This window comes from Tamandua tetradactyla, chromosome 9, assembly GCF_023851605.1.
Source record: "Tamandua tetradactyla isolate mTamTet1 chromosome 9, mTamTet1.pri, whole genome shotgun sequence".
Classification (NCBI taxonomy): domain Eukaryota; kingdom Metazoa; phylum Chordata; class Mammalia; order Pilosa; family Myrmecophagidae; genus Tamandua; species Tamandua tetradactyla.
The window spans coordinates 13,951,474-14,021,762 of record NC_135335.1 but is presented as its reverse complement, the minus strand read 5'-3'; the positions used below and the strand labels follow the sequence as shown (position 1 = coordinate 14,021,762).

The 70,289-nt window shown below is 51.6% G+C and overlaps 2 protein-coding genes across 13 annotated transcripts; one reads left to right on the top strand and one right to left on the bottom strand.

The window, feature by feature from the left end:
- The first annotated feature begins 13,891 nt into the window (after positions 1-13,891).
- On the top strand, positions 13,892-37,166 carry CD5 (CD5 molecule). The gene is made up of 10 exons (XM_077116077.1): positions 13,892-14,031; positions 26,239-26,277; positions 28,451-28,765; positions 29,208-29,270; positions 29,560-29,889; positions 31,834-32,118; positions 33,184-33,309; positions 34,014-34,067; positions 35,140-35,259; positions 35,803-37,166. The coding sequence occupies exons 1-10, from the start codon at positions 13,980-13,982 to the stop codon at positions 35,889-35,891; spliced, it is 1,473 nt and encodes a 490-aa protein (XP_076972192.1). The 5' UTR covers positions 13,892-13,979; the 3' UTR covers positions 35,892-37,166.
- Positions 37,167-38,567: 1,401 nt separating this feature from the next.
- Positions 38,568-67,007, bottom strand: VPS37C (VPS37C subunit of ESCRT-I). Of its 12 annotated transcripts, none has more exons than XM_077116066.1 (7): positions 57,166-58,750; positions 56,753-56,788; positions 55,911-56,041; positions 47,869-47,967; positions 44,674-44,845; positions 43,883-43,965; positions 38,568-43,113 (listed from the first exon to the last, which is right to left on the bottom strand). In XM_077116066.1, the coding sequence occupies exons 1-7, from the start codon at positions 57,305-57,307 to the stop codon at positions 42,421-42,423; spliced, it is 1,356 nt and encodes a 451-aa protein (XP_076972181.1). In that variant the 5' UTR covers positions 57,308-58,750; the 3' UTR covers positions 38,568-42,420. The 12 variants fall into 12 exon arrangements, with proteins under 12 accessions (XP_076972181.1, XP_076972182.1, XP_076972188.1 ...); XM_077116067.1 differs by having other exon boundaries at positions 57,110-57,320; XM_077116073.1 differs by lacking the exons at positions 55,911-56,041; positions 57,166-58,750 and adding an exon at positions 60,421-60,760.
- Positions 67,008-70,289: the final 3,282 nt, after the last annotated feature.

The window sequence follows — 70,289 nt, the reverse complement described above, 5'->3', positions numbered from 1 at the left end:
CTTCTGACTAGGCGTTCAGCAGGGCCTTGGGGAGGAAGGCTCCCTCGGGATTATAAAGTTGAGGACCTCTGGCTTTCCTGGGCAACACCATTGTCAGAGTGGGGAAGCAGGAAGGGAACTATGAGGAGAAAAGGAAATGGAGGGAGATGGGGCAGGCCGCACCTCAATGCAGAGCGGGAACCAGGATGGAGGGCTTCCTGGAGGAGGAAGCCTTGGGCCAGGGCCTACTGGAAGCTGAGAGTGAGGACAGAACCGGCTCTGGTTTCTTTCTGCTCCCCACCCTTCCTCCACTCCTCCCCACACGCCACTCAGTGCACCCCTGGATTCATGGCAGAACCCCAGCCCCCCCACACACAAGGCCCGGAGAAGAGGCTCCCCTCCAGCTGCCCCCACTTGTTTCTTCCTATTGAAACGGAGCTCGAAGGATATTAAGGAATGATGATAAAAAAAAGAAAGAAAGGAAGAAAGAAAGACACAGACGGGCTCAGGGGGTCTGAAGCTTGAGTTTACTTCAGACTTCAGACAATTTTATTCTTAACCAGATCCTAGTTATATACCACAGGATGTCAATAGATATGCAGGCATTTCCTGAGGGAGCAAGATTCTTATCTCACAGTGTTCTTCATACTTAACATAACCATTTGGGGTAAACATTCTCTTCCTCCCAGACTGCTCTACATAACAATCGCCACAGTTTACTGCCGCCATCCTGAGGCCAGCTGCTCCCAACAAATTCTGTAGGTCTTGCTTTAAACCCTTGGCTCCTACACCCACCGACTGCAGGCGCGTAGTAAAGAGAGCTCTTACTTCACGAGCACAGGTCACATGGCAAGCCTGGGTCCAGGCACTTCCGGCAGCTGGAGCCTGCTTCGCACAGTCACAAATAGTTTCCCTTCTGGATAATTGGGAAGGGGGGTGCCGCCTTTCTCCAAGACCCTGCACTTTTCCGACCTCAGCAGCTGTCTCGAGAAGAACTTCCAGGGGGAAGGTGGAGAGTTTTAGGCTAATGCGAGCTACAAAAGGCGTGCTCTGAGCCAGGCGATGTGCTAAGAGCGTCCCCTCCTTTGTTTCATTTCATCCACGGGACGATCCCACGGGGCAGATTCGGTTATTATGATTCCCATTTTACAGAGGCGGTTACTGGCCTGATGAGCAACAGAACTTTCCAGATAATAAAAACCAGATGCCCATTCTAACCCCCTGGTCCAGAAAGAGTGTCCAGGGCCCTCTGCTGACCCTCTTCTCCTGCCTCCCCACCCAGGACCCCTCCTGCAGTGGGTGGGAGCCAGAAGGGTCTAGCCGAGCCTGGTCCTTCCTGCCGGGGGTCTGGGGAAAAGTCCCCTCCACAAGGCGGGGCCCCCATATCCCCGGGTTTTAGGCCCCAAGTCCTCCAGGGAGGGCAGGTCATAGCAGAAGGTCTCTCCCATTTGGAGGATTTCTGATATCCTCACAAGCAGTGGGGACAGCCAAGTCAATAGGCTGAGTCCTCAATTTTGGGGTTCGTCCCTATGAAACTTATTCCTGCAAAGGACAGGCTAAGCCTACTTATATTTAGGCCTAAGAGTCACCCCCAGAGAATCTCTTTTGTTGCTCAGATGTGGCCTCTCTCTCTAAGCCGACTCAGCAGGTGAACTCACTGCCCTCCCCTCACCGTGGGACATAACTCCCAGGGGTGTAAATCTCCCTGGCAGCGTGGGACAGGACTCCCAGGATGAGCCAGGACTCGGCATCAAGGGATTGAGAAACCCTTCCTGACCAAAAGGGGGAAGAGAGAAATGAGATAAAATATAGTTTTAGTGGCTGAGACCTTTCAAACAGAGTCGAGAGGCTATCCTGGAGGTTATTATTATGCATTATAGAGATATCCCCTTTTCAGACTATGGTGTAGTAGATTGGCTGGAGGGAAGTACCTGAAACTGTAGAGCTGTGTTCCAGTAGCCTTGATTCTTGAAGATGATTGTATAATGATCTAAATTTTACCATGTGACTGTGTGATTGTGAAAACCTTGTGTCTGATGCTCCTTTTATCCATGGCATGGGCAGATGAGTTAAAAAAAGAAAAAGATATATGAATAAAAAATAAACAAATAATAGGGGGAACAAAAGGTAAAATAAATTGGGTAAATGGAAATACTAGTGGCCCATGAGAGGGCAGGGTAAGGGGTAAGGTATGTATGAGCTTTTTCTTTTCTCTTTTTATTTCTTTTTCTGGAGTGATGCAAATGTCCTAAAAATGATCATGGTGATGAATACACAACTATGTGATGATATTGTGAGCCATTCATTGTGCATCATGTATGGAATTGTATGTGTGTGAAGATTTATCTATAAAGATATATATATATATATTTTTTAAAAAGGCCTGTCCAAATGGACAGGGCCCAGTGTAGCCGGGGCATTCACCTGGGCTGAGAGCAAGAAGCCCTGATCCCGGCCCGTTCCACCTCTGTTGCTGAGTGACCATGTGATTTGCAAATGAAATAAAGTAAAGCTCAAAGGAAGGTAGCACTGGGACAAGGACTCAGCTGGGACTTAGTAGCAGGAGGCTCAGATCCTGGTTTTCTGTTTCTTTTTCACCATGCGGGTATCGGGGGTCACTTCCCTTGACCTCAGTGTCCCGCTCACAGCCTGGGGACAGTCACCCACTGACCTGATCAGGCCATTGGGGGCACAAGGGAGATGTTTCTGGGGACAGGGCTGTGTGCAAAGTTGCAGGGAAGGCATTCGGATGGTCCAAAGCACCCGTCACCCAGACCACCTCAAGGCCCCTCTGCAGATAGGAACGCTCTTCTCTCTGTGATTTTGGGTTTCTACGCTTCCAAGCCCTCCTCAGCCTTGTCCCTTGAGAGAAAGTCCTGCTTATTCTGTGATGCACAGATATCTGTGGGTGGCGGCAGAGCTTTAAGGTTAAAAACCGCAATCCCTGCATGATCCAAATGTCCATCATGGTAGAATGAGCAAATAAATTATAGGGTAGTCATGCAGTGGAATACTATACAGCAATGAAAAAGAGCAAACCAGTGCTCCAATAACAAGGAGGAATGTCCCAAGCACCGTACTGAATGGGAAAAGCAAAATACGAAAAAAGTGCAAAATGTGATGACATGGAAAATTCGAGAACAGGCAAACCAACTCTCTGATGACAGACGTCAGCATGCTGGAGCTCTGCAGTGAGAGGGGGTGAGCGGCAGGAAGGCAGCACAAGAGGGGAGCCTCTGGGTGCTCTCAGAGTCTGTTTCCTGCTGGTTATACGAGCATGTTCTTCTATGCGTATCTTATATTCAAGATAAAAGTATTTTTTTAACTTCAGCATCTGGGTTCAAGTCCCGTCTCTACCACTGTGTGTTGTGTGATCTCAGGCAAATGAAATTCTCTGGACCTCTGCTCTCTCCTCTGTAAAATAGGGATCACGCTAATGTCTGCTTCAAGTGGTCCCAGATGTCAACTATTTCTCCTCCACCTCCACAGAGCCGACCTTATCCCAGTGCCAGATGCATCACTATTCCCTTAATATTTTCCCCTTAGATCAACTCATGGGTTTTATTACCTAAAAATGCTCTAGAAATGGAAACTTCATATCACTCTAAATCACGGATTTGGGGTGCTTGCGATCTATTTCCTAGTTCATTAAATGTAAATGAAAACAAATACTTAAAGATTAAAATAAAAATGCTCATTTTTAAAATAAAACATCTTCCTTATCAGAAGCGGTGGGCACACCCACTCTGGAATCTCAAGACAATGTAGGTACTTAGAGCCTCTAGCACTGGGCAGCAATTAGCAAATGGTGACCATCCCGTCACCCATATTGACACTGTCACTGTCAACATCACCATCATCATCGTGTACAGAGCCAATAAGAGCTTGCTTCCAGGCCCTCCCACAAGGTCATCCCGATATGACCGTGTCCTTGGCAGAGTTTAAAGAATCAGGAACGTGGAGCTCATTCTGAAGCGCTTGGGTTGCACACCCACCCAGCAAACCAGAGCTCTCTCCCTCCAGATGCTCCTGGGGACCTGCTTTCTACCCCCCAGGCCAAGGCTGACCACACCTGGGCCAATCTCTCATCTCTCAGGACCTCAGTTTGCTCATCTCTTTAACCCAGCAGCCGGTCTCGGCTCTTGGAATCTCCCATCAGGGAGCCCAGAAGAGGCCACGAGACTGTTAGAGAAATAGAAAGCCTCGTAGGAGAGTCCGGGACGCTCGGCCAATCACCAAATTGCATCTAATTGATATCTGAACACGTCCCCTTGGGTGTGCCTGGGCTTCACAATCCCTGAGCCACTGACGGTCACCCAGTGACCTAATATCCGTGCAGAAAATATAAAAACACTGAGCCTCAAAGGGCTTATAAATCTATTTGGGTGGGCCCTTCAGTCCAACTGGCAAGCAGATACCCGAGATCGAAGTTGGGCTAGAAGTCGCCAACTCAACTTCTCAGAAGAGATTTTGGTCTTCAAAATGGTCATAACCTTTGATTCAAATAATTCTACTTAAAGGAAATAAGGCTACGAAAAAAAGAAAGGCTTGTAGAAAAATATCTATCACAGGGTTATTTTTCATAGCAAAATTTAAAAAAAAAAAGAGAGAAACCAAGAACATCAACCAGTTGTAGCCCCCTCCCCATAATGTCAACACCCCTTTTCTACATGAAGTGAGAATGGTCATTGCCCAAATATCCCTAAAGACTGGGAAAAGGATCAAGGAGAAAAGGAGTTATAATAGAGAAGATAGGATTTAAAATCAGTATGACTACTGAATCATTATATTGATTTTTCTTTTTAGTCTCCAGTGTCTTGGAGTAGCTAGAAGGAAACCTGAAACTGTGGAATTGTAACCTACATTGACATTTGTAACCTACATCGTTAACATGTACCTTGAAATGTACCACTTTTTTTTATATATCTTTCACAATAAAAATGTTTTTTAAAAAACATCTCTCAATGGCTGAGAGATTCCGAACAGAGTCTCGAGGTTATCCTGGAGGTTATTCTTATGCATTAAGTAGATATCACCTTGTTAGTCAAGATGTAAGGGAGAGGCTGGAGGGAACTGCCTGAAAATGTAGAGCTGTGTTCCAGTAGCCATGTTTCTTGATGATGATTGTATAATGATATAGCTTTCACAATGTGACTGTGTGATTGTGAAAACCTTGTGTCTGATGCTCCTTTTATCTTCCTTGTCAAAAGATGAGTAGAACATATGGAATAAAAATAAATAATAGGGGGAACAACTGTTGAAATAAATTCAGTTTGAAATGCTAGTGATCAATGAAAGGGAGGGGTAAGGGGTATGGTGTATATATATATTTTTTTCTGTTTTCTTTTTATTTCTTTTTCTGGATTGATGCAAATGTTCCAAGAAATGATCATGATGATGAATATGTAACTATGTGATGATATTGTGAATTACTGATTATATATGTAGAACGGAATGATCAAAATAGGAATGTTTGCATTTAATTGGTGCTTTTTTTGTATTTAAAAAATGAAATTTTAAAAAAACCCTTAAAAAAAAGAGAGAGAGAGAGAGAAAGTAAACAACACAAATATCCAGGAAAAGAGATTTAAGACAAACATGAGGATTTTTTTTTTAAAGATATAGAATGTTAATGTAGAGAAAAGATATAAAAGTAATAATAATAGTAAAAAAACAAACAAACAAACAAAAAAACCTATAGCTCAGATGCAGCTTCATTCAGTGTTTTAACATGATTACTTTACAATTAGGTATTATTGTGCTGTCCATTTTTGAGAACATGAGGATTTTTATACATTAGCTCTTACAGAGTCATTTAAAACCACGTTAAATAAGTTCATGACACAGGGAGATACGCAGGATGTATTTTTAAGAGAAAAGGCGGGTTACAAAACCAAACAGAAGATACTTATTTTGAAACAAGGCATAATTATTATAAGTATAAATGACAAATAGTATAAAAACATATACCCTAATAACCACCCAGTAGTTATCCTGGGTGGTAGAATTATTGGTGGTTTGATTTTTTTTTTAATGCTTCACTGCATTTGCTGATTTTCTTCAGAAGCACATGAATTGTTATCAAGGAAAATCATATTATAAAAATGTTATGTGCCATATATATGATAAAAAATATATGGGATTTTTTGTTTTATAAAAGATTTTTTCTACAGGTCCCTTTTATATTGTTTTCTGGTTTATATCATAATGTACGACCTTTGAAAAAAAATGAAACAATATAGAAACACAAAAATAAAAACAAAGGCCCTACGTAACCTTCTCTCTACCATCTCCCCGAATGTCAACCCCCAGAAATATCTCTCACCATTAATTTTGTGTGTGGTTCTTTTTTCTTTCAATGTTACTAATATTTTTAATTAATTCGTTTGCAACAAGAAACCTCTCATTATTATTTTTTATGAACATTCTGCAAAACCTTCCTTGAACATGCAAACATTTTATCTAACTATTCAATTCATACATACTTTTATTTTATTTTTGAAAATAAGATCACAGCATGCAAATTGCTTTGTATTTAGTTTTTTTTTGCTTAATAACACATCCTGGCCATCTTTCTGTGCCCATCTGTTTCCATCTACCCATTGCCTCACGGCTGTGAAGTATTCTTGGGTATAATTGGGTTGCAACTTATTTACCCTTTGCCCTGTCTTTCCATTTTCTCATGAGTATTGATTGCCTAAGACCTCTTCTTGCTAACTGCCTTGCGTCCTTGCGAATATAGGAGAGCCCTCTAAAAGCAGCTTCGCGGGTAGGCTTTAAAAATATGCAGCGTGGCTTTTCCCATCTTGTCCTGCAGAAAACCTGTATTTTTTTCAGGTTCTGGGAAAGAGTGTTCTTTAAATCAGATTCCAAGGTTCCACTCGCAGATCAAGTTCAAGCGAAAAGTCAAGTCACTCATTCATTTATTCATGAACAAGCTCCTTATAAAGGCAGGAAAGTGTCGGGAAACCTTCCCACAAATGCCAAAGGGTCTTAGAAGTGGGTCTCTAACGGGCCGGACAGGCGTCGGGCTCTAAAGCCCTCCTGCGCCAACCACCTGCCACCTGCCCGCCTAGGGCTTCCTTTCCACAGGTGTGTGGACACCTGCAAGCCGGGCCCTGCCCGGTGGACGCACAGCCCCCCCTCGCTTTCTACCATAGCACAAGGAAAGCTCTGAAGGGTGGAGAGGGGAGCTGTGCTGGGGGAAGGAGTACCCAAGGCCAGAGGGCCTGGGGGTCAATCCCCAAGGCACTGCTCTTCATAGTACCCGTTGGGAAATGCCCCTCATCTCTCTGATCCTCAGTTATATAAATGACCTTAGTCAACACCCATCCTAAATTATCTAATAGAACACTTCTGCTCCCAGGGTCTAAGAAATCCAATCTCTCCTATAGGAAAGAAAAGGGGAGTGGAGAGTCTCTGGGGTGTCCGGCTGGGGACAGGCGATTCTCACCCCTTCCCCGCCATAGGGAGGCCTGAAGCAGGGGAGGTGGCGGTGGGGAGGTAAAGGGGCGCTCAGCCTTCTAAAGGGGCTTCTGCGCGTCCTAAATGCACACAGCCAGACAGACCAGCCCCATCCTCAAGGGGAGCCCCTAGGGGTTACAAGTCCTTCGTGCCCGTTACCATAGAAATTTCCAGAAGACCAGGGATGCAGGGATTGGTTCCTACCCCCATTTTACAGAAGAAGATCCTGAGTCCCAAAGGGAAAGTGACTGCCTGAGACCACCCAGTGGGAATACATAGGAACATCTGGACCCAACTCCTATATTCCCCACCCCAAAACCAATCATCGCAACAACACAACAGCTGTGTTTCCGTGAGCCAGGACTCACGCTTGCACCAATAATTCTGCTGCAACTTCAAGCACTTTTTACGAATGAGTCTACGTAGCTTGCATGAGTAATTGACTGACAGTTTCGCCACAGGAATTTGACCCCAGGGTTGTCTGATGGCAAAATTGCTTCAGCCTTCCAGACTGCTCCTGGGAGGGGCTGGGCAGGTGCCCTGGGGGTGGGGGAGTGGCTGACCTGTCCCCTGCAGACCAGACAAGCCGTGACAGACAGCCCCACCCCTGCTCGGGACTCAGGAAGAGTGCACAGACTGTGACACCAGACAGTGCCAGCGTCACCGTCCTCTACCCTTCCTCAGCAACCTCTCACGCAACAGTCAAACCCTCCAAGGTCCCAGAACAGAGAAATCCCCCACCTCTAACCCGAAACCGTGCAGCCCACCACCTCATTCCTAGAACAAGAGAGAGCTGGTTTGGGGGGGTCATCCAACCCGGTCATTTTACAGATGAGTAAACTGAGGCCCAGGGCCTGGAGGCTGCTCGGGGGTCATCGGGCGGGACTGTCTGTTTGCAGGTGCTGCCCCCTCCCCCGCCACCAGCCGGCCAGTGCCCCTCCCCCTCAGCTGTGCCTGCTGCTTCGCTGCTCCATCCTTTCCGGCCCCTGGGTCACTCTTTTTCTCCCTTCCACCCCCCAGCAACGATCTGGTTGGGTGGGAGTGAAGATGGAGAGGGGGATGCACTTTCCCAGCCAGGGATGGGGAGAGGGGTCCATTCCTGCTCCCTGGAATGGGATCCCCTCTCCCCGGGTTACAAAGTACAGGTTTTCGAGGATTCAGATCTCTGAGTCATTCAACAAACATGCTCATGCAGGGTTCTTGCCGGCTTCTCAGAGCAGAGGCACCACCGAGCCATCCCACAGTCTTTGGAAACCATCCCACAGATTCGTTCTTTCATTCGTCCAACCCGCAAGAGGCATCAGGTTCATCTCTGGCCTCCTTCCTCTCCTCCCACCACCTCTCCTTCCTGCCCACCCCCACCCCGAGGAGCCCCTGTGGACCCCATGATTGGCAAAGAGACGAATCCTACGGGCGCTGGGGAGTCATCAAACCCAGAGGGGCAGAGGCAGCTCTGGACTGACCGACGGACAGACGCCCCACTCCCACCCTGCCCCACGGTTACCTGGAGCCCATCCAGGGCCAGCATGGACAGACAGACGCCTCTCCCGAGCCCGGGCGGAGGAGGTACTGGCACCCAGCCGGCCCCAGGGGGGCTCACTCCCCGCCTCCACCCTGCTAGGCTGCATGGAAAACCCAGCCGGGGTTCAGCTGACTTCCTCTTGTGTCATGGAAAGTGCTAGTGATAAAGACAGGAAAGTCCCACCAGGGGTCTGGGGTCCGAGGGAGGGACGAGGAGGGCGGAGGCCTGGATGCTGCGGTAACAGAGGGTGCGGGGTGGCAGGGAGGGGGGCCGGGAGGTAGAGGGCAGCGACCGGGGAGGGGTGGAGGTGGCTTAGCAGATCCCATCCCCATGGGGTTGGTGGCAGGTGCCAAGACCAAGGTCAGGGAAGCCGCAAGCAAGGACACCATCAATCCTCTGTGCTCCAGAACAAAACCAAATTAACAAACAGCAAAGGAACAGAAACCATGCCCTTGCCTGTCATGAAGACGCGAGGCCAAATAAAATGCCCTCATTTGGGGGGGGGGGGTGTTGTTTGCTTTCTTGTCTTTTGGGTGGTCTGGTGGATGGGGCAAGGAGTGTGGAGGGACAGGGAAGTGGATGGAAATCTCAGTTCGGGCCACATCTGCTCCTGGGACCAAGTGCGTTGTCTTCTGAGCCTCAGTTTCCTCATCTGTGAAATGGAAAGCTCCGCCCACTTGGCCATGATGGTTTGGAAAGATTGAGGGAGGTAGTTCCCCCCCCTGGTTTGGGGTGGGTGCCGATAAAACTTTCCCCTCCAGGGCTGCGATCATATAAACTGAGTGTGTAACAAGATTAAGGGGGCCCCTATCACTGACACAGCTTGGATGTGAGATCAACGCTTTCGAAACAGCCCATCATCAGGAGAAAAAGCCATGGGGTGCAAGCAGAGCGGGGCCGGATCCACCTGGCACCATCTCTGTGTCCTCGATGCTTGGTGTGGGGCAGATATTTGTCGAGTGAATAAATGAATGAACAAATGAATGAATGAAAAGGCAGAATTTTCCGAGCCATGGGCCAAGGAAGGATGGAATGTGAGGTCAGGGGCCAGGGATGGCTCCTGGGGAGGGCTGGTTGAGAGCCTCCCTGCTCCCCAGAAATGCTGGGGTTCCTGCCGAGGAGATGGATATGCCCCCCCCCCCAACCACAGCTCCTCTGGAAATCCCCATTTCTTTCTTCCTTCCTTCCTTTTTTTTTTGAAAATAGAACCCTTTATTAAAACAACAAAGCATAACAATCGTTGCTACTCATGAAATATTGTTTATAAAAAAATAATCTCTAAATAGATATCATCTTGTTATTCAAGATGGAAGGGAGAGGCTGGAGGAAAACTGCCTGAAAATGTAGAGCTGGGTTCCAGTAGCCACGTGTCTTGAAGCTGATTGTATAATGATAAAGCTTTCACAGTGTGACTGTGTGATTGTGAAAACCTTGTGTCTGATGCTCCTTTTATCTACCTTGTCAACAGACGAGTAGAACACATGGAATAAAAATAAATAATGGGGGAACAAATGTTAAAATAAATTTAGTTGGAAATGCTAGTGGTCAATGAAAGGGAGGGGTATGGTATGTATACATTTTTTTTCTGTTTTCATTTTATTTCGTTTTCTGAATTGATGCAAATGTTCCAAGAAATGATCATGATGATGAATATGCAACTATGTGATGATATTGTGAATTACTGGTTATATACATAGAAAGGAACGATCAAAATAGGAATGGTTGCGTTTGTTTGGTATTTCAAAGAAATTTAATTTAATTTAATTAAAAAAATAATAATAATCTCAACACTAATGGCCGTGGGTGAGGGAGTTCAACTCTCTGAGCCCGTTTGTTTCTCCATTTGGAAATGGGCAGGGGGAGGGCATCACGGGCTCATCGTGGGCAGGGGGCCACGGGTGCTAGGAGATGCCTCCAGGGGCCCACGGAGCAGGCAATGTGTGAGTGGCTGTTGTGTCATCATCGCACTCGTTTTCCTGTCCCTCTCTCCCCCCCTCTGATTATGTCGGGGGGGGGGCAAGTCTCTAATTCTTATCAATCTCACTCTGCAGCAGAGGAGGCGCCCCTCCCCCCTAGACCCCAGCTCAGAGCCTGCGGTGACCCCAGCATGCAGTCCCCTCCCCAGAAAATCTATTTTTCCCAGTTGCTTTCTGTTTCTGGTGCAGATACATGCCATTCACTGCTGGTGGCGATCAAAAAAAGTTCCCTTCTTAAACACATTTACGTTCAAAAAGTGAATCCGGGGGTGCACGGAGGGTTCAGTGGTAGGATGGTCGGCTTCCATGAGGGAGACCCGGGTTCGATTCCCGGACCATGCACCCCCCCAAAAAATAAATAAGAGAGTGTTCAAAGGAAAACACTTGGTGAACAAAATGCAAAATATAGCAAATAATAGTAGTAATGATGATGATGGCAAAGAAACACTGCTTCTAACAGAGCTCTTGTGTAGTTCTGTGATTCTAAAGCAAATGTACTTTCCTAACCTGCAACAAATAGCTAACTCACTCATCTCTCCCTCTTTTCTCTATAGCTCATATTTTAAAACAAACAAAGAAAGAGACAAAAGACGAAAACTAATAACAATTCAAAGAGGGGTTTTAGCCATTGTCTCCAAAGCTGTCCCTTGAGCCATTTCCTAAGCATCAGCGGGGAATCCTTACTTTTAAATCTGTGGCCTCTGTTTCAATGTCTGCCACGAAGTACCTCCGGCCCTCACCTCTGCAGAAACTGGAAGCCTGAGACTGGGCAGCCGCTGGGTGTTGCTGGGTGGCTGCTGGGTGGTCTCACGACCCCCGTCCAGGCCTGAGGGACCTCCAGGCAGATCCCACAGTAGGGATAAGGAGGGGCTGAGTGGCACACCAAGAGCCCTGCAGCTGCCATCGCATCCTGGGACTTTTATGTCCCTTGGGGCCGGCCGGATTTTTAAGACGCCTCAAGGAGCCTGAGTCTGGGCCCCCTCCCCCACTGGCCCATCCCAGGACACAGAAGATGTGGGGGTGGGGGGCACCTCGTCCAGCTCCAGCCCCAGGGAGGCTGGAGCCCTTCACCTGGCCGGGGCCTTCCCATCTGCTCCACATAACCCTGGAGACCCTGCCTCCCATCAACAGGACGAGTTCATCCCAGCCCCTCCAGGAGAGCATCGACACGGGGACCACACTCACACACACACATTGGCACGGAGGATCACACTCACACACACACATGTGTGAATAACACATTCACACCCACATCGACACGAGGATCACACTCACACACACACATTGACACGGAGGTCACACACTCATGCACATCGGCACGGAGATCACACATTCACACCCACATCGACACGAGGATCACACTCACACACACACATTGGCATGGAGGTCACACACTCACATGCACATCGGCACTGAGATCACACATTCACACCCACATCGACACGAGGATCACACTCACACACACACGTTGACACGGAGGTCACACGCTCACATGCACATCGGCACGGAGATCACACATTCACACCCACATCGACACGAGGATCACACTCACACACACACATTGACATGGGGATCACACACACATACATCGACATGGAGGTCATGGACTCATAGGCACATAAGCACAGAGATCACACACTCACACATCGACACGGGGATCACACTCACACATACATCGACACAGAGGTCACACACATTGACACAGAGGTCATGCACTCACACGCACATCGACATGGAGATCACACTCACACACACACATTGACACGGGGATCACACACACACATGACACAGAGGTCACACACATACACATCGACATGAGGATCACACACACATTGACACGGAGGTCATGCACTCACACGCACATCGACATGGGGATTAAACACTCACACCCACATCGGCATGGGGATCACACACTCACACACACACAGACACGGGGATCATAAACACACACACATCGACGGGATCACACACTTATATTGACATGGGATCACACACTCACACACACATCAATAGGAGATCACAAATTCAGATATCGATAGGGGATCACACATTCACCCACACATTGACACAGGGATCACACACACACACATCAACACGGGGATAACACACTCACACATACATCGACATGGGGATCACACTCACACACATTGACACAGAGATCACATACACACACACACAAATCAACATGGAGTTCACGCACACACAAAAATCAGTATGGAGCTCACACACTCACACTAAATCAGCATGGAGCTCACACACACACCAGCACAGGGATCACACACATACAAATCAGCATGGAGTTCACACACACACAAAAATCAGTAGGGAGCTCACACACACAAATCAGCATGGACTGACACTCACACACACACTAATCAGCATGGAGATCACACACACACAAACACACACCAATGCACGTCCAACATTCTTGGAGAATCCATCTCCTGAGCTCCCTGGAAAAACGTGGGGGTCACCTCAAAACTTCCAACCCCTTCCGCCATCAAGTGAGCTGGGCGGTTTCGTTTTGGTTTCTCATCACTGAGTCTGCAGCAAGGACTGACATTGCCCCACCCCACTCTCACTTCCCCCGCCCCCACCCCCAGAACAGCTCGGAGCCCTCTGGGTGGGACCCCTGCCTGCTTTGGGGACCCCTCCTCTCCCCTCAGGCCTTCTCAGCAGGTGCCAGGCCTCCTCCTCCTCCTCCTCTTCCCAAACCCAGCTCAGGGCTTCACCCTCCCAGCCTTGTCCCAGGGTCCCCATCCCTAGTCCCTGTGGCCGGGACGTCAGGGTGCCTCGGGCAGGAAACTGGCAGCAGCCAGGCGCCGCCGCTCGAACCGGGGCAGGTGGTTTTGCCAGGAGGAAGTCGACAGTTCAGTTTCAAACACGGGTGACGCAGGCCCCACACTGCCTGCTCCCCTGTCCCACCCCTGCTTGCCTGCCCGCCCCACCCCCGCCCTCCCCCGAGAGCGGGACACAGGGCCAGCCGCCCTCTCCCACGGGTCTGAGCTGCTGAGCCACGGCAGGAGGAGGCCGCGCCCATGGGGAACCAGCTGCCGCCACTGGCCACCCGGTACCTGCTGGGGATGCTGGGTGAGTACCCCTTTGGGGGCGCCGGCCAGGGTGCCTGGGCTCAGGGCACCAGGCTGGAGACCTCAGCTCTCCCTCTGTCTGACTCTCGAATATGCCATCCTGCTCGCCCAGCCCCAGGGCTGTCTCCACCCTGCCTGTCCCATCCCAGGAGCTGCCCAGCCCCGCTTCCGCCCAGAAATGAAGTGGTGCAGGCCCCATCCCCTGTGGGCTCGGCTCTGCAGGGTCTCTAACTGGGAAGGCAGCTGTGCACATGTTAAGGACCAGCCCTGGGTGGGCCTGGGAGGGGGCCCCAGGCTGTCAGGCAGGTGTCCGAGCACACACGGCATCTTCTGTCATTTCCCCACCCCATCCCCACCCTGGGGCGCTGGAGAAGGGGCTCTGGGACCCCACCCCTCAGCAATGCCCCGTGGCCTCTGGAGAAACTGGGTGGGGATAAGGCTAAGGGCAGGGTGAGTCTGGGGCATCCTGTGTGATTACGAGGCGATGGTGGGGCATCCCCAAGAACTTGGGGCGCTGGCTGAGGCCCAGGCCCCGCGCTCTTCGCCCAGCCAGCTGGGAGCTCAACTAGGACCCCGAGTTCCTCCTGGCATCAAATTCCCCATTTATCCAGGGCAGAGCTGCCTGAGATCTGGCTGCTTCCCCGAGGTCTGGACAGTGCGGCAGGGCCAGAGAGGTGCTGGGCTGCAGGGTGAGAGTAGGGGGGAGCAGGAGGAGTCAGTGGCGTCCCCAGTTTGGGGGTAAAAGGGCTGCGGGGCACACTGCCCGCCCTAGAGGGGAGCCTCAGTCCTGACGAGAGAGGCCGGGTGTGAAAGCATGAGTGTGCATGAGTGTGCACTGTCCTGGATGGGACATGGCCCCCGAATGCAAGCTTACCTCTCCCATGCCTGGGGCAAGCATGTTCCCGTGTTCTGATGTGTAACCGCAGAGGTTGGGGGCCGGGCCCCCTGGCTGGCTCTCACTACCCCGCAAAGTACCTGCTATGGCCTCGTTGGCCCTGGGGTTCCCTGGGCTTGGCAGGAGACTTTGATCTCCGGATGGGACCATCCCAGCAGCCCGTGGGCCTGGCTGGCCGTGTGTGTGTGTGCACACGTGTGTGTGTGTGTGTGAATGGGTGTGAATTGCTAAGATTCCAGCTTCCCAGGGGGTCGCAGCTTACAAAATACTTCTAAAGCCATTTCTGTCTCTCATCTTCACAATCCCCCCACCCCATGAAGTAGTGGTTCCGTTGCCCCCATTTCACAGAGGGGGAAACCGAGGCACAGCAACGTCTAGAGGGAGCTCCCTGGCAGAGCAGTGGGCGAGCAGCAAACCAGCCCAGCACATGCCCCCCCTGATCGCCTGGGGCCTCCTCCCGGACCCACCCAAGGGTGGTCCTTGACATGTGCACAGCTGCCTTCCCAGCTCGAGGCACAGCTGCCTTCCCAGTTAGAGACCCTAGCTAGTCTAGCTAAGAGAAAGGACATGCCATAGTCACTCCCGCATGGAAAATGGCCACAGGATAGTCACCACCAGCAGACATGCAGCACCCCAGGGCCAGGGGTGCCAAGGGCTGCAGCTGGGGCTCAGGATACAGACAGCACTGGCACCCCTCAAGCCACTTCCAAGAAGACGCACCTTGCGGCTGGGTCTCTGGGGGCACTGCAGCCTCCAGCGCAGCTTTGGGCCCCCTGAGATATAGCAAAGCCTTCAGGGAGATAGAGACAGGCTGGGTCTTCCTAGAGCTGCCCCCTCTGCAGCTGTCTTTAGGCCCCTCTTCTCGCCCTCGAGGGGTGTGAGGTAGGGAGGTTCCTCTGCCTGCTGCTTGTGCCTGGCCCCTGAGACTCCTGAAGCCAGCACTGGAGCATGGAAGGTCATGGGTTCTGCAGGGAGAACCCCGGCTCTGCCGCATTCCAGTTGGGTGACCCTGGACGCGTTCTGCCTCGGTTTCCTCATCTGTAAAATGGAAATAAAATAGTACCAGTTTCATAGAAGTTTATAAAGATCAAATGCATCGACACATGTAGAGCTTTTAGCACGACTTCTGGCACCTAATATAGTAAGTGTTCGTTATAATGATTGTTATTACGTTAGTATTTTATGATTTCTACTATTAATGTATTTATTATCATTAAAACCTGGGCCAGCAAGAAAGAAGGCCACCCGTTGCTCTCTTCCCCCAGTCCTCGTGCACAAGGCGAGCCACTCGCTCATTTATTCATCTACAAATATTTATTGTCTACGGCCTGCCCAGCTCTGTGCAAAGCACGGGGAAAAGAAGTCTCTGCCCAGTGGGTCTGACAGACTAACAGAGGAGACCCTTACAGAACACAAGTGAAGGAGAGCCTTACAGAACACAAGTGAACGAGCCCCTAAAATATTTGCAGGCGTTGAAATGTTGAGATGAGTGCAAGGAGTGAAACGGCTGAGATGAAATGACTGTGGGCGCCAGGAGGACAGTCCTGAGACTGGGCAAGCAGGAAGGGCTGCTCGGAGGCGGGGCCCTTCCTCTGAGCCCCGGATGCTGGAAGGAGCCAGCCAGGCAGAGAAAAGAGGGAAGAGGGAACAAATAGCAAAGGCAGTGAGGCAGGTCAGGCCAAGAGGAACTGGGGAGCTATAGCAGGGCAGGGGAGCGAGCAGGCCACAGAGGGACCTGGAGATGGAGGGACTGGCCCTGTCCCTTGGCTGGCTCCAGGGTTCCCCTGCAGCAGTCAGCCCCTGCTTCTAGGGAGGGACTTCAACTTGACCTGCCAAAATTGAGCATTGCCTCTGTGTGCGTGTGCGTGCATATGTTGCGTGAGTCAGCTGTGTGCACACGCATGTGCATGTGTGTATGCGGTCTCGGTGTGTGCACGTGCATGCAACTCCATGTGTACGGACGGCCCTGTGTGGGGGGTGGGAGGGGGGCCTGGGTGTGACTCCTACTCAGCTGCTCACAAGTGACAAGATTTGGGGCTGGTCACCTTGCCTTTTAGAGTCTCAGCCTTCTCGTCTACAAAATGGGGACAACAGCAGCTCCCACCTCAGTGGACGATTGCAAAGATCAAATCTCATTCATTCATTCATTCAGACAGCGAATATTTCTTGAGCAGCCGTCTTGTAGCGGGCACTAGCGCTGGGGACACAGCAGTGAATAAATCAGCCCAAATTCCCACCCTGGTGGGTCTGGGGAGTGATGGGGAAAGACAGACCAAGGGAGGGCACAGATACCCCAAGGTCTCGAGGTGGGGGGTGCCGAGATCGAAGAGGCAGGGTCATCAGGGATTGGGGGCACTGCAGGCAAGGGTGTTGCAATGTGACCTGGAGAGGGATCAGTGGGACTCACGAGATAGTCAGATCTGAGCAAATCCTTAAAGCTCGTCGTGGGGAGCTGGGGAGGCATAGCCCAGGCTGGCCGGGAGGGAGCTGGCCATGGAAGCCTGGAAAAGGATGTGGCCAGAGTCCGAGCAGAGGACAAAGCCGGCAGTTCTCAAGCCACAGACTCTCCGCTGGAAGCCCCGGGCTAAATGCGTTTGGGAATGCAGAATTTTCCAGATCCTAAAAAGGTCGTATTGCGGACGGGGAGGGGGTGGTGGTGCGTGCGTTCATAAAGCCCCCAGAGAGGTCAGATGAGGCCCCCCAATCACTGCCCACTTCCCCATTTCTGCAGTGAAATGCATTCTCAGAGGGACCTTCCAGCCAAATGCATTCAGAAAGACTTCTGGTTTTTGGTTTTTTGCATTGCAGATAAGGACAGTGAACCCGTACCACTTCCTCTATAATTGCCATTGCCCATACCATCATCATTGTTATATGTCCCTTGGGGGCTTGACTCACAGTCCCCACAGGGACCCCAGGACTCTTCTCCCAGGCGGCAGCCTGGTGATTGTGGTGGTGGGTGAAGGTGACCAGGGGCCTTTGCTCCTTAGCCTCAGTTTCCCCCATCTGTACTGCAGGGTGAGGAGGCTCTGGGGTCTCCGCACCAGATAAACTCCAATGGGGCCCTGCCAGACACTGGGCATGGGGTTTCTGTTCTGACTCTGCTACCAGCAAAGCTGTGTGACATTGGGCAAGTCACTCAGCCTCTCTGAACCTCAGTTTCTTCATTTGAAAATGGGGGCAAACAGAGTCCCCTCTTCATTGGACTGCTGAGTGGAAAGAATGAGTGCCTGGCCATGAAAGAGCTTGGTGATATGGGAGCTCTGGCCTAAGAGGAGGGCAGTGAAATTCACAGTGAAATTCACGCAAACTCAGTTAGATGTGCCAGGCCATTGGGGATTCCCTGGCTCTTTGGAGCAGACCTGGGGTGAGTGAGATTAGAGGCAAGACCCTGCTTTCCGAGAGGCAGCCCATTCCCAGGCCTCTCCTAGCTTGAGCCTAGGGCGATTCCCTGTGAGTTTTGCACAGAAAATGGCTTCTAACATTAAACCCACTCCTTCACCCCCACCCCCACCCCCATTCTACCCAAGAAACAGAATTTTGGCCCTAAAGGGTCTTTTCTTTGCTTGACGCCCTGATAGAGCAAGTTAACTGCGGGTCCACCCGACAACTGTTGTTTCAGAAAAGAGGATTTCTGCTTTAATCTTTGTTATTTCTCTTCTACCTGCTTTGGGGCTAGTTTGCTGTTCTTTCTCTATTTCCTCCAGGGGAGCAGTTAAGTCCTCGATTTTTGTCCCCCCCCCCCTTTTTTTTATTATAGGTATTTAGGGCAATACATTGCTCTCTCAGCACTGCCTCTGCCGCAGCCCATAACTTCTGATATGTCGTATTCTCATTTGCATTCGTCTCCAGATATTTCCTTATTTCTCTAGCAATTTCTTCTTTGTCCCACTGATCGTCTCAGAGCATGTTATTTAATCTCCATCTATTTGTGGAAGTTCTGGTTCTTTGGTGGTTATTGATTTCCAGCTTCATTCCACTGTGATCAGAGAAAGTGCTTTGAATAATTTCAACCTTTTTAAATTTATAAAGTCCTGTTTGGTGCCCCAGTGTACGAGCTATCCCGGAGAATGGTTCATGAGCACTAGAGAAGAATGTATATCCTGGGGTTTTGGGGTGTAATGACCTATACATGTCTGTTAGGTCTAATCCATTTATCAAATTGTTGAAGTTTTGTATATCCTTGTTGATCTTCTGCCTAGTTGTTCTGTTTACAGATAAGAGTGGTGTATTGAACTCTCCTACTATTACCGTCAAAATGTTTATCGCTCCTTTTAGTTTTGCCAATGTCTTCTCACGTACTTCAGAGCTCCTTAATTGGGAGGATAAGCATTTATGATTGTTATTTCTTCTAGGTCAATTGTCCCTTTTATTAATATGCAGTGCCCTTCTCTGTCTCTTATGATGACTTTACATTTAAAGTCTATTTTGTCTGATAGAAGTTTAGCGACTCCTGCTTTCTTTGGTTGCAGCTTGCATGGAACATCTTCTTTCATCCTTTCAGTTTCAATCTATTTATATCCTTGTGTCTAAGATGAGTCTCTTGTAAACAGCATATAGCTGGATTATATTCCTTAATCCATTCTGCCAAAATGTATCTTTTCATTGGTAAACTCGGTCCATTAACATTCAAAGTTATTATTGTAAAGGTATTTCTTGAATCTACCATCTTATTCTTTGGTTTTTATTTGTCAGATCTATATATTCTTTTCCTTCATTCTCTTTTTGTCCTTTAAGTTACCCTAACTGGTACACTTCAATTCTGTGCCCTCCTCCAGACTTCCCTCTCTTGTCTTGTCTTTTTTTTTTTCAGCGGACACAACTCCCTTTGGTATTTCTCGTAGAGCCGATCTCTTGTTGACAAATCCTCTCAGCGCTTGTCTGTCTGTGAAAATTTTAATCTCTGCCTCACTTTTGAAGGTCAACTTGGCTGGATAAAGTATTCTTGGCTGGCAGTCTTTCTCTTCCAGAACCTTAAATATTTCATACCACTGCCTTCTTGCTTTCACGGCATCTGTTGAGTAGATCGAACTCAGTCTTATTTGGTTTCCCTTGTATGTGGTGAGTCGCTTTTCTCTTGTCACTTTCAGGATTTTCTGCTTCTCTTCGACATTTGAGAGACTGATTGGTACGTATCTTGGAGAAGGTCTATTTGTATCTATTCTCTTTGGGGTTCATTGGGCTTCTTTGATTTGCATATGTATGTATTTTATAAAGTTTGGGAAGTTTTCCCCCATTATGTCCTCAACTATTCTTCCTAGCCTTTACCCCTTCTCGTCTCCTAGTGGGTCACCGATGATTCTTAGATTTGTGCGCTTCATGTTGTCCATCCTTTCTCTGAGAGACAATGCAAATCTTGTCATCTTTTTTCCCATTTGTTTAAAAAGAGGGTTTTCGGATCTCCAGAATCAGTCAGTGTAGACAGAGCCTGCGAGGAAGGAAAGTCCGGAATCCTCCCCCAAAGGGAGTCAGTGTTTGTCATAAATCGATGGCAGTGGCAACGGAGAAATTAATGGAATATTGGCGCTGAGAACTGTTTACGAAAAAAAAAAATAGAACGTCTAAACTCCAAACCACTCTAAATCAGTCCACCGGCTCCCTTGTCTGTGAACTTGGAGTAACAACAGCCTGGGCGTGTGAGGCTGAGGGGGCAAAAACGGGGAATGGATTCCATAAGTGTTGGCTGTCACTGTTATTATCACTGGGAATGTCCCTGCCTCCCTCAGGTCCCAATCCCACTGGACCCTAAGCCGCCCTCTCCTCCATTCCCTGGAAGGGCTGCAAATGCAAAATATGTTCAAGGATGCAGGCAGGTCCCCAGAGTCAGTGTGCAAGCTCGGAAGCCAGCCCGCTGGGCTCAGGTCTGACCCTCTGTGTACAAACGTGCCTGGATCCTCCTGTGCCACCTCAGCTGTAATCCGGGACCTATAACACAGCTCTGTGATCCTTTATTGCAATTCCAAAACCCACACATCACTCGTAAGTTTCTGGCAAGCGCATTTGGTGCAAATCCTGAGCTGAACGAATGGGAGGCTATTTATAATCTTGGCGCATCCCGCTTAGTGTGAAAGCTCATGTTTGGCTGCAGAAATCTTCATGTCTTTGAAGCTGGAGCAGAGAACAGCGCAGAGCAGCAGCGGGGGGACATAGCGGATTCTGCAATCAGAAGGCACTGGCGGCCTGTCTATGACCAGACACAGCCCATGGAACCGAAGTGGGGGGTGGGGGGGTGGGGTAGGAGGGGAAAGTTGGGGGGCAAGGGTAAAATACCTCGGGGCTGCTTTGGGTAATTCATCCAATCTTCCCCATGATGCAACCATCACAAATATGAAACCCATTTGCAGAGGTGAAGAGGCTGGGATCTGGGGAGAGCGGCAATGCCTTCTGACTGGCTTTTCTCGGCTCTCAGCTCTGTCTGGGCTTCTCCGGGGTCAGGGTGCAAATTGTGGAGACCCTTAGGGAGGTTGAAAGGGTGCTGAGAATTCTCGTTCCTAGCTCGAGGTGTAGCAGATGAGGAAATGTCACGATGCTTGATGCTTCTGTGTTCCTTGTCTTTCTCACGGTCTCACAACCTTGAGGCTTCTGTTCACACAATTGGGGGTTCAGCAGCCTCAGAGCCCCGGGCTCAGGCTGCAAGGGATTCTAGAAAGGACAGGGTGGGTGTAAGCCAGAGCAGTGGAGGGCCTGCAGGTTTCAGGGGAAGGAAGGTATTGGGTCTGCACCCTACAAGAAGTGGCTGAAAAAAATATGGAAAGAAGTTGTGTTCTATCAAAACCGGAATGTACCCCTGGGCGAGGCAGGAAAAGCAAACACCCAGGAAGGCTCCAAGTCAGCCCTGCCACCCACAGGCCGCTGCTGCCCTCCCTCTCCCAGCTGTTGAGATACACCAGGAACTAAAGTTTAAAGAGATTGGGTTATCGAACTTCCTTATTTCACAGATGTAGCAACTGAGCCCAGAGAGGTTGAGCGACTTGCCAAGGTCACACAGCAAGTTCATGGTAAAATGACCACGTTTTACCGACTGAACAGAAACACAAGTTCATCCCCTTTCATCGGGATTGCATGCCAGGAACACACAGGGATTGGTGAAACCCAGGGCAACCCATCTCTCTGAAGGGAAGGACGGTAGCATGGCTCAGGAGCCATACGCACATTCTGGGGCTGGACGGCCAAGTTAGAATTCTGGCCCCACCGCTTACCAGCAGCACGAGTTCAGACAATTTGCTTAACCGGTCTCAGTTTCCTCATCCACAAAATGGGGTTAAAAATGACAGCACCTAGGGCGGTGCAACGGTGGCTCACTGGCAAGAATTCTTGCCTGCCGAGCTGGAGACCCGGGTTCGATTCCCTGAGCCTGCCCATGCCAATAATAATAATAATAATAATAATAACAGTACCTCCTTTAGAGAGTTGTGCTGGAATCGAGAGTCAAAATGCCTGGAAAAGGGTGAAAACATAGAAGTGTTCGCAGTGGGATGAAGGGAGGGTAAAAGAGATAAATCTCTGGTCCTCTCGGGAGGCATGATCAGCCAGGCACCCAGAGGGGGGGTGGAAGCCCTGGAAGGCAGACCCCCTTTTTCCTTTTTTTTAAAAAAAATATTTTTATTGACAAATCTTCACATACATCCATTCCATACATGGTGTACAATCAAAGGCTCATAAATATCATCACATGGCTGTGCATTCATCACCATGATCATTTTTTAGAACATTTACATCACTCTAGAAAAAGAAAAAACTCATGCATACCACACCTCTTAGCCCTCCGTCTCATTGACCACTAGTATTTCCATCTACCCAATTTATCTTATTTCTTATCCCTCCTATTATTTATTTTTTATTCATATATATTTTTACGTATCTGTCCATGCCCTAGATAAAAGGAGCACCAGACACAAGGTTTTCACAATCACACACAGACCCCCTTTTTCTTAACAGAACGTGTTCTTTTTAAAATGTTCGTTGGCAAACACTGTATGGTCTCACTGATATGAAATAACATTAATGAATGAACTTGGAGAAATTTCAGTTAACAACAAAGGTCATCAGGAGATAGAAATAGGGTAGAGATTGGGTAACTGGAGCTGAAGGGATATAGATTGTGCAACAGAACTGATTGTAAAAATTCAGAAATAGATAGCACAATACTACCTGATTGTAGCACAATAATGTAAAGGGACTGAATGAAGTTGAATGTGAGAATGATAGAGGGAGGAGGGCTGGGGGCGCAAATGAAACCAGAAGGAAAGACAGACATTGAGACTGAAATGGTATAATCTAGGAATGCCTAGAGTGTACAATGATAGTGACTAAATACAAATTAAAAAATGTTTTTGCGTGAGGAAGAACAAAGGAGCGACAGTATTACCGGGTGTTAAAAATAGATGGTCATTCATATTTAAAAAAAAAAAAATGTTCCTTAGTTCTCCTGTTCATTCAGTGGTTCCAGGGACAGTCGTCCAAGCCAGCCAGTTCTGTGTGGGACCTGGAAGGGTGTTCAGACTCAGTCCCGACCCCCAGAGCAGCTCAGGGCCAGGGTCTAGGGTGGGTTCATCGTTGCATCCCCCCCACCCCCACCCCGAGATCAATGCTTTGAAAAAGTAATGGGGCGGGCAGAGGGCAGAGAGCATGAGCTTTGAAATTAGACTTGGGGTTCACAAGCAGGCCTGGAGGGCGCTGCCCTCCCCCGTCTCCTAAACCGCGAAAACTTTCAACTCACGTAGTGGGGCCTCATGGAAGATTCGTGATGATTTCTGTAAGAAACCACCGAGTGCCAAGAGCACAGCGGGTGGCGGATAACTGGTAGCTGTGCTGATAATGAATGTAGGCTGTGGCGATCTGGAGAACATGACGGTTCCCGGTGTTGGGAAAAGGGCGTGGTGACCCCCACTGATCTGGTTTTCCAAGATCCAATGCTGCTCACACCTGCCCAGGCCAGCCTGCTCCTCAACTCAGCAGAGCATGGAACAGGTGCTAGGGAGACGCTGGGCTCAGTCCTTTACCAGACCATCTCTTCTCACCCTCCCAACATCACTGCAAAGCTGGTCCCATTCTACACATTCCCAGGCTACAGAGGGGGAAACCGAGGCTCAGAGAGTCTGAGAAACTTGCTCCCCAGGTCACACAGGTGGAAAGTGGCAAAAGAGGATTCAGACTCATAGTTTAGAAAATCCTCACTGTCGGTAAAACCTATCCTGTATTGTATAGCACCAAGGGTGCTTCTCCCGTAGCTGTCCCAGCCCTCACAGCTTAGCCAAAGGAATGACTATCTAAAGGTGGAGTGTCCTGCTTGCAGAAGGGGAACTAGGACCAGAAAGGGGTGAGGTGAGAGGTCGGGGCTGGGGTGGGTGAAAAGAGCCTCCAGCTTCCTCTCTTACGATGCTAACTGAGCACCTATACCATGTCCTTCTGAGGTTGCCCTGCCCACTCGGATGATTAACAGCTGGATGACCCTCAACCCACCCAAGCCAGAGCTCTGGCCATCACTCCCTGGTTATCACAGGGCTGTAAGAATGTCATTGGAAGGAACTTTGTTAGAGGGAGGCAGGCTGGTGGGGATGTGTCTCCCCTTAAAATTCTACCACCAGCTTCAGAGCACTTGGGCAAGAACAGACTTTTTATTTATTATTTATTTGTTTACTAAAGATTTTTATTGATAATCTTCACACACATGCAGTCCATACATGGTGGACAATCAATGGCTCACGATATCATCACATAGTTGTGTATTTATCACCATGATCATTTTTTAGAACATTTGCATCATTCCAGGGAAAGAAATAAAAAGAAAAAACTCATACATCCCATACCCGTTACCCCTCCCTCCCACTGACCACTGGTATTTCCATCGACCCAATTTAATTTGCCCCTTATGCCCCCTATTATTTATTTCTTGATTATCCTTATTTCGTTACTCATCTGTCCCTACCCTGGATAAAAGGAGCATCAGACACAAGGTTTTCACAGTCACACAGTCACACTGTAAAAGTTATATAGGTATACAATCGTCTTCAAGAATCAAGGCTACTGGAACACAGCTCAGCAGCTTCAGGCACTTCCCTCAGCCACTCCAATACACCATAAACTAAAAAAGGGATATCTACATAATGCATATGAATATCTTCCAGGATAACCAATTTACTGTTTGAAATCTCTCAGCCACCGACACTTTATTTTGTCTCATTTCTCTCTTTCCCCTTTTGGACAAGAAGGCTTTCTCAATCCCTTGATTCCTGGTCCTAGCTCATCCTGGAAGTCATGTCCCACATGGGGTGGGGGGAAGGCAGTGAGTTCACCCGCCGAGTTGGCTTAGAGAGAGAGGCCACGTCTGAGCAACAAAAGAGAGAACGGACTTTTTAAAAAACACATTTATTTTTTTGACACACCACAACAATTTGTCAAAATTTAACGATTTAAATGCAACTTTATACCATCGAGTCTCCCTGACGCAGTGTGCCCCCAGCTCCCTCCCAAATGAGAAGTCCCAGGAGATGGACAGATACCTGCTTAGCTACTGATAAAGCTGGGTGGCGAACACGGAGGGTGGGCTCTGGGGCTAAACGAGCTAGCTCCTCAACGCCGTCTCCAACCCAAATAAACCTTCTCCCCAGCCACAGGTGAGCTGGCCATGAGCCCTGAGCGGGAGCCTCTGTGCCCAGCTCCACTGTCAGATGGCGCTGGTCCAAGGCAGAGCTTCCCAAATGACCACGCTCTTATTAAATGGGCGCAGGCAGGAACCAAATCAGAGGGAAGGCCGGTCCCCTAAAGACCCCTTGCTCCATTGTCAACTGGCTATGACCCTTGGGCAAACCCCTCACCTCTTTGAGCTTCTGTTGTCTCCACGGGAAAACTGGGAGCTATTCAAGATAAATTGCATTCGTTCTTATCCTACCTTGGGAATTTTAGAAAGTAGCAAAGGTTGTCTTGGCTTCTTCCCTCTCGGGCTCCTTTTTCAGTTGTCCGGAACTGTGGATTTCAAATGGTTTTGATCAAAAGCAACACTTTTGCATTGCAACACCGTGCACAAAAAGCGATTCTGACCCTTGCAATATGCCTGGTGCGTTCTGACATTCTCTATTCTATTCCGTTTCAGCTTTTTTTTTTTTTTTAAATTGCTGCTTGCAAGCCACTATATGGATTCCATGACTGGCTTAGGGGTTACAACCTACAGTATGAAAATCTGGGCCCCTGAACCCCTGGACGGTGAAGGGGGTAGCTGCAAAGGCCATTGCTCCAGCTGTGGGTGGGGGTTAGCCGAGGAAGTGGAAGCTGGAGGGGGCTTCAATTCCTGACCCACTTCTCTCCCTTCTGCAGTCACTTCCTGCCTCGGAGGACCCAGCCAGAGGGGCTCAGGTAAGAAAGGGGGACATGGAGGCCTGGGCCAGGGGAGACAGGGCTGGGGGTCCAGCAGGAGAGAACCTCACCCCCAGCTCCCCAGTCAAGACACCCTGCGCAGGTAGAGGCCCCCTGTTGGCCACAATGCACGTTGCAGGTACCAGTTTCTCAGGGTAATGATGATTATAACTCACTGAAGACACATCCCAGCCCCTAAATGCACACTGCAAAGTCCTGCCTCCTAACCAGTCCGGCCAGGTGCTCCATGGCCAAACGCTGGTGTGGCTGAGGCTGCACGAGATTTAAAGTGCACCAAAGGTCCCGTGTTTCCCAAACAGGGTTCCACGGAACACACTGGGCAAAAGGGAGGCAACCCCGCACTGTGTCTCCCCCTAGAGACCGACAGTGTAGACCAGCCCAGTAAACGCTCTGAGAAGTCCTGCAGCGATGAAACTGTTCAAACCTTTTTTTTTTATAACTCGGTGGTGTCCAAACTCATCTTGCCACAGGCCTCTCTTTTTTTTTGCATTACCTGCAGTAACAGCCTGTCGAGGGGGAAATGTGGCCGCAGGGTCTCACCGAGACCAACCAGAGAGGAGGCAGAAGACCTTGTGGGCTCAGGGCCAGGCCTGTCAATCCTGCCCTGTCATCATAGCTCTGAGCCCTGACAAGTACTTAGCCTCCACGAGCCCCAATTCCCTCACCTGTAAAATGGGGATAGAATGCCTTCCCTGGTGAAGACTCAGTGAGTCAACTTGGGGAGTGTGTGTGTGTGTGTGTGTGTGTGTGTGTGTGGCAGGGGGAAGAACCCCATAGAATATTCCCAGCTCAGGCACTGCAATTACCCCACACAACTGCTAGGTACTTGGGGGAATGTGGCAAGCCCCAGCCCTGCACCCTGAACCCCAAATGTCCTCATCTGGGGGAAGGAGAAGGCAGCCCAAATACTGGTTCCTAATATCTACCTCAGCATCACTTGGAAGGGTCTTTTTTAAAAAAAAAAAAAATTAATTTATTGAATATGCAGTACATTTGTCTGGCTCAAAAATGCAAAATAGAAAAAGATCTACAGTGAAAGAGTCTCACTTCCTTCTCTGCCCCCACCACCTATGCCCCAAGGATGGACCACATTTATCAGTTTCTCGTACAACCTTCCAGAGTCTCTTTATGCAAAGTCAAACAAATAGCTATTCTTACTTTTCTCCTGCATGGAACTTTATGAAATCACAGACCATCTATGTTTCTATGACCTGGCAGTTTCACCGCTAGGTATTTACTCAAGAGAAACAGAAGCTTGTACAGGAATATTCATAATCCCAAAAAAGGTGGGAACCACCCAAGTAGTGGATGGGTAAATGCATTCCAGGAGATCCAGAAATTGACCCAATTTCCAGCAATAAAAATGAATGAACACTTGATACCCACGATGACATGAACCACAAAAGCAAGCTTAGCAAAAGAAGCCAGACCCGCCCCCTTCTCCCCCAAAAAGCATATACTGTATGACTCCATTTACATGACCTTCTAGAACAGGCAAAACTAACCTCTAGTAGCAGAAAATAGCTCAGTGGCTGCCTGGGGCTCCGTCGGGGAAGACTCACTGCAAAGAGTAACAGAAATGTCCCACGTCCAGACAGTGGTGGTGGGTCCATGAGTGTGAATATTTGTCACAACCCCTGGACCGTGCAGGCCATGGTGGCGCAGTGGCAGAGTTCTCGCCTGCCATGCCGGAGACCCGGGTTCAATTCCCGGAGCTCACCCGTGCCAAATAAAAACAAAAACCAACAAATAAAAAAGAACAGGCCTCCCCCGGCCAGTCTCCATCTCAGACCCTACTGAAGCAAGCGCTCCAGGAGTGGGGTAGGCCAGGCGACCCTGCTGGGCAGTGGGTGCTGAGAAGCCCTTGACCGTGACTCTAAGTCACCCTCTGTTCTGAAATGTGGCGCCACACCCCCCACCCCAGCCCCCTGGCCCCAGCTTCCTCCGACCGCCCAGGTCACAAGCAGTCCCAGCCTGCCGCTGGGAAGTCCCTTTGGTGCCCCCAGACCTCACAAAAGGCACGAGGTGCCAGGCAGGGGGGCAGGGGTCAGTGGAGGTGACCTGTGGGGCAGGAGGAAGGCTGGCAGGACTGGACCGGGCGTGGGGGTCCCCGCCTGTCACCCTACCTCTGCCTCTTTACCTCCACCCCCAGAGGTTCTGGTGAAGCTGAGCGGCTCCAGCTCGCAGTGCCAAGGCCAGCTGGAGGTCCACTATGACCACCGGTGGCGTACCGTGTGCAGCCGGAGCTGGGGCTTAAGCCCGGGCAGGGTCCTGGTCCATCCGGAGGACATCCAGGAGGGCATGAAGTTCTGCCAGCAGCTGCGCTGCAGGGAAGCCTTGTCCCTCGGCCCCATCCCTTATTTCAACAAACCCTACAACCAGCTCCTCTGCCACGGACAGCCAGGGTCCTTTGCCAACTGCAGCAGCAGCACAGAACAGTGCCCGACGCTGAGCCTGATCTGCTTAGGTGGGTGTCAGTCACATTACGGGGGCACCTGGGTACCCACCCCAGCCCACACCCGGTGCCAGGGCCTGGGCCGGCACGTGGACGGGGCCCCCGATTTACAATAGCCCCAGTCCCTAGATGGATGGACTGGAGGGGGGCAGGAAGGGGAGGGCCTAGGGGGTGCTGGCATCTGTCTGAAAGGATGGAAAAGGCTCCAGGATTTTGCTGCCAATTGCCAGCTTTATCATCCCCTCTGAACCTGCATTTTCTGTAAAATGGGGTGGCACTGCCAGCCTCACAAGGGAGCTTAGAGGCAATATGTGGTCAGGGGAGGGGCGCTAATGTGGCCATCCTCCCCCCACCCCACTCCCAGCCCCCCTGACTCTTCCCTCCCTCCCCCACCCCCCTCCTTCCTCCCTCCCCGGGTCACTCTCCCCTGCCTCACCAGAGTATCTTATTTCAGAGCCTACGAGGACGACACCTCCCCCCACAAGCCCTCCAGCCACAACCACGCCGGAGCCCACAGGTAAAAGGATCCCGAGGCCCCTTGAGGATAGGGTCATCCACCCTTAGCAGATACAGACACGGGACACTCAGTTCAACATGGACGTAAGAACGACAAGAGTGTAGCGCCATGCAATATTTGGAACCTCCCTGTGACGGGAGGCTCACTACCTCTCCAGGCAGTTAGTTCAGTCACTGGGCCCTCTGGTCGGTGCACGTTGGGGCCAAGCAGCAAGGAGTGTGGCCGGTTCCCAAGGAGGTCTGGACCCCTCCACGCTCAGGCCGGGCTTCCCCTCTCCCTCCTTTCTCAGCTCCTCCCCGGCTGCAGCTGGTGGCGGGGTCCGGCGGCCTGCACTGTGCAGGCGTGGTGGAGTTTTACAGCGGCAGTCTGGGCGGCGCCATCAGCTATGAGGCTGAGGCGGACGGGGCCCGGGACCTGGGGAACTTCCTCTGTGAAGTCCTGCAGTGTGGCACCTTCCTGATGCACCTGCCAAAGGCGGAGGTGGACGGGCCGCGCTGGGAGCCCAGGCCCCTGCCCATCCGATGGGAGATCCAGAATGCCAGCTGCACCTCCCTGGAGCAATGCTTCCGAAAAATCCAGTCCCGGGAGGATGGCCAGGCTCTCGCCATCATCTGCTCTGGTGAGTGAAACCTCAACAAGCCCCAGGGGGATTCTACTGCCACATTACCTCCCCCCCCCACACACACCCAATCCCAACCCGGGGTCCTCATGGGTCAGCCAACCCGTGTTTCCAGAAAGCCCTGCATGAGCGCAGGGTTGCCAAGTGCTGTGGGAGAACACGGCAGAGGGCCTGGTGTTCAGCCTCTAGGAGATGGGAAGCAGTGCAGGGAAGGGGTGGGGGTCACACGCACCCACACAACACATTGGGAATCTCGGCGAAGCGACACTGAACAAGCCTGAGTTCAGCCGTCCAAGGGGGAAAGAGAATCAGCACGGCTTTCCAGATGCGAGCAAGTTCGGCTTGCGTCTGGAACCATGGCTTGTGTCAATGGGAACCTTGCAGACACCCCGGTGCCTGGGGCTCAGAGCACAGATGGGCACTTTCCTTGACAAGGGGCAGTGAGAGAGGAGTGACAGCTCCCAGGAGGGCTTCCTGCAGGGGGCCCCAAGCCCCGGGTGGAGGAGATGAAGAGACTGGTCTGCTGGTGGGGAGGAGGTGAATGAGACCAAGTCTATGCCACCCCAAGGGGGTAAAACCAGGATCCACGGGGTGGGGCGGTGGCGGGGAACAGAGTGCAGGTCAAAATAAGGATGACAGACCCGAGCATGGACAGGCCACCTGGGGAGGTGCTTCCCTCATCACCAGAAGTGTTCCAGCAGAATCCAGACATAGTACATGATATTTACTGAAAGCTCACTCGGTGCCAGGAACCATTCCGGTGCATTCTTGTACATTCGCAGCAGACTTAGAAGGCGGGTGCTAGTGTGCCCATTTTGCAGATGAGGAAGCTGAGGCTAGAGAGGTTAAAGTTCTTGTCTAATATCGTAGAGCTCAGTGTCACTCCGTAACCGGTGGCCTACGCCCTTGCTACTCCAGATGTCACCCTGGACCAGCGTGACATCTGGAGTATCCCATTCCAGGTGGGTCTTGCTGGGAGCTTGTTAGAAAAGCAGAACCCTAGGCCCCACCCTGGACCTGCTGATTTAAATTCTGCATTTTAGCAAGGTCCCAGTGATTCTGAGGCACAAATCTGGACCATCCGGCTATCTCGCAGCCGTCACCCCCAACCCCTCAGCTACTGTGAGTGAATTAGCAAAAATAAGCGGCAGAAGCAGCTTCCGAGGATCTTTTATTGGCTGGATGTGGGAAGCAGCAGCTGGCTTTCGGCCCTTCTCGCCCCTCAGCTGGGAGCTTCTGTGCCGAGGACAACTGCAAAACCAAACCCAGGGGTCTTGCCTTTGAAGTTGCTTCAAAACAGATCTACCAGGGGTTTTAAACACGGACGTTGCTATGGAAACTGACCACAGCTGGCGAGGTCACCACTCCCGCCCAAAGGAGCATGCGTGGGCCTCAGCTATGGCTGGGTGTCCTGGAAGAGTCCCAGTTCCCACCCCAAGAAGCAGAAACAAATGTGATTCTCTGTGAGCACGGGCGCCATGCGCTGAACGCCCAACCCTCAGGGCGTGGGGCCTGTGGGCAGGATTCCTGGACTCTGCCCCACCCTGTGAACTGCCGGCACTGGGAGGGAGCAGGAGTATTTCTCCTTCCTGGCCTCAGTTTCCCCTTTCTGGAAAGCAAAACAGCAAGAGAATGAGGCAATGCTTCTAAGAGGGAAGGGGACCCGGCGGAGCCTCTTTCCACTGCTTTTCTGTTCCCTCTGCCTGGCCCTGGTGCTGACTGCCCGCCAGTGGAGGCCGATGGGCCTCAGCCACCCTGCCACCCCTTTTCCCGAAAGCACCCATGCTGCAGAATCCCAGTGGTCCCCACACGGTGGCCCCACTTTGCCAGCGGCCCAGGGACCCCGCAGCCAGGCAATGCAGGCTGAGGGCTTGGGTGGGGGCGGGCACCAAGGGTGCTGCCTCCGAGCCCACCGCCTCATCTCTGATTGCTTCCTCTCCCCAGATTTCCAGCCCAAGGTGCGGAGCCGCCTGGCGGGGGGCAGCGGCATGTGCGAGGGGACCGTGGAGGTGCACCAGGGCACGCGGTGGGGGACCCTGTGTGGCAGCACCTCGGCCAAGAGTGCAGCCAGGTGGGAGGAGGTGTGCCGGGAGCAGCAGTGTGGCCACGTCCTCTCCTTCCGAGTGCTGGAGGACAGCAAGAAGGGGTTCACATGTCTCCAGGAGAAGCTGTCCCAGTGCTACCAGCTTCGGGAGAAAAAAGACCACTGCAAGAGGGTCTTTGTCACATGTGAGTTGGTCACAGTCCATGGGGCGGTGAGTGAGGGATGGGGGGGCAGCCTCCTCTCGGGCCCCATTAGGGAGCTTTTTTTTTTTTTTGCATGGGCAGGCACCCGGGTCTCTGCCATGGCAGGCGAGAATTCTGCCAGTGAGCCAAGGAGCGTGTTCTTAAAGAGCAGGTCCCGGGAGTTAGGTAGAGAGCCCTCGAACCCCAGACAAGGATACGGAGATGACAAGGGGGGAGAAGGGGGAACAAGAGTGCACAGGCAGCAATGAGCATCAGCAATAACTGAGAGCTGGACCAGGCAATAGGCAGACAACAAATAAGTCAATTTTAACTGGCAGGATGGATGATAGAAAACTAAGGGATAAATGGTAGACATTTGCTACATTATTGGAGCGATCGATGGTAATTGGATAATAATGAGAGAGAGAGAGATGGATGGATGGATGGATGGATGGATGGATGGATGGATGGATGAACGAATGGATGGGTGAAAGGATGGGTGGATGGATGGGGTGGGTGGATGGATGGGGTGGGTAGATGGATGGATGGATGGGTGGATGGATGGATGGATGGATGGGTAGGTGGATGGATGGATGGGTGGATGGATGGATGGATGGGTGGGTGGGTGGGTGTATGAATGGATGGATGGGTGTGTGTGAGTGTATGTATGGATGGGTGGGTGAGTGGGTGGATGGGTGGATGGAAGGAGTGACAAATAAATGGACAAATGGACAAAGACAACTGGCTGGCTATATCGATATATGATTATATATTGGTCCATAATTAAAAGACGATCGTTTATAAATAACCAACAGGTGGTAAAAAGTTAGTTGATAAGAGTGGCAAATGATAGTTGGATGATCAAATGTTAGAGGATTAAACAGTGGATGAGTGAATGGGTAGCAGAAAATTTCTCGGCATGGATGGAGGGACAGGCCGACGGACAATTGCCTTTCACACTTGGTGAATTACTTAGAGGGGCAAAGGCGAGAGGAAGAAGCCAGACAGCCAGCGGCTTCCCTCTGAACGGACAGGGCTGCAACTCACCTAAGCCTCTCCCTTCTCCAGGCCAGGACCCCAACCCCGCCGGCCTGGGGACAGGCACTGTGATAAGCATTATTCTGACCGTGGTGCTCCTGGCAGTGATACTGGCCAAGTGTGGCCCCCTTGCCTACAGGAAGGTGCTGAAAAAATGTAGGTGCAGGGGGCCCCCAGCCCCTGGCCCTCTGGGGAATGGGGTGGGGGGTGGGGGGTGTCCTGCCCCAGACGGCTGGGCTAAGGGCACCTGTGCTCCCCGATTCTACCCTGCCCCTCTCCTGTCGAAAGCAACCGAAGCAGAAGGTCAGAGAGAGGGTATGGCCATCCTTTGGACCGTGGCTGCCAGAGTGCCATGGGCATGGCCACTGAAGTCAGGAGACCCCCGTCCCAGGCCTGGATTAACCACTTAGGAGTGGCACTTGACTGGTGCCACCTCCCCTTCTCAAGCCTGCTTCCGCTTCTCCAAACGGGAGCTTGCACATCTTGTGCATGTAAAGAATTGCCCTCCTTGCCTTGCAGAATGCAAGAGGAAATTATTCAGAGACAAGGAGGAAGGGAGGTTAGAGAGACTGAAAAGAGAGGTGGACGGTGTTCCGTGGATCCTTCGCGGCCCCACAGATCTTAATGCCAGTTCCAAATACCCGGGGCCACTTCTCCTGAAGACTCGGCCACCTCTGCACCCTCCTGTGTGCACCCCTGCCAGCTGGATGGCCCCAGATCCCCCTCCCGAGCAAGGGAGGGAACTGAGGCATCGAGAGACTTCACAGGGCAGAAGCCAGCGGTCCCACGGGCTCCTGCGGTCAGCTGCACATGACACCTCCTCCCTCCCTCCTGATTTGTCTTTCCTGTCTGTTGCCCAGTCCGCCAGAAAAAACAGCGCCAGTGGATCGGCCCGACGGGAATGAATCAAAACAGTAAGTATGTCCCGGTCCCAGTGTCCAGTGGGAAGCCAGTGTTCATGGAAGGACGCCACAGCAGCAGGAACAGAGTTCACTGCCGGCCACAGTCAGACCAAGTGGCAACTTGAGGCCTCTGGTCTCCACCATACTTGTCAACAGTGGTCAACACATGTCCCCACACCCAGGAGGGCTGAGGTTTCTTGCTGGGGCAGGTGGTTGGGTGGTTTTGGGCCCACATCCACGGCATATCCTCTGTCTCTTGCTTCGCCTCTGGGGTTGACCAGAAGTCACCAGTAATCCTCATCTCCTTGGGTAGCATTTCCCAGCGCAGCGGCCAACAGATGTTTATAGGTGGTACTTAGGAAAGAGGATTCCATGATCACACAGAGTTGGAAAACACGAGTTAGGCAAAACTGAGCGTGGGTCTTTCTTTCAGGACTTACCAGAATCTTTAAAGGGCATTTTTACATTTGTTTGGCTCTCAAAGCAGGGATACTTCCAGAAGGGTTGTCCAGACTAGTTTTATCATGGAATGCCTTTATCCCAAAACAATGTAAAAGGAACACTTTTAAACGGTTTCATGTACCAGCTCAGCAGCACCCTGGGCTTCTTCCTTTCTCCTACTAACCACGGCCAGAGCCACACTGGATGGAATCACAGCTGCCTCCCTCCTTCCATTCCACTTCCCCCTTTACAAATCCAGGGCAAAATCCATCAAGAAGGTCTTGTGTTATCCAAGTGTTTTTCTGCCCTGTGAAGGCAGGAGGCCAGGGCGTTTATCTGTGCTTGTCATTTGGGTTCCATCTCCCTATTTAATAAATTTTTGATGACCGACTAACCGATCGACTGTCTGAAGGCCCACCCCACCTGTCAGATTGCTGGCCAACCCAAAGTTGCTTTCAAAGTCTGCTGCTGACCACTGCCGGTGGGGCCCTCTTAAGGCAGAAAGGAAGAGGGGGTGGGTGCCTTTGTCTTCTCCCCCATGATGTAATGGAAACAGGAAATCAAAGTTCGGGGCGCCTGTCGGGGAAGTAGAAAAGAGGACAGAGCAGCGAGGCTGATGACACTGTCTCCCGCATTTGCTTAGTGTCTTTCCATCGCAACCACACTGCGACTGTCCGGTCCCACGTAGAGAACGCCACGGCCTCCCATGTGGAGAATGATTACAGCCAGCCTCCCAGGAACTCCCACATCTTGGCTTATCCAGGTGAGCACCAGCTGGCCCTCCTGGGAATGCAGGTAGAGCTGGAGGAACCCAGTCAGAGACAGGAAGGTTGAGCCATTGCCCAAAGGGAGAAGGGAGGCCCCAGGAGAGAGCTGACAGCCTGTCACAGCAGGATGCGGAGGGGCTTCAGCTTTAACAGGCCTCTGCTATACCCGGACCCACCCACCCACCCCCCTTCCTCCAGCCCGGGAGATTCTCACCCCGAAAGAAGAATGCACTTGGATGCATGCTATTAATCCTCATGGGCCTGATTCTTTGCAAGGCTTTAAAGCCCCCTGCCCCGCCCCCTAAAGCTAAATGCAGCCCCTTGGATTCCTTTGCATCAGGATGGGGCCCATTAAATGGCCGACAGGAGCTGCACCGAAAGCTCCCTCTCTGGCACTGACAATTAAGCCCCAGGGAGCCTGGAACAGCATCATTAGCAAATGCTTGGAGCAAAACAGGGGAGGAGAGAGAGATCTGCGGCTGTGAGCATCTGGCCTGCTGCGGGGGTGCTGGCAGGGTGACCCCTCTTTCTCTCCCCAGCTCTGGAGGGGGCCCTGCATCGGTCTTCCGCCCAGCCCGACAACTCCTCGGACAGTGACTATGATCTGCGGGGGGCTCAGCAGCTGTGAGAGGTGAACCCGTCCCCAGCCGGACGCCCGGCGCCGCCCCTCCCCTGCCCCCGGGCTCCCCACTGTACATCTTGGGGATAAGCACCAGCCACTCACCTTCTCCCCTCACCCCTTTCCTGCCTGCAAATGAACTAGGGGGCAGTGGGGGGGAATGGGGCTCTGAATATCTGGACTCTTGAAGCATCAGTGCCGTGGGTGATGGAAGCTGACGTGGGAGCAGAGGGTAAAGCAGACCACACCGAAAGCGCCCCTAAGAGTTCTGTGTTGGGGCAGCACCCCTTGCACCCTGCCCATCCACTGGTGGGAAGTTTCCAGAAGGACGCGGCTGTCCCTGAGACTGAGCCTGGCACTTGGGGCCTGGCTCTCACATCCTGAATCACCTCCTGGGTGTGAGGTTTTCTCCTCTGATCCTTTCCTGTCTCATCCCCACGGAACCGGGATCCACGAGTGTGACTCAAGAGCCAGAGTTGTTTGTCCTGAGAATACTAGGCAGTCGCCCCCTGGGCACGATGTCCTGCTTTCTAGTCCCGGCCAGACAGTGGACAGAGATGAGAGCGCCTTGCAAACAGATCCCACAGCTATTTATGGCCCCTGTTCCTCTCACTGGAGCCTGGCCCCGGTGAAACCCCACCCCCCCAAAAACAGCTCGGCTGACCCCCTCCGAGTGTGGACAGTGCGAAAGTACAGAGCCCAGAAAGCATCAGCCCTTCCAAGGAGAGACACACGGGTGCCAGAGAGAGCAACTGTTCTGCAGATGCTGGCAGCACCTCCTCTCCATCATCCGCTGGGAAGCAATGATCAAGCAGCACCCACTCTCTCCTCAGACTCTCGACCCCAATGAGGAGTGGAAAGAAAGCTCACTCCGGGTGGGGAGGGGATAATGTATTCTTAATATGTTCTTTGTAAATAATGCTATTCCTGCTTCCTGAGAACTAGAGCTCCCCTGCCCCTTCAGTCCAGGGCCCACCCTTGTGAGTTGCTCTGTGATGCCCACCAGAAGGGGACTTCCTGCGGTGACTGCAGCCATCGTGGCCAGAGACCTGCAGACCCGAACCCAGAGACGGCTCAGCACCGCGACAGCAGCTGCCAGCCGGAGAGCTGTGTGTGCACCCAGGTTTCCCGGGCCGGTCTGCCCCAAAGCCCCATCACCACGCCCTCCACCTGTAACAGCCCCTGCAGCCCCGTCCCCACGTAAGAGAGCGGGGACCACTGACTGCCAAGCCCAAAGGCACCAGAGCCACCCCAGGGCCCTGCAAAAAGAGGGTACCTCGTAAATTCTAGCCAATTTGTTTTGTTTTTTGTTTCACGTGACAGTTGAAAGTCCAAAGTAAAGCGGTTTCAGCCCATCACAGTCAAACTTTCCAACCCAAGAACCAGAGCACAGGGCCCGATATGTTCCTCTGGTTTCAATAACCCTTGCAACTGAAATAGTCTCCTCTGCTACTCAGAGATTCTAGACACAGACCTAATCCTGCAGTGCCTAAATTTCCCCTAACTCCAAGCTAAGAGGAAAATACCTAATAAGGAACATAGGGGTCGAATAAAGGGAGAGGCGGTGTGGGGAGCACTAAGCCACTTTGGCATTGGACAGTCGTTGGAGAAGAGCAGGATGTGGGGTTACAGGTCACAGGTTTGGGGCCGCCTTCCAGGAGAGGCGGCTCTGTCAGCAAGAAGCAACACGCATCACTGGTGCAAGCCACAGAAGCCTATTCTGGAAGAGCAAACGGGAGCTACTGAAGGATATGGAGGGAGAGGGGTAGGAGGTAGATGTGCATGCTTACAGAATCTGGGAAGCTGGAGATCAAGGAAGCAGGAAGCTGGGGTGGTGGAGGCCAACATGCCAGGTCTGGTTGGCATTTGCCCCCATTCTTGGGGGCACCTCAAACCAATCAACCACCAATGGAGGAGACTACTGGGGGGAATTATTTTAAACCGAAGCAACCTCTCTAGACCTTCTGCCCTCTCTGGCTCAGGACTCAACGTGCTGTGAGAACCCAGGAAGCCAAGCAAAGGTCACAGATCTGCCCCCCCGACCCTGCTGGGAATCCAGAACCAGGGACGCCCCTTTACTTCCCTCTGCTTAGCAAGGATGAAAGGGATCCCTCGAAAGGGAACAGAGGTGCTAACTTCCAGGCAGGGGCTCCTGCCAGCACCTTTCTTTCTTTTTTTTTTTGCATGGGCAGGCACTGGGAATCGAACCCAGGTCTCCAGCATGGCAGGCAAGAATTCTGCCTGCTGAGCCACCACGGCCCATCCATTGCCAGCAACTTTCTTGATCGAAGTTCTTTAATCTATAGTTTGGCCTCAAAGCATCCCTAGCCTACTTTAAAAACAAACCCCTAAAAAGAGTTAGAGGGTAAAATCTCTTTGGAAAACTTCTTTTTTTTTAAAAAAAAAAAAAAAAAAAAGCATGGTAGGCTGGGGTGATACATACCCCCAAAAATCTGTTTGGCTCTGCAACTAAGTAGGAACTGTTTCATCCTGGGAGGCACATTTGTCAACCTACTGAACCTCCCCTTCGGCCATCCCGGGAGAGACCCTTGTGTCTGCAGCTGCCCTTGGCTGTAGAGTCCTCCATCTCACCACTGCACCTGCTGCCTGCCCTCACGATGCCTTGAATGATTCTTTTAGACACCCCCACCCCCACCCCCACCCCCCCACCCCCCGCATCTGCTTGCGTAGGATTTCTGAATGGACCACCACATGCCCTGGGCACCAAAACCACATCCTCTTCCCTGGATCAACCGTAGCCTGAGTTACTGCCAAAGGCAACCCGGAAACTACCCACCACCCATTCGCATCCTGAACAGCCTGTTTCACCCAGTTCAGTCTAGCTTTAGTCTGAGTCAGCGAGCATAGAGCTGGCATGCACCGAATGGGGCAATACTATTACTATTACTACTAATAATTCCTATATCCCTCAGACACCAGGAACCCTGTGCCACCACCCCTTACCCCACAAGGACGTCACTGACAGTGACCCACATTCAGAGAAACAATTGTCACGGGATCACGCTCGGTGGAGTTCTGGTTCACTGGGAAATTGGGTGGGGTAGGGCCGAAGCAAGAAGAGGCTTCCAAATACCCCCTCCTCCATTCTCAGAATTTCAAATCGAAGAATTCACACTTTCAAAAAATCAGATCTGGGAGAGCGCTCATACATTGTTCTGGTGGGTTTATGGGGCTTTTTTAAATTTTTGAATTAATTGCAAGCACTGAGAAAAGGGGGGAGATTTTCTGTAAGAATCTGGAGTTTCAATTTCTCTGGGGAAAACCTCCCCTGACCATGCTGAGCTCATTAGATCCCCTGCCTGACACTTGGGGGGGGGGGCATTTGAATGTGGGCACCCTGATTCCAGCCCCTTCTCCTCCCGTTACTTACAATCAAGGGACTGGAGACCCTCCAGAAAGCTCCCTTTATCCAGCAGTAAGTCTAGCTTCAAGGTTGTTATTCATCTAGGGATCTGGGAATGCTGGCAGATGCCTGAGTAGAACTAATATCCAACAGCTGAAAAAGGGTATTGCAAATGGCCTCGCCCTATTAACAGCCAAGGGTCCCGCTTCCTAGGCTGGGGTGCTCTCTGAGGCTCTGAATTTGACACTGAGGGTCTGTCCCTGAACAGCTGGGCCTGCAGCAGGTGACCCACTGCAGTCTGGCCGAGCGGTGCCTGGTGATTTCACGTGGCTGGGACGGGGCAGGGAGTGTGTGTCGTGTGTGTGTGTCCCTGTGCGTGCTGCAGGCAGAGCTGTGTGACCACACAGAGGACAGAGGAGAGGGGAAAGCAAAGCATGGCAGGGGGCCAAACACACTGAGTGGCCAGCTGAAGCAGCTCCTGCGTCCTTTCTTAGAAAGTGATGCTTCCTTCTCCAACCTACCCCCAGTCTGTCACCATTCTGGCACTCAACCAAAGCATGTGATTTGAACGTGCTCCCAGAGGGAGAGTTTCAGCTTCTTTCTCCAAAGCCCAGTTGTCTTCCAGCTGTGCCCTGTGTCCTGCTTCCTTGGCCCTGGACACTCACAAAGCCAAGCCGGGTGTTAAGGAGGGAGTGAAGTGCAGGGAGTGTCTGCAATGCTCAGAGCTGTGGGCTTGGATCCTCCAGGCTTTTCTTGGACTGTCCTTCTGAAACCTGACCAGTACCGGGCATCCAGGTGCCACCAGGGCACCGTGGAACACCCTGTTGGCGTCCGGGGTCAGACAGACCAGCTGCAGGCCCTGCTCTGCCCTCTCCAGGCTGTGGTGCCTGGTCACTGCTTTGCCTGCCGTGCAGTTTCCTCTTCTGGCTTAAAATCAGGAATAAAAGCATTGCTGAGATGACGGCCCCGCTGAGTATTTAATGTCAGCGATTCTCAGCATCGACTGTTTCGTCCAGAAGGCAGCCTGCCCTGGACACCGTGCAGGGAGGAAAAGCAGAAATGAGACTGACTTGAGGGTCCATTAAAAACCTGGTCTCCTGCTTCCCCTGAAAGCTGAAGGCACACCCTCTCGGCCCTGTGATAGCCATCTGGGCCGCAGAACTCAGGGGGCCTGGAGGAGAGCAGGCTGGGCAATGGCAGCCAGCGTGGCACCCCAATCCGTGCAGGCATCTGGGGGTGGGTCTGGCTGAGTGCAGTGGCATTCCTCCATGTGCCCAGCAGGTGGCAGGCCAGCAGGTGGCAGGAACACATCACGAGGCCAAGAACCGCCCTGCTCTACCCCTCCCCAGTGGGCTCCTGTGGCCTCGCATGACAAAGCTCCCTGGGCCCAGAACAGGGCAAATATGCAGGCTCCAGAGATGGCTAAGAAGGAAGACAAAGAGCAGGCACGGAGGGGGAAATGATAAAAGGGACAGGCCCTGGGGCTGCAACTCACGAGATGAGATCCCAAGATGGTACTTAGTGGACAGGAATCAAAGAGGACTTTCAATAGAGCCTTATCCTGAAGGCTGCGGGAGAAAAATCAATGACCCGTGAGCAGCCACGTCCCCCGCCCCCCAAACCACCAGAGCCACAGTACCACGTGGAACTCATCAGAGTTTATTATGGCAATTAATCATTCGAACGTACGGGCGAGCGCTCACCCAGCTCAGACGCACTCAAACCAGCGGAGCCCATTAGTGAGTTCTCTTTATAAATAACTTCTGAGAAGCGAGTGCAACTGGTGAAGGGACCTCCAGCGTGCACCTGGCATCCTGGCACGCATACCTGCTGATGGCATGCGAATCTGGCATCTTGGCACACACACCCGCTGATGGCATGCAGGCCGGGGAGGGGCAGGCACCGGCGGGTCGAGATGCCTCGTTGGCCCGGCAGATGCTGGGTAAATGAGGAGTGAACGTTTCAAGGCACATACAACTTCCTAACAGAGAGCAGCTCCGGGGTCTGCCCCCGACACCCGGTTCACACCTGAAACAACCATGCGTTTCCCTATCACACCTCTTTGGTCTACGGCTAGTTATGACTGAACAGGCCTGAGACCCTGCGGCGTGTTGGGGTAGCCTGCGATGGGGGTCCCAGTCCCTGCCCTTTTGGGACCTACATTCCAAAGAGGAGAGACGCAAAGAAATGGGCTCGAATATACATGGTGGTGTTCTAGAAAGCACCATCTGGGATGTGACTGTTGGGGTTTCTTTTGATGCCTGTCGGAGGAAGGGGTAAAGGGGGGCAGGGGAGTACATCCAGGGACCCTGAGGAAGGAAAGGGAGGGAGGGAGGGGGCTGCTTGCTAATGAGATTCAAGGCACTGTAAGAGTGGACAGACAGGCTGAGCCTCTGAAAAACGTCAACCAGAAGTGGGGGGAGCCCCAGGGGACGGTGGCTGGGGAAGGGACCCGGCCCTCCATCCCTAAATGGGTCCTGATGCCAGAAGGCAGAGTCCTGGGTGAACCTCTGGCTGCCCAGCCTTCTCACTGCACCAGCACATGGGACCAGCTTATCTGACTGCGGACTATTAGAGTTACGATATGGCTTTATGTGACTTAGAAATCCTTCCGTGGCTTTGCTAACTCGGTTCTCTCCCTCTACTGCCACCCTAGCTGTGGAGAGCGGGACAGGCCATCCTCGAATGGACTATGCGGACCCAAAGGGCTGCATCCTCCGGCGTGGGGCACCACTTTGAGTCGCTGAGTCCCAGGGGAGGGGGGAGGGTGGTGAACGGAGGGGCCGGAAACCCAGGGCCACGGCGTGGCTGAAAGAACTCTGCATCTAGTTCATGTGTCCGTGCACGCAGGCACAGGTGCGCTCAGACACCCATGAAGAGGTCCTGCCTTCCCGGGCGGCGAGCTCCGGGGTGGCCAGGCTCTGCGGGGAGGGGCTCCCCAGGAGGACCTGCGGCTGGAAGGCCAAGGGCTGCCAGGGTGCCACGGCCACACGGCCTGCTGCCCAGCAGGGCCTGCTCACTCCAGGCGGGTCCCTGCCAGGAGTCCCGTGAGCCAGCACAAGTCTGCAGGGGTTGCTGAGGCTGCTCCTGCTCGAACCTCGAATTTCCACCACGGGTGGGCCAGAGGGTGCAGTATGGGTGTGAGCAGGGAGGGGCCCAGAGCTGGGCTGGTGTCTAATACCCAGGCCAGGCAGGCCCCTGAGGGGGTGGAAAGCCATAGGGAGGGGCGGGCCCGGGAGGGTAGGGCGGCTGCAGGCGGCCTGAGGGCTGGGGCTGCCCTGGGAAGCTCGGGAGCTGGGGCTGGGAGGGGTAGGGAGGCTTCCCTCCCGTCGAGAGGTAGGCGCCCTGTTGAGGGTACCCGGGGCCCGAGGGGGAGCCGCCTGTCAGGGCCACTACATAGCCTGGGCGGGGCGGCGTGCCCCTCTGGGGGGACCAGGGGTAGCCCCCAGCAGCCCTGGCTCCAGGTGGAGCCAGCGGGTAAGTGGGTCCCGAAGGCACACTGTAGGGGAAGGAGGGCTGGGACACCACGGGGAAAGGAGCCGGCTGCAGTGCCCCCTGGGCGGTGGGGCCCACGGGCAGGCCAGGGGATAGGCTGTAGGGCAGAGGGTAAGGGGGTGCGGCGGCTGGCGGCGGCGGGGGCTCTTCGGCCACAGGGGGCGTCACTTGGGGGGCTGGGCGCAGTGGGGGTGGCGGGCGGGGTGGTGGGGCATCACCGGCCAGCTCCTGGGAAGCGGTGGGCTTCCTCACTACATCCTGGAGCTTCTCCACGCGAACCCGGCGCAGGTGAGACAGCATCCGCATGGAGGAAAAGTTCTCCAGGAACGTTTCCAGGGGCACCTCACCCTCCAGGAACTTCTCGGCCATGGCCTGGAAGACAGAAGGTCTCGTGGCAACAGGGGTCTGCCCGGACTGAGGCCCCTGGCTCCCCTAGTGTTGGAACCGGGTCAGAAGCAGCGCAGCCACCTACCCAGGGGCCTGCCTCCTGTCACTCCCTAACCTTCTCTGGCCCCCTCTGTCCAGGAACTTGCCTGACAACCCTTGCACCGCCTGCCATGCAAACACATGCTTGTCTGTTCGTTATCTAACCCCCCTCGCTAGAATGTCAGCTTCCGAGGGAGCCATAATTGCAGGGACTGTGTGGAAAGCATGCGCCCGGCACATGTGCTGGTTCGCTGGACAAATGCTGCGCTGACCACTTTGTCACTAGTGCATATCAGCCCACAGCCTGGGAGGCTGCAGAAGCCTCTTCTACCCAAGCATGGAGAAGTAGAAAGCCAGTCTGCTCAGACAGCCTGAAAAGACGCCCAGAGGGAAGGAGAAGACAGACCAGGTGCCCAAGAAGGACAGAGGTGGCCAGGGGCCTGGCATCAACCCCTTGGGAACTCCCCCTATACTGCCTGTTGCCCTGGACCTTGCCCTCTGCCACCAATTTTTGCTGGTGACAGCTGGTGAGACTGGGTTTATCTGCATCCAAGAGAGCCTCCACTGGGACAACTGGTGCCATTCGACTTTGCCATCTGCCAAAAGCTTGCCCCGTGCTATGGAGACACCTGGTGCTAATTACAAGGGCTCCTGCTGCAGTGACCGATCCTCCTACCCCAATCAAGGAAGAAGGGGTGTCAATTCTCCATCTCACCTCAGACTCTTCTTCAATCTTCAGGCCTTCAACCTGCAGAAGGTCTAACAAGGTTCCTGGCTGCAGCGCCGAGGAAAATTTCTCTGGGAGGGACAGAAAAGCTGATGTTTCAAAAGTACCTCCCCATTCACAGCATCAAAGGCTCTCCAATGGGCCTCAGAGTGCATCGAGGCCCAGCCACTGTGCTGGAGCCCCCTTTGGATTTCCTCGGGAGGGCCCGGCAGACCCTTCCAATCCAGGGCCCTTCCATCACCTTCCTGAGCAGAGAGGAGTCCACCGAGCCCAGCCTGGAGCCTGCGGAACCAGTCTCTTCAACCTCACCCCAGGACACCGGGAAGATTCAGGCATCGCAGGGAAGTTACTTAACCTGTCTGAGCATCCCCGACAAGGCCAGGACAGCCCCCCCCCACCATCACTGAGGACAGGCCCAGGACACAGAGATCCAAGCCCAACCCTGCACAGCGTAGAAGCCGAGCTGCCTCCACTGACAACTGGTTAAGAGGGCAGGTCCACTGGAGTCAAACCCCCACTCCACCCATCTCTAGCTACGTCACCTTGGGTGAGTTCTTGAATTCTCTGAGGTTCCCTTCTTATCTTTAAAATGAGAATAACCACGGTACCTGCCCTTAATGGCTGTTGTGAGAAGATGTGCATAAAGCACTGAGCAGGGGGAGCTGCAATAAATATCAGCCCTTTTCTGTCCCTCTTCTTCCAGGCCAGCCTCAGCCAGAGGCCCTGGTTAACAAAGAAGAACACCTCAGAGGGTGCTCCCGGGGTCCGGCCGTCCCTACCCAGCTTTGCCTTCTGCTCCTGGCACCGCTCCACCAGCTTCCGGAGCTCCTGGTACTTGTCCGAGAGGTTGGAGCGGCTGATCTCCAGGGGAGTCTGGAATTCGAGGTTCCGCTCAGCCAGGCTCCGGTTCGTGGCTAGTGCCATCTCCCGCTCCAGCTGCAGGTCCTGGACCTAAAAGAGCAGGACACCCAGCCGTGAGGCTCGTCACCACCAGCGCTCAACTCCTGGCGGGCTGGCCCAGGGGCTTCTGGCACAGAGGACTCACCTCGGGGACACTGGGACAATATTCAGCCCTCAGCTCCAGTCAGAACCTGGCAAAGCCCTTTGACCCAGGGCCTTGCTTAATCCTCCCAAGAGCCCTGAGGTGGGTGCCTCTGTGCACAGGACACTGGCCCTGAACATTAATAACCTACCACCGGCCACGCAGAGAGCAAGTGTCAGGTCCCAAGGGATGTAGGGAAAACCCCAAGTCCCAACCGCTCATCCCAAGCTTCAGAGTCAAAAGGCTGATGCGGGCAGACAGGCCAGAGACAAAGCTACTCTGTGGGGCAAGGGCGCCTGCAGAGGACCCCACCACCCAGGAAGTGACAGCCCGAGACCCCAGTTCCAACCTTTGTGCCTTGGACATGGCCCAAATGTGCCTGGAGCCGAGCAGCACTCCGTCCCCGCAGTTAGGTTTTTGCGGTGCTGGGACCTTTTTGCCTGAGAATATGCCACGGGGCCATGGTGGCGCCAAGGGAGAGGACTCGGCTCTGCTCCAGGGCTCAGGGTCCAGCTCACGTCGGGACCGAGGCGGCCTGGGTCAGCCACCGCCTGATGCAGGAAACCCACGGGGAGGCTGGAAGATGGGGACCCCAGGGGTGTCCTGCCCGCCTGCTGATGGCCAGCCACAGGGCTGCAGCTCCACGTGTAGGGACAAAGAAGGATGCCACAGCCACTGCCCCGTCCACAGGCAGGGCCACCAGGCTCAGGATCGTGGCGTCAGTCAAGGTCCCTCAGCTCTGCCCAGGCCAGAGTCCACGCAGGTGCCTCGGTCCAAGCTGGCCCCAAGGTGGCCTTCCTGGACTGCCTCCACCAAACCTTCTATAGGCCACCTGGTAATCACTGTCTCAGGGATGTCACTGCAGCTGATTTTCCATCTAGTTCTTATCAGTCATGGAAGCTTCTTTTTGCTCAGCTGTTCCCTGAGGGGACGTGCCTTTTTGCTGGGTCTTAACCAATAAATCCTACTGCTCTATCATTTCCCCTAAACCTTGTCCTACCCATTTCTGCCCCTCTCTCCACAGCCTCCCCAAAATCTTTGTGGTCCTCCTCCATTAAGCGGTCACTCTAAAGCACCCCCCACCAACCATTTCTGAGAGTTCAGTAAGACCAGGCCCCAGAGAGCTCGGACACCCTGCCTTAACCCACTGTCCATACTCTTCTAAGCAGAAATGCGCTCTCCTAACTCTTCTCCAGAGTCCCACCCAAACTAACTTAGCTCCTATTTCTTCTCACAACCCTGCAGTGACTCAATTATATTTTTATAGTCCATGGTAGAAAACCTGGTCAAAAATCTTTGCTACTTCATTCCCCTTCGATCCACGGGAGTATTTTTTTCCTCAGAGAATTCAGATCGCTCGGTCAGGTATGGCCGCACCCCACAAAATTCAAGTGGCCTTTCGCCCACTCATATTTCCCGTGATCCCCCGCTCGGCCACAGGGTCTATGAGTCTGCTCAGCTTGGAAGTCAACCTAACTGTAACTGGGTGAAGCCCTGCTTTCAATAAACACTGGGCGTTGCCTGCCTGACGGAGGAATGGCAGGTGAAGGGACGAAGGCCTATGTGCATGGCCCATGTGCATCGATCTTGGGGCTTAGCCCAGCTTTTGCTTCTGGTCCCCCCAACCAAAGCGCTCAGCTGAGCTTGGTGCTGAGGCCACACGGTGGCGGGACCCACTGCATCGTGTCCCCATAGCTCCCACCGCTCGGTGGCGGAACTCAACCCAATTCTCCATCCCTGCAAGCCCAGCCGAGGTCACTCGTTTGAGCGGGTGGGAGAGGGAGAGGGGCAGCAGGGGCCCAGGCCAAGCGGGAGCAAGAGACACAGTCATGGTGGGTTTCCCCCTAACAGAAAAGCGCAACGTGGAGAAGCCGGAGGGAGTCGCTTTGTTTTTTGGTTTTGGACATACTGCAAGTTCACGGAGGAGACCCAGTGTACCTGTTCACCAGGGAAAAGATAAACATGTTCCAAGGGCTGATCAATACAACGCAACCCGTGAACCCTACTGTAAACCACGGACTATCGCCAACAGTACAGTTATAGTTAATTGCGAATGTTCTTTCAAGAATTGTAACAACTATACCACACTGATGCAAGATTATTAATAACAGGGCAGTATATGGGGACTCTATACTTAATGTATTTTATGCATGACTTTTCTGGAAACCTATTAACTTCTCGAATACAAGAAAATGTGCACTAAAAAATAATTTTTAAAAAAATGTATTTTAATGCTAGTCAGACAAGCTCAGGATATCTGTGGGTGGGTCGTGCCCTAACATGGGGTATGGGGGGTCACTTCCAGAGTGCCAGACAGCTGCAGCTCTCAAGGGGTGACTCGGGTACTTACAGCTGTGCGGCCACAGGCTGACCCCCTCCTACCTGGCAGGGGAGCCACCAAGTCAAAGGAGATGGGGAGGGCAGGGGAAGCCCTTAATAAAGTAAAAAGCTCTGTACACGCAGAAGGGCCACTGGTTTTCACACGAGGGCTCTGCAACTAGGGGCTGAGAGAACTAGGCGCCAGTTTCCAGCGAGAAACAGGATGAACAGGAGATGAGCCTGTGTCCCAGTCCACGAACGGCTCCCAGAAGCCAGACAAGGTCCTCGGGGCACGAAACAGGACCAGAGCGTCCAGAAGCTGCCTCCAGATTCAAGCTGGTTTGCAGTGTGGGGACTTCTCAGAGTATCTGGGCCCTTGGAAGTTTCCATGTGAGGGCCCAGGACTCTCTGACATTCCCTAGAACTCTGAGAGGGCCTGGGAACTGGCCTGAAACCTCCAGGGGCTCCTCTGGCTGGGTCTAAACCAGGGAGAAGGCCACAGGAAAGGGAGATATATTTGTCCAAAGCCCCCAACAAGCCAGCGTCCTTGAAAAGGGCCTGCCGGTCCCCCACCAGCCGGCCTTCCCCGGGTCCCACGCTGGCCTCCCTCTACCTCAGGAGACTCCAGGGCCAGCCGGTCAATTGCCTCCGGGTCATTCTGCATTTCCTCCAGCTCCTCCAAGGTCTTGTCTTTCAGCATCTCCATCTTTCCCTGGGAACAGAGAAAAGACACCGATGTAAGGAAGGGGTAGCTTGGGGGACAGTGGCCATGGTCTATCGTATACAGTCTATCAAAAATAAACAATATAGGGTGGTGTGACGGTGGCTCAGTGGCAGAATTGTCACCTGCCATGCTGGAGACCCAGGTTCGATTCCCAGAGCCTGCCCAGGCCAAAAATAAAAAATAAACTAAATACAAAGGTGATGGTGGAGTTATACAGAGAAGGTAGGTTTTAACAAATGAGTATGACTGCTGAATCATCATACTGATATTTCTATTAGCCTCCAGTACCTTAGAGCAGCTAAAAGTAAAAACCTCAAATTGTGGAACTGTAACCCATACCGAACTCTGAAATCTGTTCTACAACTGATTGTTGCGATATACTTTGAAATTTATTGCTTTTTTGTATATATACTATTTTCCACAAAAAAAAAGAAAAGCAAAAGAGAAGGAAGCATATAACAGAGAAGATAGGATTCAATAAACGAGTATGACTGCTGAATCAATATACTGATATTTATTTTGGTCTCCAGTGTCTTGGAGCAGCTCAAAGGAAAAACAAAACATCGTGGAACCATAGCACATACCCAACTTTAATATTTGTTCTATAACTACTTGTTAAAATATTACTTGGAAATTTATTGCTTTTTTGTACATGTGGAGTTAGATTCAGGTGTCAACTTGGCCAGGTGAAGGTGCCTAGATCTACTGCTGTGGACATGAACCAATGGCGTGTGAACCTCATCTGTTGCTGATTACATCTGCAGTCAACTAGGAGGCATGCCTACTGCAATGAATGACGTTTGATTTAATTGGCTGGTGCTTAAATGAGAGAGCTCAATGTAGCACAGCCCAAGCAGCTCAGCATACCTCATCTCAGCACTCACAGCTCAGCCCAGGCCTTTGGAGATGCAGAAAGGAATCACCCCAGGGAAAGTTGTTGGAATCCACAGGCCTGGAGAGGCCAGCAGAGATTACCCTGAGCCTTTCCATGTAAGAAAGAACCTCAGCTGAAAGTTAGCTGCCTTTCCTCTGAGAACTAACAAAATAAATCCCCTTTTATTAAAAGCCAATCCAGGGTGGGCCATTGTGGCTCAGCAGGCAGAGTTCTTGCCTGCCATGTCAGAGACCAGGTTTGATTCCTGGTGCCTGCCCAAGCAATAAAAAAGCCAATCCATCTCTGGTGTGTTGCATTCCGGCAGCTAGCAAACTAGAACAGTACATGTTATATTTCACAATTTAAAAAATAAAAACAATTTTTAAAATATAAATAAACCAAACAGAGGCTCAGGGAAGGTGACGATCCCATGGGGTGCATTCCTGCCGCGTCACCCATGCCCTCCCCAGAGCCTGGGATGCGTCTCCTTCCACCCAGACAATGGATGTCAGGACACAAGGGGCACTCGGCAGCCAGAAGAGCAAACCCACAATGCCTTGCGATGGCAAGTGACGCTCCCCAAGGAGCAGACCGGAAAAGGCAGGCAGACAGAGCCAGGTAGCCAGGGGATGGGGAGCAAATGAGGCCCAAGACCACCTGCGAGCATGGAGGCCACCATGCCACCTGTCCTGGACAGAACTTCAGATACGAGGGCTCTGCCACCTCAAGTGTGTCACTGCTGGTTATATTTAGTGCACTAACCACCTTGGGTTTCTCTCAAGTGTTCTCTGCACCGGCAGCCCCTCCACACACCAGAGAAGTGACCTGTCACATGTGCATCACCAGAAAAGTGGCCTGTCACATGTGCATCCTCGTCAGAGCAAATGGACAAGATCGCACTGGGCTCTCTGGCATTCAGGCAGAAAAGCAACTGGCTGACAGCATCGGCTCTGATAGAAGAGCAGGTCGCCAGATCCTCTCCCAAGCACCATGATCGAGGGACATCATTGTTCAATGCCTGGGTCACAGGACAGGACCCGAGGGGAGGAGGCACAAAAGCTCTGCCCCTGCTTCCTCTCTGCTGACAGGATCTTGGCTTTTACCTAGTCTGTACCTTTTCGAGTATCTACTTTCCAGTTTTTAATCTTTGCCAGATTGGTGTTTTGGACCTGTTGTTGCGCTGGTTTTTTTCTGATTACAAACATTATTTAGTTTTCAAGAGAGTCCAATGCTGCAACGAGCTTGAGTCCCTCCCAACACCACCCCCCCACAGGCGCTCAGCTAGGTTGAGCCCACGGTGACAACGCTATGCCCAGGAGAAGGCGTTTGGGATCAAGAATCGGGTTAGTGCTGTGGGGACAGAAGCAGCCTTCTCAGGGTCTCGGTTTCCCCACCTGCAGCAGGAAGGGAATGGCATCTCCTAGGTTTTTAAAAACACTGAAAAGAGAAACTGATAAACAGTAACCAGAGGCTGCCATGTGCCAGGACAGTCTCAGCTCCCTCCACCTGGTCCCACATCGATATTAACGGTGGCCCCTTTCATGCTCAAAAGCGTCCTGGCTTGGACGACAAAATACATGATGATGATGATGATGATGTGGGCTGAGTATAGCCCCAACCTCTGCACGTGCTCCAGCCCACAGAGTTCAGCTCAATAGGCCTAGGTGAGCCCAGAAATCCAGTCCCTCCTAGAGACGTCCACATGGCCAGATCGGGGCCCAGTTCTGAGTGAGACAGCTCTGTACTCGTGGAGAGGCAATGCAGGTCATGGCACAGTACCTGTCATGGGAGGGACCGCAGTCATCCCCTCAGAGAGGTGAGGTATGTCACAGCTGGCTGACAGCAGAGCCAAAATTCAAACCTGCCCTCTGTCTCCCTCCCCCTCCTACTCCAAAAACCCTGGTCTAAAATCTGGGGCTGTCAGAGAAACATCAGACTACAAATATGCTGAGATGAAGCAGAAATCTAGGGGAAAGGGGAGGAAAGGGGGGAAAGAGGTAAGGCAATGTGCCAGTTTGAAAGGATGTATGTACCCTAGAAAAGTCATGCTTTAATCCTAATCCCATTTTGTAAAGGCAGCCATTTCTTCTAATCTCTATTCAGTACTGTATGTTTGGGACTATAGTTAGATCATCTCATTGGAGATGTGACTCAATCAAGAGTGGTTGTTAAAGTAAATACTTGGAACCTTGAGTAGGACATGATATTTTGTTGGTTTGTCCAGAGTGATGCCCCGATGAATCCCAGAGTGATTCGATCAGTGAGTGGAAAAGTATTTGCAAAGTCCCCTTCGGGGAATGGTAAGAACAGGCAGAAATTCAACTTCCCCAAGTTGAATTCTTGATATTCTCACAAGCAGTGGAGACAACCAAAGCTATATATAGGCTGAGCCCCCAATCTTGGGGTTTGTTCATATGAAACTTAACCCCACAAAGGATAGGTCAGGCCTACTTAAAATTTAGGCCTAAGAGTCTCCCCCAAGAGAGCCTCTTTTGTTGCTCAGATGTGGCCTCTCTCTCCAGCCAACACAACAAGCAAACTCACCACCCTCCCCCTGTCTAGGTGGGACATGACTCCCAGGGGTGTGGACCTTCCTGGCAGTGTGGGACAGAAATCCTGGAATGAGCTGAGACTCAGCATCAAAAGATTGAGAAAAACCCTAGATGGAGCTGAGACTCAGCATCAAGGGACTGAGAAAACCTTCTCGACCAAAAGGGGGAAGAGTGAAATGAGAGTAAGTGTCAATGGCTGAGAGATTCCAAACAGAGGCGAGAGGTTATCCTGGAGGTTATTCTTACACATTAAGTACATATCACCTTGTTGTTCAAGATGTAGTGGAGAGGCTGGACGGAACTGCCTGAAAATGTAGAGCTGTGTTCCAGTAGCCATGTTTCTTGATGATGATTGAATAATGATATAGCTTTTACAATGTGACTGTGTGATTGTGAAAACCTTGTGTCTGATGCTCCTTTTATCTACCTTGTCAACAGACGAGTAGAACATATGGAATAAAAATAAATAATGGGGGAACAAATGTTAAAATAAATTTAGTTTGAAATGCTAGTGATCAATGAAAGGGAGGGGTAAGGGGTATGGCATGTATAATCTTTTTTTTCTGTTTTTGTTTTATTTCTTTTGCTGTTGTCTTTTTATTTCTTCTTCTGAATTGATGCAAATGTTCTAAGAAATGATCTTGATGATGAATATGCAACTATGTGATGATATTGTGAATTACTGTTAGATATGGAGAACGGAATGATATGTTAATGTTTTTGTTCGTTTGTTGTTAAATTTTTTAATTAATAAAAAAAAAGAGTGGTTGTTAAACTGGATTAGGTGGAGACGTGTCTTCACCCATTCGGGTGGGTCTTGATTAGTATATTGGAATCCTATAAAAGAGGAAGCATTTTGGAAAAAGCAAGAGATTCGGAGAGAGCAGAGAGTCCACCAGCCAACGACCTTTGGAGATGAAGAAGGAAAACGCCTCCTGGGGAACATCATGAAACAGGAAGCCAGGAGAGAAAGCTAGCAGATGACACCGTGTTCGCCATGTGCCCTTCCAGCCGAGAGAGAAACCCTGACTGTGTTTGCCATGAATCTTCTCACTTGACAGAGAAACCCTGAACTTCATCGGCCTTCTTGAACCAAGATATCTCCCTAGATGCCTTTGATTGGACATTTCTATAGACTTGCTTTAACTGGGACATTTTCTCAGCCTTAGAACTGTAAACTAGCAACTTACTAAATTCCCCCTTTTAAAAGCCATTCTGTTTCTGGAATATTGCATTCCGGCAGCTAGCAAACTGGAACAGGCAACAAGAAAGATTTGTTGTTTTTTAAGTCCTAATAAGCAGAATGCTGTTACACCGTGTCTACACTGCCAGCTGAAGGGAGTCTGCCACAAGCAGCAAAGCAGGATGAGCAGGACGAGCTTGCAACACGAGGGTTTCTGCACATGCCAGGGGCAGGGGCTCTGGTCAGGTAGATCAGATCTAAGCCCAGCCGCTCCCTGGCTGTGGGGCTTTGCACAAGTTAATGAATCTCCCCCAGCCCCGGGCTCTCCACCTGTGAAACAGGTATAACAGCAGGAGTCAATGAGAACACACAGCAAAGGGCTTGGCTCAATATGAGAAGGCCCAGAGTGAGGCTCAGCCAATGCTGGCGACTGTCACTAAAGCCTCCAGCAGGGCCCAGCCGAGAAGAGCAGCAGCGGCACCCAGAGCCCAGGGAAGAACCCACCCACCACGGAGCAGGGTATCTGCCCGCCACAGGTGCTCCTGGGCTGAGAAGGAGAGCAGCTGCCCTGGGCAGCTGGCTGAATGTGCCACCTGCAAACGTGCCCAGCAGGCTCCAGACTCGCTCTCACTGTGTGGGGGTGGGGGTGGGGTCCCCAGGCACATGGAGAGCCCAGAGCAGCGCTACCAGCCCCCAGCACAGGTGCTGAATCATCACCACCAACAACCACAGGAGGGTCCACGCCAGGCGCGTGACCAGAATCACATTTAAGGCATTACAGCCTCCCGCAGTGGGGCACAAACGTTTTGGTCTCAGGACCCCTTAATCCTAAACATTACTGAGGACCCCTAAGAGCTTTTGTTTATGTGGACCATGAGAATTGGTTTTAAACCATATTAGAAATGCGCCATGAGAAATGTTTAAAGCACAAGGCTACACTGTCACATGTCACGTCGTCTCTGGAAACTAGACAGAATGCTCATAAACGAGACAGAGTCAGAAAGGCAAATAATGTCTAAGAGACACCCCCCGCCCAAAGCTCCCTGGCCCACACTTTGAGGACCACAGCCTAGAGGTACGGAGCAGGGACTCTGGAGCCAGCCTGCTGGGTTTGAGTGCTGCCTCTGCAACTTCCTAGCTGTGTTATCTGTTCTCTTGGGATTTTGATTTCTTCACCGTAATACAGAGAGTAAGCCTGGACCCCCATTAGCAGGCCATATCTGCCCTCATGATGACCCTCCCAGCCCCTTTATCCGGGGAGTATCATTGCTACCCCAACATCCCGGTGTGGGGGTCAAGGAGAGGGGGTTGACTTGGCCAAGTTCCACAGGTGGGAAGTACAAGTACTTCCACGTGGTCCAGAGGTCTCTCAGCCGTGCATCAGAATCACTTGGCATCCCTGTTTAAAAGCCAGTCTAGAACTAGAGCTTCAGGATTTCCAGGGTTCTTAATTTAACTTTCATTGTAAGTAAGCAACCCAGGTCAAACTAGTGTGGCATTTACTGTCTTCCTTTCTCCTTCCCCCAGTGCTCGGAGGGGACTCGGGAGGGCACAGACCCATAGGACCAAGGAAAAGCAAAGGCCCCAGAGAGTAATGGGTTGTCAGCCAGTCCAAGGCAGGGGCAGGGGGAAAATGCAGGTGGCTCGAGCCCTGGCCTTTGCCGTTTCTACTGAGTGCACCCAGAGCCCAGGCACACTTCCCTTTGGATGCCGATAGCCTGGTTCTGTGGTCATGGTGGTGCATGAAACGGGGTCTTTTCCTCTGGAAACTTAAGCTCTGGGTTTGCAGCCTCATGAACAAGTAGGATTGCTGAGCAAGGAAGTGTCCAAGTTGGCCACTGCCTTATCCAGACAAGGGGCAGGACTTGGGCCACCACTCACGAGAAGCTAGCCCAAGCTTTGGCCACCTCCGTGGCAGTGGGAAGGGGAGTCACAGGAAGATGTGGCTATGATGTCAGGCTTCGCCCGGGCATGGAGGTTGGTCAGGGAAATGCCAGGTGTGGGTGGATGCTGGGCCCTACAATCCAGAGGACAGTGGGAGCTTATTCTGAGCAGGAACCACCCCACGGGCAACTAAAAGGACTGGCTTCCGTAGGGGGCTTACCCTCATCAGACCCCTTTTCTTCCTAAAAAAGATATATGTTTGATCTGATCAGAGGAAAATTAATCAAAACAAAATCTTTGTAAAACATTGTGATAGTTAAGTTCACGTATCACCTTGGCCACGTTAAAGTTATCCAATCGTGTGGTCAAGCCCCACTGGCTTGATTGTTACTGCAAGCCTATTTTATAGATTTAAATCATTAGTCACCTGATTACATCTACAGCTGATTGCATCTACTAAAGAGGCTGCCTTCAGCAATGAGAGAAGTCTCATCCAGGAGAACAGCTGATTTCAGCAGTCAGAAAGGAGAATCTCTATTTCTAGTTCAGCCTACCAGCTTCTCTGGGGGAATTTATCGAAACCTTCATCGGAGTTCCCAGCTAGTGGCCTGCCCTATGGAATTCAGTCTTACCCATCCCCACTGTCGCATGAGCCCATTCCTACAATAAATCTCTTAATAATTACATATTAAGAATAAATCCAAACAAACTGACTAGTACAAATATTCAAGTATCTGGGAACATTCTGCACCGTTTTCTCATTGGGACCAACAAGAGGCTCTTTCTCTGTACCTCTGGGGGTGCAGTGTGTATGTCTCCCCTCCACGAACTTGTGGTGGACGTGGGCATTTGACAGAGGCGTCTGGGACAGCAAATATGGTGAGGAAAAGCCGTCTTCTCAACACCCCTGCCCGCAAACACTGGCTTGGAAGCCCCAAGTCATGCAAAGGGAGCTGACGTTGCTAAAAGCTGTGCGATTCTGCTGCTGCTTTCACAAGGGACAGGAAGAGCAGCAACTCCAAGGATGTACCACGTCATTCACATTTGGTAATATTTAGCAAGAAAGGAGATTCCTCGGTTAAATAAAGAAGAATGGCGAATAAATAAATAAGCAAGCTTGCTCCCCAGATAACTCTGGGGTGCACTAAATTATGCAGCCTACAGGACTGTTACACATGCCTCCTGAGGCCCCATCCCATGCCACCCCCCATCCTAAAAGGCACTTCTCCTCTGGAATATAACTCCCCACACCTGGTTCTGTTTGTGTGCCTTGAACTCCCTGTGGCAAAAATCCCTGTATCATGTACCTGACCAGCTGGCATAATCACACCGTTCTGTAGATAATGAGAATTTACTCCAGAGCTGGTAATGGATTAAACCTACACCTCTCCTCACTGGCCCATCCTCTCCCTGGCATCAGGCCCCCAGAACATCAGACCTTTAGCTGGGGATCAGGATGCAATTCTGGTAGCCATCCTCGCGGGGTCAATCCCTGAGCAACATCCCCTCCTCCCAGCAGTCTGCAGGCCACGGTTCCGGACATCAGCAGGTCACAAGCACTAGCAGATTCTGTGCAACAGGGGGGTGTCAACACTTCAGTGTCCAGGGTGCACCCTAGACTCTCCTTCCCGAGATAAGAGGTACCTCTAAGCCAGTCTCCTGTCACCCAGAAGATCAGGCTTTGGGACATCAAAGACAAAAATTGGGAACAAAGCACTATCCTTAAACACTCATGCAAGTAAGAACAAGTCTCGCTTTTGCAAAATTCTCCACAACTACCACCCCATCCCCACGGGCACTTCCTTGCTGGCAGCTCTCCCTCTCCATGCAAAGAGGGAAGCCACATATTCTGCTCCTGTTCTCAAGAGTTAGTCCCAGGGATATAGCTACAAAAACTCTTAGAAAACCACCAGTCCCCTCACCAGTGGATTCCAGAGGACCCCAAAACAGCACCAACTGATCAAGGGCTGGTTTTCCAGCAAAGTCCTCCGGCCTCCAGCTCCCCGGGCAACCTCTTGACAGGCTTCCATGGCAGGCCCTGATGATAAACCCACTGCACGGCATTCATTGCATGGCACTGCCCACACACACATCACACCCCTGGGTTTCAGGGTCAACCTCAGGTCCGGGTCATAGGCAGGTCACTCCTGAACTGCAGAAACAGACCCAGGAGGGGCTACCAAGCAGCCTGCAGGCCAGATCCCACCCAGACCAGAGGAGCTAGGAGCCACTATTCAGAAAATGGGAACTTTCACTTAAAAATGCTTAAATTGTTCTCACCTGCCATGCCGGAGACCCAGGTTTGACTCCCAGTGCCTGCCCATGCAAAAAAAAAAACGCATAATCAGGCTCTCCTGGAACACTGTAAAATCCGGCAATGCTGAGCCCCAGTGCCAAGTGGCACCAACTGGCTGAAATGAGCAGCTGGGGCCTCTGACCTAAGACCCCAGGGATCCCTACCCAGATGTACCATCTGAGTTTGCAATTCCCTGGAATATACAAACTGGCATGGAAGATCCTGCAAATAACCAGGAGGAAGTTGGGGACTGAACGGAACCAGTTTCTCTAACTTCTGAAACCAAAGATCAAAAGAAGAGCAGGAGGGGGTTCTCTTAGTTTCTCTGTCTCTGATACTACCTGACTGGGAAAGAAGATCTCCATCAAATTGAGAAGAAAAGTAGCTCAGTCCACACCTAAAAAGCTTCTCTCCTGCATCAATTCCCTTTCGCTGCTCTTTCCACGAGGCTCTGCCCATCCAGCTGTCTCCTCAACTCGCTGGCCTCTGTGCCACTTTGCTAGGTGCTGCCGGCACTTACAAGAGCCACACGTCCCCATTCCTCCCAGAATGAGGTGTGCTCAGGATTCCACTCCCAGTGGTGCCCAAACCACTCCCAGTGGAAGCCAAACATTCTCTATTTTAGGGACCTTAATATTCCTTAACTGCAAAATGGGTCAACAATGCCTTATGGTCACGTGGCTCCTTCTATGATCAAAGCCCTTTGCAAACTCTGCAGTAATTTACACATCGCCCTGCTAAGGAAGTGAGCATGGGGCATAAGCAAACCTACTTCGGAGATAAGATCAAGCCCAGAAAGAAACAGGGAGGCGATTGCTTGCTCAAGGTCCCAGAAGTCTGCTGGGAATCAAACCATCAGAGGCCCAAGTTCTTTCCCTTGTCCAGTGTTTGGTTTCACGAAGGCCTTTTCCAGGCCTGTTCTGCCCATCGCGGGGGGTGTGGTGAGGACCAGGGTTGACGTATAGGGCCATCCGAGATCCAGCAATCCCGAGCTCATGAAAGCACGCTGCCTCTCCAGCTTCTCCTCGGTCCCACCGGCTGGAGGTGGCAGCTCACGTCCCCGCCCTCTGACAGCACCTCTGGCCCCGGCAGGCAAGTGCCGTCCTGTGCCATTTATCATGGCATCACCCACTTCTGGAAGTTACCAGTGCCTTTTTTTTCAGATGTCAGAGACATCACCTTCCCCTAGGAACCACCCAGCGAGGCCAAAAGCGGCCAGCCCGTCTCTGGGTGTGTAATTTGGGAAAGGAGGGAGCACAGGACAATATTTTGCCTGAGGGCCACAGAGCTGCCGTCTGAGAAGAGATTTCCATTCATCTGACATGGTGGCCAAATCCAAGCCAGCACTTCTCCAAGTGGCCTCCAACCTCAAGGCCGTCACAAAGCAGAGAAGTGGGAGACTGTGAGAAGATGTTCAGGGGCCTGGAATCCAGGGGGCTCTGTTACTGGGGCATCTGACAAGTCCACTTGCCTCGGTCCCTCGGCACTGGTGCCCTGACCCCGGCCCCTGTCCATGGGCAAAGGCGCCCAGGCAGGTGCTGGATATTTCTCCTGTGGTGCCTGGGGTTCACTGTTTGCAGGGAGGAGCAGGAGACCTGCGTTTGGAGGTGGGAACAGATTATGCCCCTTGAAGGCCTGGAGAATCATTTATTCACCTTTTGCATTTTCAGCGCCCAGCATAGATGCTGGTATACAGAATGCACTGAACAGTGTTGGCTGAAGAAATGATGGTGGGCAGGAGGGAGGGAACCTGCCAGTGGCGGGTAGACGAGGCACGGCAATGTGAGAATGGTGACCTCCCCCCACGGATTGAGACCTGCGTTCATTTCTTCTTTCCTTCATGGGATAGACATTGCTTGAACAATTACTATGTGCCAAGAACTGTGTGAGGCCTCAAATAAACAGAGGAAGGCATACGTATTTATTGGGCCCTTGCTATGAGCTGGACACAGTCATAAAATATAAGAACTGATCCTAACTTTCCAGGAACTCAATTTGGTTTAAAAAAAAAAGAACTCACAACAAATCATTGCAAATGCACCATGAGAAGGGTTTTAACGGGAGGTGGGATGCACTTAGAGAGTGGGGGGTGGTGGCGAGCAGGGGAGAGCTGGGGCTTGGGAGGCAAGGAGCAGGGAAGGCCTCAGTAAAGGGCTGCCCCAGCTAAGCCTGGGAGCTAGAGGTCTCGGGGCACAGGCCGCAGCCCTCAAGGAGGCCGGGAGGCAGCTGGCGGAACCCACGGATATAGCAGGAATGCAGCTCTTGGGGGAGGGCGGGGGTACGGGGCAGGCAGCAAGAGCATCAACTCACAGCCGATCAGACCATCTCCAGATTCCTCTGGTGGGGACAAGGTGGCAAAGGCCCTGGATGGACTGACTCACTTGTTCCCTCCAGCAAAGAGGAGAAAGTTTGTCACTTCATTTCCTTCCTAACAGCCAGGAAGGAAAGGGGCTCTCTTTTTCTTTTCTCTCTCTCTCTCTCTTTTTTTTTTCGTTTTAAGTTTGGTTTTCCCTGCAGCTTTTGTTTCCACCAGCAGTCACAAAGCAGGCCACCTACAGGGGCTGGGCCAGACAGGTGGGGGGGGGTGTCCCATTGGAAGGGGTCCCTGCCCCAGCTCCTGTTTACAGGCAAGAGGGCCAGCCCAGCTTTGCCACATCTGCCAGACTGTCCCAGGGAAGCTGGAAATCCAGACTGATGTGACATCTGCCAATTTCTAAATTTCAGTAACCAATTCAAAGCTGTAAAACAAAAAACGATAACAAAAACCCCACAGGCTAGATGCAATCACCCTCCATGTGAGGGACAACAGATGCTACAGAAAAGGGGTGCAGGATGGGGAGAGGCGACAAAGAGGGCCCCACTTCCTCCACAATGCCCGGAGCATGGGGGTGTCTGGAGGCCCAGAAAGCTGGGGCAGCACCTAGCATACCCCAACCCAGCAGCGCTCCCAGGGGTGCCCTGCTGGGTCCTGGCAGCACCCCCTGCACTCCTGCCCCAGGTGAGGGGAAAACAAAGCCTTTTGCCTGCCGACCCAGCTGGGTTTATCTCTTGGTCTCAACTTCTTTCCATTCCTCTCTCTCTCTCTCTCGCAGCAATTGGCCCCACTTGTCCTGAACATGATCTAGGGGGAGATAGCAAGGCCCAAAGGCCAATTGCCAGACCCGGGGGGAAAGTAGGCCGAGGTGGTGAATCTCTGGTCCCACTCCCCAGCAGGCCGGGAAGGGCTCAAATTCAGGGCAGCATCCAAGTTCTATTCTTAACATAAAAAAAATAAAGGCCTGTATTGGTTCTGAGCATGGGGCATAAGTAAACCTACATCAGTGAGGATCTCTTTGCCTCAACAACACAGCTTCAATGGACACCAGATATCCTCTGCGAGGAAAGATAAAGAAAGAAAAAAAAAAAAGCAAACAGGGAAAGTGTAGCATTTTCTTAACATCAGGGGGAATGAGATCAGATCAGAGTAAGACAGGGTCCCCAGAACCACCCCCTGTCTCTGTCCAAACAATGGGTGCTCGCTGCATCCTCCAGGACACAGAGGGAAAAAATCCACAGAATTGGGGACAGACGCCTGGGTTTGCACTCTGTGACCTTGACCGAGTCCCACACCCTCACGTACCATACCTGGAACGTGGGACAATAATAACCTCACCTTGTGTGGCTCAGGTGAGCTGACATCCCCGGCAGAGCTCTGCAAGCGCCTGAGCCCTGAGCCAGTTTCAAATCATTCTGCCTCTTAGGGGTAATCTGATGATTAGGGGCGACTCCTGCAACCCCTGGGGCTCAACACTGTGGAGCACAATCACTGCTGTTCCTGAATCGTAACCCAGGACTACGAGAGTGAGCAGGGTGGGGCTCCAGCTTCCGCCCATGCCCCACCCCTGGAAGCCACCATCTGGAAGCCCTTTCTAAGCACGGACTCCATTCCCTCCCCTCCTCACCATTACCAGCCAACTCTACTTGCCAACTATTTCAAGCCTGAAATCACACTTCAAGGCGAGCGCTAAAATCCCTCGGGTTTGTTATAAACTCCCCACGTCCACCTTCCACCTATAGCCGCTTAAGAAGTCGTTCCCCTAGCAACATGCAACGTTCAACCTGCACATGGTGAGCCAAACTCATCCCATCACACCCTTGACGTCAAGGACACCTGCTGCTGCCTTAGAAACCTTCCAAATCCTGCCGCTTCATGGGGAAACATTTGTAGACCTGATCCGGTTTTCTGTTCCCGGAATGCCTCCAGCTGTGCACCCAAGTACACAGACTGCTGAGTTGCCTGACTTCCCACAGAAGGCAGTAAAAAATAAACCACACCATCGTCTTCTTCTCGCCTGCCCTAAAGCATCACTGAACTGACCGTCCTGCAATTTGGAGGGTGAGGCACAGAAGGGAGACTTCCTTGGTTTTCATTCTTGCTGAGGAATTGCTGTGTTTAGTGCCCCCAAAACCTGATGACCCTCATCCCACCTGCCTTCCAGCCGAGCCAGCTTCCAAACAACTCCAGTCAGCCCTGACTCATCATCTTTCTCCACCCTCCAAGCCCACTGCCCCACCCATGCCTCCACTGCCTGTGGTGACCCCAGCTCCTGCTCACTTTGGTCCCCATCCTCCAGGCCATCTCTGATGTCTGACCGCCAAGCTTCGTCTAAGAGTTTGTTCAAAAGTCTCGTACGTGCATCTCTCTGCAGGACTACCAACTTCTATTCCCTCTTCCTTCCCATTATCCTACCAGGCACCAAGGATTAATTTTCTTTAAAACCTTGCTTCCCACTCATCTGCCCCCACCCAGGGCCCCCCCTCCTCCCCCAGGAGGGAGCAGTCGCCCACAGCTAGGCTGGGCTGGGCAGGCCGCCTTCCCTGGGCTTTCCCCACTTGCTTGGCACGCCCCACCTACTCATAGCGTGTCTTCCAACTTTTCAACTTTTTTCTTTAAGTAGGACAATGTTTTCTTTTTCCAAACAAAACCTTACCCCAGACTCCAGCGCACAGGACAGATCAAAGGGGACTGGCTCTGGGCACAGGGGTACGGAAAGCACTCTAACCACCCCAAGCTCTGTCTCCCCCTTGACTTCGAGGGGACCCCCAAAGAAACTTCCCAGAACACACATGCTCTAGCGCCTCAGCCCTGCTAACTCCCACCCTACGCACCCCTGCCTCAGTCCCCCTCCTCCTCCTCCACTCCCTTTCAGCCAGGGTGTCTTAGCATCTGGGCAAAGAGTGCTGGCTCTGCAGCCAAGCAGCAGAGGTCCCACCTACTGCTCCGTGCTCTCCTGGCCTCACTGTCCCACCTGTAAAATAGGGACAAGGACCATCACCCCAGCCAACACTTAGAGGGCACTCGCCATGCTCCAGGCGCTGCTCTAAGAGCTTTACACGCAGTCGCTCGCTGATCCCTGTCACGGGCCCCTGTGGTATATCCTTCGGTTTTGCTCATTTTGCAGATGAGAAAATGGGACAAACTGAAGTTTCAGGCCTGCTCACAGTCTCTCAATGAGGACAGTTCCACCGGGGTGGTCTTGATGATACTGATGCCCCCGTGATGACAAGCCACATCTAGGAGACGCAGTGTCCAGCTCTGGGGACAAATTTATTAAGTGGCCATGATTACTGATATCTTTCCAACCAGATGTCTAAAGAGCAGGCAGGGCCTTTTACGCTCAGAACCCAGCATAATGAGTACCAGAACCATAAATACTACTCTTTACTAGTCCTGACTCCTTGGCCAGGTGCACAGGGCTGTGCAGTTTCCAGAGTCAGACGGTGCCAAGAACCCCAGGAACTGTGCCTCCTTCTGCCCTCAGCTCCTGAGATGTGTGGGAAACTGCAGGGGAGGCCCAATGATTAAAGGCTCAGAGCTGGAAGGCACTTGCTGGCTGGGGAGTCTGAGCAGGTTATTTAATCTCGCCATGCCTCTCTGCAAGACAAAGCTTTTGTAAGGATGAAAGGAGTTAGGTCCTGGGAGGCAGGACTTTTATCCATGATAAAATGACTTTTCTCATGACTTTTACCACAGTGGCTGAGTTCACACATTCAGCTCAATCTTACCTCTGCAACTCAAGCACTGCTCTGGGGACTCTGAGGACAGAGAGAATTTAAGACTCCTCCAGAGACAGCATCGATCAAGGAAGCGACATAACGCTGAGGGCTAGATATAACACAGATCAACAGCATTTAGCCTCAATCACTATGGTGTTCAAAAAAACCAGGTTATTTGGCAAGTAGCATGTTCTTGAAATCTCCTAGCAGCAAAACACAGCCGTACCACTTGGAGAAGACTCTTCCTTCTTTGTCCTGTGGCCCTGCTTTAAAAATATAAATCCTAAAAGTACATGAATAAAATAAAAATATATATATAAATCCTGAACTATTTCCCACCAAAGTTTCATTTGTTTCTTCTTTGTCTCAATGTTCAGATGGCTTGAGAAGAATTTCTATCTGCAGCCATCAGCCCTCCAATCCCACCGCATGCTTTCTAATCTGCACAGAGCAAGCTTTCCCTCCATCCCTTAAGGAAGGGGCATGATTAAGGTGAAGGCAAGATATCACTTAGACCAAATATCTAGGAGTCTGTAGAGCAGTCAAGCAAGTATAGTCTGTCCAAAATCCAAGATCATAAGACTTGCTGTCCTCCCTGATTTTTGGCCAACCTAGGCTGGTGGGAACTCTTGTCCGTTGCTGGTGGGAGTGCATAATGGTGTAGTTGCTGTGGAAAATGGTGTGGCAGTTCCTCCAAATGTTAAACATAGAATTACCAACAGCAATTCCATTCTTACATAAATACCCCAGAGAACTAAAGGCAGGGACTTAAACAGATATCTGTTCACCGTCAACATTCATAGCAGAATTATTCACAATAGCCAAAAGGTGGAAACAATTCTATTGCCCATCGACAGAGGAACGGATAAACAGAATATAATAAAATACTGCTCAGTTATAACAAGGAATGAAGTTTTGATACATACTACCAGGCAGATGAACCTTGAAAACATGATGCTAAGTGAAAAAGCCAGACACCAAAGGACAAACATTTTATGATTCCACTTATATTAAATATCTAGAATAAGAAAATTCAGAGAGTCAGAAAGTTGGTTAGAAGCTACCAGTAGCTGGAGGAAAGGGGACTGGGGAGCTACCACTTCATGGATAAAGAGTTTCTGTTTTGGGCGACGAAAAGATCTAGGAATGGAAAGTGGTGATGGTAGCACAACACTGTAAAAATAATAACACTGAATTGTACAACTGAAAATGGTTAAAATGGGAAATTTTTATCCAATTTATAAAAAATTAAGTAAAAACTACAAGGAGAAAAGGACAAATCCACAATTATAGCCAAAAGTTTCTATGTCTCTCTCTTAATTATTGGAAGAACAAATAGACAATTAGCGAGGTCAGAGAAGGGTTGAATGACATAACCAATCACCTTGTCTTCGTTGTCTTTTATAGCACATTGCACCCAAAAAACAGCAAGAATACACGTTCTTCTCAAGCACTCACAGAACATTTATTAAGAGCGACCATACCCAAGCCATAACCCAAGTCTCAGCAAATTTAAAATAATTCAGGCTATACAAAGTATATACGCTGTTTAAAAGAACTCAAATTGGAAATCAGTGTTAACGGGGTAGAAGGGGAATAAAGTAACACTATAATGCTAATTTTGCCTCCTTTAACTACTTGTAATCCTATGGAGGGACCAGATAAACTGGCAGTGGGATTGAAAATGCTTACGGGTGTACAATGCTAGGCTTACCTGGTCTGGATTATATGAGGGAAGCTCACGCTTTTGAAACTCTCCCACTTCTCCCTTTCTTCTCAGGCCCTTCGTACACTTGTCAGCCCCACCTAAATCCCAACAAACCTCTTTGGTGTTGTCCCAGTCTTTCACATAAACCAGTGAAAGCAGAAGAGAGAAATGAATTGAGGGAGTGCCTACTAAGTAAACACACCTTTAAAGCTCAAAGGACCTCAGCCACTTGTTGCCATCACAGAGGCTTCTCTGTCATGGTGCAACCATCCAGGAAGAAACCGAAATCTTCCCCCAGATTCTGCAAGGAAACTGCCAAGAAATTTCCACACAGAAATCCAATCGGATTAAAACAAGGTCTTCAGTGACCTGATTATGTCAGTCTGGAAAATCCCCTACTACTACTGGCCAAGAGTGTCCAGTGATGACTCATATGGCTAGATGCCCCAATGTCCTTTCTAGAGCAGATGGGCAAATTTCAAATAAATAAGCAATACGGAAACAAGACTCCTTAGAAATATTCTCACTTCTAAATTTCCAGTGGCCAAGCAAATCCATGAACTCCTTAAGACAGTGTTTCCCCAACTTGCCTCACAGTGAAAATCATCCTACACAATGATTAAAAATCCAGATTCCTGGGCCCCTTTCAAACAGGAGGACCATTTCCAGAGGCAGGGGCTCTGAATTATTAACACAGATGATTTTTAAGGTCCAGCAAGTTTGGAAAACCACTTTAAGGAACCTGGGAGGCAATGTCATAGCGTGGGAAGCACATCGGCTTTGAAATAAAAATCTCAACTAAGCTACTTACTGGCTGTGACCTTAGCCAAGTTATCGTAAATCTCTGAGTCTCACTTCATCTGTAAAAATGGGACCACCACCTCCCTTGAAGTGTCTTGAGAATTTGGTATGCTCACAGAGCCCCTATAACAGTGCCCAGCACATAGCAAACTGGAATAAAATCAGAGCTACTGCTACCTGTAAAGAACTGGAGGCCAGGTTTCCACGACAAATCTAGGGAAAAAGTTTTTGTGGGCACCATGACCCACAAAAAGACTCAAGAACAAAGACTTTCACTTTAATATCCAACATTCCATCCCAACAGTCCTTGCTCCCGTCCAGAACTGCTGAACTTAGGCCTCTGTAGAGTCACAGTTTTGGACAACAATCAGAGAAGAGTCTTTCCTTCCCAAGTCCTTCTGTCACCACTGCCAGCTCTAGGGCTGATGGTAACAAAGCTGAGAGTCATGTGGCAGCATCGGGGGTGCACCAGCAGGAAAACAGGGACTACTGGATGAGAGGTATTGGAGCCAGTAAAGAGTGTGAAAAAGACCTGAGGCAGCAACAGAAGAACTGGGATACAGCAAGGGAAAAAGAAGTAAGTGTGTGGCGAGTTTTCAGAATTGACGGTGGCCGTTCCTAGGGTGACTGAGCCCAGACGGTGCAGCAGAGAAAGCTCTGGGTTCAAGCGCTGGAAACGGAATGGGGTCAACTCCTTCAGTCACTCGCAACACACAGCCCCAGGGAACTCCTTCCGCCACCCATTTAAAGGGAAAATAACCACCTCGCCGGCTGCGGGGAGGAAAGGGGGAGGAACCAGGGCACACACTGTCATATATACACCACTCGCTTTGTACCCAGCGGATCCAAAGGTCAGGACTGGCTAGTTACTGAGACTTGGAAGACTGGGTCCAGACTACAGATCAGGAAAAAGTCTCATCCAGTCACTGCCCTTAGGAAAGGGCACAGACCAGAGGTCAAAGGCCAGAGTCCTTGCGACCCCAGCTCTGCCACCGGCCTCCCGTGTACCCTCTGGGCTTAAAAGTCCCCACTCTCAGGCCTATTTCCCCACCTGTACAATGGGCGAACTGGTTCTAACGTCCCCTGGACGGTGTGACCAGCAAGAGGCTCAGATATGGGGTGAGGGGCTGCACAAACGGTTTGGGGTGAGGTGGGGTGGGGGGGCCAGGCGGGCGGCACCTCGGGCGGGGGAAGCGTGGGCGGCGCCTCGTTCCCACCCCTCCCTCCCGGAGGGACGTGTGTCACGCGCCTCTCGCGCCCAATCACCGGCCTCCGCCGGGGTGAGGCGGCCAGGCAGGGACGCGCCGGGAGCCACCGCCAGCGCCACCCCAGCCCCTCGGCCCCGCCCCCACCCCCCCCAACCCCCGTAGCGGGCCGACGACCCTCTCCAGTCCCCGCTTACCTGCCGGAGCCGCCGCCGCCGCCGCCGCGGACAGCGCCACAGCCGGTGCCCGCACTTCCGGGATCCGGGAGGCCCGCCCTCTCCCGCCGGATGTGACGTCCCTCCAACGGCTGGGCGCCGGGAGCCGGGGCTCACGCTTCTTGTCCCGCTCCCACGTGGGGCGGCCCAGCCCGGGGCCTGTGGGCTCTGAGACGCGGTCACACACGCACGGTCGCTGTCACTCGGTGCCACGCCCCTCGAGAAGGTCCCCGAGACCCCTCCCGCTCGCGCGCGCGCTTGAAGCCCCGGCCCCGCCCCCCGCGAGCTCCTGCCCCGCCCTCCGCAGAGACACGGCCCAGTGGGCGGAGACCAAGGGCCCCTGGGGACTGCGCCTGCGCAAGTCGTCCCGCGTTTTCCCACCCCCCCGCCACCACCACCCCCGTTTCTGCAGATCTTGGCTTTAGGGAAGCAACTCGAAGTGGCCCAAAAGGAGCCCGAGGGGAAACGAGCAGGATCACAGCACGTGGCGGGGAGGCGGAAGAGGGCTCTAGATGGGCAGAGCTCAGACTACGGAACCCCCACTCTTGTCCGTGACACAGGACTGCGGTGACCTGCCGATCTACCTGTCCCCCGGCAATCAGCAGTGCCGGCCAGTGAAACTGACTGCTGGGGCTCCTCAAAACAACCCTGAGCAGTTTTCCCCGAAGTGACCTGCTACCCAAGGCCCTGGATTACACCTGTAATCCATTCTGAGTAGTGCTTTATAATTCACAAGTGACTTCCGTCCCAGCTCTCTTTCTCTCAGCAGTGTCCGTAATTGTCCTGGGTACCCCCGGGAGGAGAGCTTCTTAGATCCAGGAAACGGTGCGTCCCCAGTTCAGTAACTTTATCAGATGTTGAATCCTGGCCTTTATTGCAAGCGGCAGAAACCCAACCCAAACCAGATTCTGCAAAAGGGAGTTACTGGTTCATGTAATTGGAAAGCCCAAGAGCGGTGCCAGTGCAAGGACAAGCGGATGGAAGGCCTCACCTGCCTTAATTTCGCTCTGTTCTTTCCCTTTGTGTCAAAGTTTTGTGCGCAGCATACACATTGCAATATTCACATTCTGAAGGTCTCATGAATGCAAACCACAGCCACAGTCATTAACTGGGAAAGTCTCCCACTTGTAGCCTGTCAGGTTCTTGGACCTCCTTCTCCTGGGGGCCTGAACCAAAACCCTGGGGTATGTGCAGGTGTATCATCCTGTGCTTCAGAGATCAGGAGAACCATCCAAACCACAGATGACCTGTCAATTCCAAGTTCATTTTCCATCTCTAGTCTCGGTCCTGAATTTCAGACCCTTGTATAAATTGCCAACTGGAATATTCCACTTAGAAGTTTCACAGGCATCTCAAGTTCAAGCACTCGCCATCTCCTGTCAAAATGCCCTCTTCAGGTGGGCCACGGTGGCTCAGCAGGCAAGAATGCTTGCCTGCCATGCCAGAGGACCCGGGTTCGATTCCCGGTGCTTGCCCATGTTAAAAAAAAAAAAAATGCCCTCCTCTTCCTATGGTTCTTATCTTGGTTAACCCGTCTTTCCAAACCAGGAGCCCAGGTGCATCCTTAATGCCACACTTCCTTCTAGGTCCAGCCATTTATGACATCTGTTCATTCTACCTCCTACACAACTTTCCAGATCCTCCCTTCTCCCCATCCCCAATGCCATCCGCCAGCATTGGGCCACCTTCATCAGCATGCCTTGCTAATCTTTATAAAACACGCCTGTCACCATGGCCTTCTCCTGCTTAAACCCTTCACCCTTGGAATGAAGACCATCCTCATGGCATGATGTGGCAGACTGTTCTACTCTGCTAGCGGCTGGAATGCAATATACCAGAAATGGAATGGCTTTTAAAAAGGGGAATTTAGTCAGAGGCTAGTTTACAGTTCCAAGCCGAGAAAATGTCCAATTAAAACAAGTCTATAGAAATGTCCAGTCAAAGGAATCCAGGGAATGATACCTTGGTTCAAGAAGGCTGTTGAAGTTCAGGGTTTCTCGCTCAGGTGAGAAGGCACATGGCGAACACAGTCAGAGTTTCTCTCTCATCTGGAAGGGCACATGGCGAGCACAGCGTCATCTGCTAGCTTCTTCTCCTGGCTTCCGGTTTCATGAAGTACCCCAGGAGGCGTTTACCTTCTTCATCTCCAAAGTGTGGAGGGCCAGGAGCAATTAATCAGCCCAAGCAGAAGCAATCAATCAGGCCCAACCAGGGAGAGTCCCCATACCACTGGGGTGGCATGTCCCCGAGAGTTAAACAATAACCAATGCTAAGAAACTGAGGGAATGGGATATGTTTTGGCAATGGCTAACAGCATTCTTCTGCTTTTATGAACCACTTGCTTGTTAGCAAAAAAAAAAAAAAAAAAACCACAGCATGATTTTAGCCTTTATAAGCACACCTTGAAAACCTCTGGGGGCTGCTCTCTGAATCCTCTTTCTTGGAGGTTTCTGAGGCAGTCGCCGGCCAGCTAATAAAGACTCCAAATTGGCTTGCAGTTTTGAATTGCGTGGTCTCTCTTTGGGTGTGCCCCACAACACAAAGGTCGCTGCTGGTGGACTCTGCTTCTCGTGGCTATGTCGTTCTGTTCTGCTCTCTCTGAATCTCTTTCATTCTCCAAAATGTTCTCTCTTTTATAGGACTTTAGAAACTAATCAAGAGCCACCCAAGTGGGTGGAGACATGCCATCACCTAATCCAGTTTAACAACCGCTCTTAACTAAATCACATCAACCAGGGAGATGATCTCATTACAGTTTCAAACATACAGTATTGAATAGGGATTATTCTACCTTTATGAAATGGGATTTAGATTAAAGCATACCAGGTATGCCAGCTGCTCTTGAAATGTGCCCTAGACGTGCCCTTGTGACTGAGTGTGGATAAAGAGCATAAGCAGGAGGGGTGTGTGCAACTTCTGAGACCTGCCCTTAATATCTTCCTTCCTACCTGCTGGGTGGGATGTGGACACGATGGCTGGAACTAGAGGAGTTATCGCAAATGTGAGGCAACCGTGGGAATGGAGGCCACATGTAATGCCACAACAAAATAGAAGGAACTTGCCTTCCTGCCTCAATCTGCCAGGGCTACTGTGACAAATACCACACGATGGGTTAACTTGAAAAATGGGAATTTAATGCATCTTGGTTTTGGAGACCAGAAGGTCTCAGCAGGCCAGGTTTTCTCCACAGGCAGAGTCTGTGGCATTCTGGAGCTGGCATGCCGCTGTCCTGGGGGTTCCTTGGCATCTCTGCCTTCACCACTTGGCAGGCTGCTCCTTGGTGACAGAAGTCCTGTGACTTTCTGTGACTTCTGACTTCCAAATTTCCTCTGGGGTCTTATGAAGACTGCAGTTCTATGGATTAAGGCCCAGCCGGATTCAATCCAGCCTCATAGAAACAGGATCTTCAAAAAGCCTATTCACAGAAAGGGGGAAAATTCAACTTCCACAAGCAGTGGGGACAACCAAAGCTACAGGCAGAGCCCCCAGTCTTGGGGTTTGTTCATATGAAACTTAACCCCACAAAGGATAGGTCAAGTCTACTTAAAATGTAGGC

What these genes read in the sequence shown, in the direction of transcription:
- CD5 (XM_077116077.1), top strand. Translation starts at nt 13,980, where the DNA reads ATGGGGAACCAGCTGCCGCCACTGGCCACCCGGTACCTGCTGGGGATG. An exon ending in GCTGAGCCTGATCTGCTTAG is followed by an intron (nt 28,766 to 29,207) that starts GTGGGTGTCAGT and finishes ATCTTATTTCAG; the next exon opens with AGCCTACGAGGACGACACCT. An exon ending in GACGGGAATGAATCAAAACA is followed by an intron (nt 34,068 to 35,139) that starts GTAAGTATGTCC and finishes GCATTTGCTTAG; the next exon opens with TGTCTTTCCATCGCAACCAC.
- VPS37C (XM_077116064.1), bottom strand. Translation starts at nt 56,318, where the DNA reads ATGTGGCTTCCCTCTTTGCATGGAGAGGGAGAGCTGCCAGCAAGGAAG. An exon ending in TGGCCCTGGAGTCTCCTGAG is followed by an intron (nt 44,846 to 47,868) that starts GTAGAGGGAGGC and finishes CTGCTCTTTTAG; the next exon opens with GTCCAGGACCTGCAGCTGGA. An exon ending in AGATTGAAGAAGAGTCTGAG is followed by an intron (nt 43,114 to 43,882) that starts GTGAGATGGAGA and finishes TCTGTCTTCCAG; the next exon opens with GCCATGGCCGAGAAGTTCCT.